At 48.4% G+C, this 70270-nt stretch overlaps 2 protein-coding genes across 2 annotated transcripts; both read left to right on the top strand.

Annotated features, from left to right (window-relative positions):
• The first annotated feature begins 9524 nt into the window (after positions 1–9524).
• Positions 9525–19459, top strand: LOC149354308 (uncharacterized). The gene is made up of 3 exons (XM_089575957.1): positions 9525–10110; positions 10945–11090; positions 18416–19459. The coding sequence occupies exons 1-3, from the start codon at positions 9525–9527 to the stop codon at positions 19379–19381; spliced, it is 1698 nt and encodes a 565-aa protein (XP_089432083.1). The 3' UTR covers positions 19382–19459.
• Positions 19460–31575: 12116 nt separating this feature from the next.
• On the top strand, positions 31576–62404 carry LOC149354307 (uncharacterized). The gene is made up of 9 exons (XM_089577482.1): positions 31576–32277; positions 37039–37119; positions 46915–47068; positions 48963–49087; positions 52603–52745; positions 56583–56834; positions 58295–58329; positions 61068–61195; positions 62300–62404. The coding sequence occupies exons 1-9, from the start codon at positions 31774–31776 to the stop codon at positions 62372–62374; spliced, it is 1497 nt and encodes a 498-aa protein (XP_089433608.1). The 5' UTR covers positions 31576–31773; the 3' UTR covers positions 62375–62404.
• The last annotated feature ends 7866 nt before the right edge of the window (positions 62405–70270 follow it).

Raw genomic sequence — 70270 nt, 5'->3', positions numbered from 1 at the left:
ACAAACAAACAAAAGAAATATTGCCGCGATTGAGTTTTCAACCCGCGGCGGTGCAACCCCTCCCTACATCCCCCTACCCCTTCCCCTGGTCCCCAAGTGCGATGCCACCAATTGGCCAACATACGTCGGGACCAGTATCCCCCCCGCCCCCCCCCCCCCCCCCCCCCAAGAATATCCCATAGCAATTCAAGTCAAGATCAGTCTCGCTGGCCTGTACACGAGAGCACTATGCTCTCGCCGCAGCCGATCACCGCCTCGTGCTAAACTGCAACACACTCTCACGCTGTGCTTTGCGCCACGTCGTCTTCAGCAACTTCCATCTGCGCCCAAGAAACAGGTACGCGGCGTTGGTGTCCACATGCAAAAACTTGCTTTCGAAAAATATTTTAAGCATGAAATGCTTTTAGCTCCCGTTGTCGGCAGTGTGGTGACGTCACGCCGAGACCGAGAGCCATCATCCGGGCACTGAAATCCACTCATCCGGGCACTGAATTCCAGTCATCCGGGCACTGAAATCCACTCATCCGGGCACTGAATTCCAGTCATCCGGGCACTGAATTCCAGTCATCCGGGCACTGAAATCCACTCATCCGGGCACTGAAATCCACTCATCCGGGCACTGAATTCCAGTCATCCGGGCTCTGAAACGAGAACATCCGGGCACCGTACGAGACTTAACGAGATTTAACGAGACTCTCTAAGCCCTCCTACGCGACCGGCATGCAAGCGCCGGTTGGTCTCCAAATGAGACAAAAAATAACTGCTGCCAGTGCCATCTCAATGTTTATCAAGATATCAGTGGAGCTGTGGGTTTGATAATGCACGGAATTATAATTTCCGATTTCTAATAACGCGTGCAAAAAGCACATAAATGCCACGTTACACTTCGTTGTCATACGTGATCCGGGGGAGAAGCGCTGCGTTCAAAGGCCAAGGCATCGCGCCCAACGGGTGGTGGCGTTCCTCCCTTCCTTTACGGTGCGGTTCGGGTGTCCACCGAGATGGCAGAGAATTACTGCGCCATTTCCTTTCCTCAAAAAACCTTGCGTTCAAATGGCAAGGCATTGCGCTTGCGCTGAACGGGTGGTGGCGTTCATCCCTTCCTGTACGGTGCGGTTCGGGTGTCCACCGAGATGACATTAGGCCCGTAAACATTTCATGCTTACTCTACTCTCGTTTACGGGAGAGGCAGAGATTTTTGTACTTGGCAGCGCTGAACCGCCCGCAATTTTTCGACGAAGACGGCGTGCTTACAAGGCACTAGCCACGGTCCGGCTTCTTTTCTTTCACCCCAGCAAAGAAGGGAGCGAGTAGGGGAGCCACACAATCAGCGCGCCTTGAAGACGCCGGGTGAGAAAAGAATAAAGAGAATCTCAGCCGGGGCCCCGAAAATCTGGGTTCACGCGAGGGGAGTACACACTAAGTGGACAATGGGGGAAGGTGAAGGCATCTCTCTCCCAAACCAGGAAGGAGGAATGTACGAGGAGAAGGAGGAGCTCAACCTCATGTGGCGCGTGGTGGCGGATTTGTGAACTAGGGGCGCATGAACCAGAATCCTGGCCATCAGTCTACCACGGTGTAAGAATGCAGTCTACTGAATTTTATCGGCCATATTTTCTTTGCGGCAACCGATAGCTCTTTACTCAAATTACCGTTTAGCCAGGTGTGGTGCCAAGAAGTGCGGTAGAACATTTTAAAATAGAATTGATTGATGTGGGAACACATCTGTATGAGATGGTAGTCTCATCTGGCAGCCATCTGGATTTCCGCCGCGCTCTGTAGCCGCGCTCAGCGACAAACATGGCGGCGCCCGTCGAAGCCGGACCTCTCGCTTCGGACTGAATTCTCGTTGTTGCTGCCTTCTTCAGTGCGTTCACTGGCCATAAGTGGGGCGCCGGTCTTTCGCTTCATCTCATCTCGCCTATAAGAAAACGTATAAGGGATAAATGTGCTTTATTTTAATAATTAGAGTGACGATTCTGCCGCTTCTAGGCTTAAGTGGAGAGTCGATTTGTTTACAGCAATGGTTCCCGTCCTGACAACCAGATGACGCCACTATAGGCTGAGTTTATTTTTGCGTGTCTGCTAGCATACGCTGAACTAAAAGTGGGAATGTGCCTGAGTTTAGTGTGCGTATAACTATAAATATTCATGTGATTTACAGAAAAAGCGAGCAGTTTGCCTTCTACAGTTTACTAGAACAAAACGTACGTTTCTCTGACATTGGGACATACAAACGGTACGTAGTATATTCACTTATGCTTCTACAAAAAAAAGACTACCACCTGCTTGAACAAAATGAACGTTTGGGGTCGCCACCAAGCATTTTTACGCGACTTTTAACGCCGAAATAAAATATAAATTCCTTACGCTCGCCCGCGAGTTTACGAAGGTGTCTTCCCAACTTGAGATTAACCACCTCAGTTTCCAGCGCTTCTGTTTTGTCCATTTTAATGGTACATAACGGTAAGAGAAAAATAACACAGAAATATTTTGTGCTGGACAGTGAATAGAGCAGTGTACTAAATTTACATTGCAAATTACAACCACGTAAGGAATTTATATTTTATTTCGGCGTTAAAAGTCGCGTAAAGATGCTTGGTGGTGACCCCAAACGTTCATTTTGTTCAAGCAGGTGATAGTCTTTTTTTTTTGTAGAAGCATAAGTGAATATACTACGTACCGTTTGTATGCCCCAATGTCAGAGAAACGTACGTTTTGTTCTAGTAAACTGTAGAAGGCAAACTGCTCGCTCTTTCTGTAAATCCCATGAATATTTATAGTTATACGCACGCTAAACTCAGGCACATTCCCACTTTTAGTTCAGCGTATGTCTTAAATGTATACCAGGAATGGATGCGCTGTTTAGATCGTTTGTAGCTCGAATACCCCCGTGTACACGAGCCAAGCTCAGCACTTTTCTCGCATCAAATAAAGAATAGACATATCCGGACAGCAAGCAAGGATTTGGTGTTATGCTTTACGAGCAGTTCTACACGACTAGACTCGCGCACGCTGCCGACGGCACTCTCTTTATGTTTTTTTTTTTTTTTTTGGGGGGGGGGGGGCAGTGGGTAATGCGGACCCCTGTAAAATGCACGCCGGCGCAGCCTTCGGCCGAATCACATAAATGTACCCTGGAGACTATGGAGGCGTATTGTCCTGTTCTGAATATTTTCGGCGCTGTTTAATGCCGGGAAGCATAAGAAAGATGCGCGCTGAAGCAGACGCCTAAGTGTCGCGAGGTAAGTCCACGTAAGAAGCTGCTGCGTAGCCACTGGTAAACCAGGACAGCACGTGCTTGCTGCTAGGGTCTCTCGATTTCTGTATACAAAGTACGGGATTGGGCAGGATGTGAGTTGTCTAGACGGCGATATTCTAGTTATGATTAATATAAACGCGGCAACTGCATGCGATGCTTTCGTTACAAACGCTCATTTCTTAACGGTCGTCTGCTGACCGCCCAGCCAACCCCCGCGGAGGCATCACTTTTTAAGCATGAAATGCTTTTAGCTCCCGTTGTCAGTGTGGTGACGTCACGCCGAGACCGAGAGCCAACATCCGGGCACTGAATCCCACACATCCTGGCACTGAATTCCACTCATCCGGGCACAGAAACGAGAACATCCGGGCACCGTACGAGATTCAACGAGATTGGTTGGTCGCGACTGAGAGAAGGATGAAAAGTAAAGTGCACGGGCCTGCCAACTGGCTCAAGCCGAGCCACCACCGCTGCCACGTCCATATAAAAGAGAGTTCAAAGTTAAGAAGACAGAGTAAAAGAGAGAGTAAAGACGCGCGTCGCAACAACCGCGTCCGCCGGGACGGACGCTGGCTGAAAAAACAGATACACGACCGCAGCCCGAAGGCTACGGCCGAATGCCACAGATACTCTTCAACGAGATTCAACGAGACCTCTAAGCCCTCCTACGGGACCGGCATACAAGCGCCGGTTGCTCTCCAAACGAGTCGCAAAAATTTTCCCGCCACGGAGAGCGAGACAACGAAAGAAACAAGCAAAACATCCCCAACGAGATCACGTCACTTTCCTTCTCTCTGCAAGGAGAGCGCAGGCCGAGCAAGGGCACCGGGTGGAGGGGGGAAAGAAGGGAGGGTTGGAGTTACTACCCGTGTTCATGCGTTTGTTCTTTTTTGGCTCGCTTACCAACGCTACTCATTGTAGGCGAGGAAGTCACGCCCCTCTCGCACTAACCGCCTCTTGACACTCGACGTACCCGACATCGCTAATCTAATTAAAGACCATAGCATACAATTTAAAATATCAAAGCCAGTCGAATTTTAATTGCTTCCAACTGCCGTTTTGATTCCGTGCTTTGCACTCTCCATTTGTTCTATGTTGTTATAAGCTGAACTCTTCACGACGCACTTATTACGCGTACTGGCTCAATTCCACTGGTTAACGTCGTGAGGAGCTCCAAGTTTTGTTGCTGGTAGATCGCGTTTTGCATGCACGCAGCTGGTATTGTTTCGAGAAGCACGTGTCGCCGGTGGCACCTTGCAGTAGCTTGATCGTCATGGAGGAAGTTTTCGGGGCGCATTCGAAAACTGCGCGAAGGTAACAAGTAGGCCGTCGCGGCCGACGCCGCACGCAGTCACTGCACTCCGTTTCATGCGTATAACAGCCGACGCTGCGACGGCTGCGGAAGTAACCCGCAACATTCAACCTTCTCGAAGAATCGGTGAGTGTTTGGATGAAAACAAAGTGTTGTATAAAACGAATTGCTGGCATTTGGAATCACGGTTGAAGCTGTGAGGCGCTCACTGTTCGGCCCATCTGGCTACAAATTTCACTGAGTGTAAGCTACTGTTTAGGCGCGGATGGAGTCGCAGCAATTCACCCTACCAGCCACGTTTCATATCGCCACGTACCATTCTTATACCCCTTTTACACGGGCACTGTAAAGGTACTTTGAACTAAAGCCCCATTACGCTACCAAGGGAGCACTACTTCAAGGGAGTTCGTCCGTGCTACACGGTCGCGGAACGAGCTTTGGAAAAAGCGTGTAGCGCTTTTAGCGTTTAGCGAAAAAGTGGATTAAAATTGGAAACTTTAGTGCGTATGAAACTACAACAGTGTCACATATTTTTCATAAAACAACTTGTTTTATACCAATACTATGCTGAAGCAACGCAATTTCAACTGCAGTGTAGACACGATCTGCCAAGCACAGAGCATAAAATCATAGTGCTGGCCACACTGAGCCCAACACGCTCAGCTTGGTTCTTCGGTTAATAAGAACGGTAAACTGGGCTAGTTGGTAGGAATTCATACTGAAAACTGCGCAAAAAACGAAGACACAGAACGAGAAGGCACGACACGGGCGCAGACTATCAACTGAATTTTTATTCACATGAAGAGGCCTATATACGTATCTTCTACCCACAGTGAGACAAGCACAAAAAACACAACAATCGCGAAAATCAACCCGAAACACAATCACACACTATCCCTTCGCGTGCACCGTGATGCAGCCGTCAATTACACTTCCAAAAAACCGCGCACAAACAAAATCACGACAACTTTAATGGTCACGCTGATATCACGCCAAAGACCCATATCGCCTGCTCGTCTTAAGAAAATTGGCCAAAAAGGTTATCTCCCTGTCAAGCAAGGCCACAGATGGTGATGCCACACAGGAATCCGAGTCTTTCTTGATTAGGTAAGCCTCCACCATCTCCCTGCATACCTGATCGCTATGTTTGAACAAGACGCTGGTCCTGTTCAAATGAGGGTAGCACTTTTCGCAACCCTTGCAATGCATGGCGAGATTGGAGGAAGCCGCTCCCTTCAACGACCTACGATGCTCCGCCATCCGCTCGTTTACACAACGACCCGTCTGGCCGATGTACTTTTTTCCGCACGAGAGCGGCACTTCGTAGACAACTCCAGTGTTACACTCTGTGAACCTAGTTTCCTTCCTGTGCGCTACCAAACAACCAGTTCCAGCACGACTGCCCTCAGACTCTAGCTTTTTACGCACAGCACTACAAATCCGCGCAAGCTTATTTTTGGCCGTGAAAATCACGTCCACTCCGTACCTCGCCCCAACTTTCTTGAGCCGGTGTGAAATTCCATGGACGTACGGAATTCCCACCACACGTCTCCGTCTCTCCTCCTGCTTGTTATTGGAACCACTACTTCCCTTCTTGGCCAGGATCCTTTCGGAGATCTGAGCCAACAACTGCTCCGGAAACCCGGCTTCCTTCAGCCTCTCCACCTGTGCCAGGAAGCTAGCCTCAACTTTGTGGTTACAGGACTTTGCTAGGGACGCTTTTAAGCAGGACGTGGCTATACCAGCCTTGACTATTTTGGAATGCCCCGAGCTAAAGTTCAACAGTGGTTTCTTCGTTCTAGGGTGATACTCCCAACACACACCATTATCCAGGTACTCGATACTGAGGTCTAGAAACTGGAGGGTATCCGAGCTGGGCATCTCGAAAGTGAATCTGAGGCCACCACCAGCATCCTTGAACATTTTTACGACGTCCGGAACCGCCCTGGGAGAGTTTGACTTCAAAATGATCAAGAAATCATCGACATAGCGGAAAACTCTTAGCGCTTGATCACCAAGATCCTCCGCCAGTTCCTGATCCATCCTGCTCAGATAAATATCGCTCAATACAGGTGCAACCCGGGAGCCGATGCAAACACCTGACTTCTGGACGTACACCTTACCCGCCCCACCCAACAAAGGTCGATTGCAAGTAAAAAGAAAGCAGTTCTAGGAAACTCTCTGTTGAAACACCGCATTCCGCCATAAACACCAGCTCGTCATTGTCTTTAACAATGCAGTCTTTCACTCTCTTCATGAGCTGAGGATGGGGCAGCGAATAAAACAAGTCTTCTACATCGATGCTGAAGGCGCAGTACTTTTTTCTGTCCAGCGCTGACAGGAACTCAACCACATTTTCAGAGTTGTTCACCAAGAAGGGGTCCAAAAGATTGAGTGATCTCAAGTGCCTCTGTAGAAACCCCGACACAACGTGCTGCCATGTATCCCGTTCAGAAATGATTGCCCTGAAAGGGACGTCCGGCTTGTGAGTCTTTGCCGTAAAGAATAAGTCCAGAACCGTACCTTTACCATTCTTCACGGCTGTAGCCAGTCCTTCAAGGTTGCTTCCTTGCAGCAGCGCCACGGCTTGCTTTCTGATGGCAGCGGGCTTTACAGCTACTTCCTTGAAGTTCTTTTTCACCGCCTCGCCCGCTTTTTGGGCAAAAATCTTTTCTGGGGCGAGGACAAAGAACCCTTCCTTGTCTGAGAGGAGAGGCCTCAAGCCCTCAGCGACCAAATAGTTCACCAAACCTTCCACTCGCCTTGGTGTCTTTGCCCTTCCACGGTCCATCACAATTGCAGAGCACTCCTCCACGCATCTAGGTTTGTCTGGCTCGGGAACAGCCCTGGGGACAGAACGCGAGAGCGACAACCGCTCTAGTGGCGTCATGGCAGGCTCAAAGCAGAACTTCGGTCCCAGCTCCAGGGTGCGCCGGTGTTGCTCTTCGATTTCTCGTTGGCCTAGGACAGTAACCTTCCTTGTGGTCGCTAAAGTCTTCTTCCTGATAGGCAGCGTGGGGCGAATGGAATTCCATAGGAACTCGGTAAGGCGGTCCGCTGTTCTGTACCAATCCTCACAAACCCGGTGCCGCAGTCGTTCATCCGTCATCACGCCACAGTGAACACGAAGGCATAGCTTGTAAAACCTTGCCTGTCTCCACCACTCCGAACTAAGGATACGGCAGAACCGTTTGGAGTGACCGGGGGACGGCCGAAGCCATCCGCATAACGCCTGGATGTCAGGAGGACAAACTTGCTGTTTTGCATACCATGACGTCGTTCTTGCTCGGCACACGCACACAGATATTAAAGCCGTCAACAAGCCGTCAACTTGGTGATCAAGCGCTAAGAGTTTTCCGCTATGTCGATGATTTCTTGATCATTTTGAAGTCAAACTCTCCCAGGGCGGTTCCGGACGTCGTAAAAATGTTCAAGGATGCTGGTGGTGGCCTCAGATTCACTTTCGAGATGCCCAGCTCGGATACCCTCCAGTTTCTAGACCTCAGTATCGAGTACCTGGATAATGGTGTGTGTTGGGAGTATCACCCTAGAACGAAGAAACCACTGTTGAACTTTAGCTCGGGGCATTCCAAAATAGTCAAGGCTGGTATAGCCACGTCCTGCTTAAAAGCGTCCCTAGCAAAGTCCTGTAACCACAAAGTTGAGGCTAGCTTCCTGGCACAGGTGGAGAGGCTGAAGGAAGCCGGGTTTCCGGAGCAGTTTGTTGGCTCAGATCTCCGAAAGGATCCTGGCCAAGAAGGGAAGTAGTGGTTCCAATAACAAGCAGGAGGAGAGACGGAGACGTGTGGTGGGGGAATTCCGTACGTCCATGGAATTTCACACCGGCTCAAGAAAGTTGGGGCGAGGTACGGAGTGGACGTGATTTTCACGGCCAAAAATAAGCTTGCGCGGATTTGTAGTGCTGTGCGTAAAAAGCTAGAGTCTGAGGGCAGTCGTGCTGGAACTGGTTGTTTGGTAGCGCACAGGAAGGAAACTAGGTTCACAGAGTGTAACACTGGAGTTGTCTACGAAGTGCCGCTCTCGTGCGGAAAAAAGTACATCGGCCAGACGGGTCGTTGTGTAAACGAGCGGATGGCGGAGCATCGTAGGTCGTTGAAGGGAGCGGCTTCCTCCAATCTCGCCATGCATTGCAAGGGTTGCGAAAAGTGCTACCCTCATTTGAACAGGACCAGCGTCTTGTTCAAACATAGCGATCAGGTATGCAGGGAGATGGTGGAGGCTTACCTAATCAAGAAAGACTCGGATTCCTGTGTGGCATCACCATCTGTGGCCTTGCTTGACAGGGAGATAACCTTTTTGGCCAATTTTCTTAAGACGAGCAGGCGATATGGGTCTTTGGCGTGATATCAGCGTGACCATTAAGTTGTCGTGATTTTGTTTGTGCGCGGTTTTTTGGAAGTGTAATTGACGGCTGCATCACGGTGCACGCGAAGGGATAGTGTGTGATTGTGTTTCGGGTTGATTTTCGCGATTGTTGTGTTTTTTGTGCTTGTCTCACTGTGGGTAGAAGATACGTATATAGGCCTCTTCATGTGAATAAAAAATTCAGTTGATAGTCTGCGCCCGTGTCGTGCCTTCTCGTTCTGTGTCTTCGTTTTTTGCGCAGTTTTCAGTATGAATTCCTACCAACTAGCCCAGTTTACCGTCTTATTAACTACATTTCTTGTTCAATGGGCTCTTTTCCGTGTGTAGCATTGTAATCTTCGTAACCCAGCGGTGTTGACGGCTTTAATATCTGTGTGCGTGTGCCGAGCAAGAACGACGTCATGGTATGCAAAACAGCAAGTTTGTCCTCCTGACATCCAGGCGTTATGCGGATGGCTTCGGCCGTCCCCCGGTCACTCCAAACGGTTCTGCCGTATCCTTAGTTCGGAGTGGTGGAGACAGGCAAGGTTTTACAAGCTATGCCTTCGTGTTCACTGTGGCGTGATGACGGATGAACGACTGCGGCACCGGGTTTGTGAGGATTGGTACAGAACAGCGGACCGCCTTACCGAGTTCCTATGGAATTCCATTCGCCCCATGCTGCCTATCAGGAAGAAGACTTTAGCGACCACAAGGAAGGTTACTGTCCTAGGCCAACGAGAAATCGAAGAGCAACACCGGCGCACCCTGGAGCTGGGACCGAAGTTCTGCTTTGAGCCTGCCATGACGCCACTAGAGCGGTTGTCGCTCTCGCGTTCTGTCCCCAGGGCTGTTCCCGAGCCAGACAAACCTAGATGCGTGGAGGAGTGCTCTGCAATTGTGATGGACCGTGGAAGGGCAAAGACACCAAGGCGAGTGGAAGGTTTGGTGAACTATTTGGTCGCTGAGGACTTGAGGCCTCTCCTCTCAGACAAGGAAGGGTTCTTTGTCCTCGCCCCAGAAAAGATTTTTGCCCAAAAAGCGGGCGAGGCGGTGAAAAAGAACTTCAAGGAAGTAGCTGTAAAGCCCGCTGCCATCAGAAAGCAAGCCGTGGCGCTGCTGCAAGGAAGCAATCTTGAAGGACTGGCTACAGCCGTGAAGAATGGTAAAGGTACGGTTCTGGACATATTCTTTACGGCAAAGACTCACAAGCCGGACGTCCCTTTCAGGGCAATCATTTCTGAACGGGATACATGGCAGCACGTTGTGTCGGGGTTTCTACAGAGACACTTGAGATCACTCAATCTTTTGGACCCCTTCTTGGTGAACAACTCTGAAAATGTGGTTGAGTTCCTGTCAGCGCTGGACAGAAAAAAGTACTGCGCCTTCAGCATCGATGTAGAAGACTTGTTTTATTCGCTGCCCCATCCTCAGCTGATGAAGAGAGTGAAAGACTGCATTGTTAAAGACAATGACGAGCTGGTGTTTATGGCGGAATGCGGTGTTTCAACAGAGAGTTTCCTAGAACTGCTTTCTTTTTACTTGCAATCGACCTTTGTTGGGTGGGGCGGTAAGGTGTACGTCCAGAAGTCAGGTGTTTGCATCGGCTCCCGGGTTGCACCTGTATTGAGCGATATTTATCTGAGCAGGATGGATCAGGAACTGGCGGAGGATCTTGGTGATCAAGCGCTAAGAGTTTTCCGCTATGTCGATGATTTCTTGATCATTTTGAAGTCAAACTCTCCCAGGGCGGTTCCGGACGTCGTAAAAATGTTCAAGGATGCTGGTGGTGGCCTCAGATTCACTTTCGAGATGCCCAGCTCGGATACCCTCCAGTTTCTAGACCTCAGTATCGAGTACCTGGATAATGGTGTGTGTTGGGAGTATCACCCTAGAACGAAGAAACCACTGTTGAACTTTAGCTCGGGGCATTCCAAAATAGTCAAGGCTGGTATAGCCATGTCCTGCTTAAAAGCGTCCCTAGCAAAGTCCTGTAACCACAAAGTTGAGGCTAGCTTCCTGGCACAGGTGGAGAGGCTGAAGGAAGCCGGGTTTCCGGAGCAGTTGTTGGCTCAGATCTCCGAAAGGATCCTGGCCAAGAAGGGAAGTAGTGGTTCCAATAACAAGCAGGAGGAGAGACGGAGACGTGTGGTGGGAATTCCGTACGTCCATGGAATTTCACACCGGCTCAAGAAAGTTGGGGCGAGGTACGGAGTGGACGTGATTTTCACGGCCAAAAATAAGCTTGCGCGGATTTGTAGTGCTGTGCGTAAAAAGCTAGAGTCTGAGGGCAGTCGTGCTGGAACTGGTTGTTTGGTAGCGCACAGGAAGGAAACTAGGTTCACAGAGTGTAACACTGGAGTTGTCTACGAAGTGCCGCTCTCGTGCGGAAAAAAGTACATCGGCCAGACGGGTCGTTGTGTAAACGAGCGGATGGCGGAGCATCGTAGGTCGTTGAAGGGAGCGGCTTCCTCCAATCTCGCCATGCATTGCAAGGGTTGCGAAAAGTGCTACCCTCATTTGAACAGGACCAGCGTCTTGTTCAAACATAGCGATCAGGTATGCAGGGAGATGGTGGAGGCTTACCTAATCAAGAAAGACTCGGATTCCTGTGTGGCATCACCATCTGTGGCCTTGCTTGACAGGGAGATAACCTTTTTGGCCAATTTTCTTAAGACGAGCAGGCGATATGGGTCTTTGGCGTGATATCAGCGTGACCATTAAAGTTGTCGTGATTTTGTTTGTGCGCGGTTTTTTGGAAGTGTAATTGACGGCTGCATCACGGTGCACGCGAAGGGATAGTGTGTGATTGTGTTTCGGGTTGATTTTCGCGATTGTTGTGTTTTTTGTGCTTGTCTCACTGTGGGTAGAAGATACGTATATAGGCCTCTTCATGTGAATAAAAAATTCAGTTGATAGTCTGCGCCCGTGTCGTGCCTTCTCGTTCTGTGTCTTCGTTTTTTGCGCAGTTTTCAGTATGAGTTCTTCGGTTCTTCCATTTGGTTCTTTTGCTGTTTTTTTTTTTTGCCTTGCGATCGTTGAGATTCTGATCACGTTTTTCCGTGTGCCTTGTGTTCGGCTATCTCCATCAAGATGAGTGACGATCCCTGGATCGTCACTCAGGATCCACGGCAGGTTCACCGCCACTCATTTTCTCAGAAAAAAAAACAAGCACGAAACTGTACAGACAAAAAAGAAGCAGTGCAGACTCGGAGTGCGGGTAGCGTAGGCGAGTTGTGGCAACCAGTGAGTCTAGTGGCAACAGCACCGCAGATATATCACTAGCTGCTGTCCGTCACTGTCCCTACCGCTGCAAACAACAAAACATGGCCGACATGGCAATGTAGTTACCCTGGCGCTTGTAAATCTGGGATGAGAGTACGGCATGGTGAGACCGCCGCCTCAAAAGAAATAATCTTTTATTTTAAAAGACCAATAATTTTACGAAGCAAATTTAAGAAAAGAATATCGAACGTTTCTTATCCCCATTTACTTTTGCTGTTAACTTGCTGGGAGAGAGAGTACTCCCTTGCAGCCTCAAAGGACAAACTCGGGCTGCCTTGATTCGAAGCTCCTTTGAACTAGGTGTCAGTAAAGATTTTATAGATCTTCTTTTGTTCGTTTCTTCAAAGGAAGGCTACCAAATCCTTCCTATAGTGAATTTGGCGTGCAGGAAGACCAGAAGGCATTCTTGTAGATGATGACAGATAGAAGAGCATATATTTACAACACACATGTAACGAGAGTAAAACTGGGAACAGCAGAAATGAAGCCCCAGGTCAGGCTGGACTCCATTCGTTCGGTTCGGTTTTTATAACCGTGACAAACAAAGAAATAGGGGCGGTCATTTCCAGTGGCCCGCCCCAATCAAACAGAGACCTACCCCATGGGTTGGGATCAGCCTCAAACCCTGGGTCTCGCTAACAAAACAAAATCGAAAACAAACACAACACCACACTCTCTTCCGTAAGAGCATGCACATCCTATCCCGTTGGGGCTCTCCTTCCGACCTGTTCCAAGCACACCGCCACCCTCTCTCCACTCGCACTGCAAGTCAAGTTCTTGGCACAGATGCGTACCCCTGTCATCAGTGCGTGTCATATGCAAACAATAGATGAGAGAGAAGCCGGTACGGCACAAACAGTGCGACGCTCGGGCAAGAGTGATCGATGAGCAGGCGGATAAGAGTGAGGAACGGATGTCGTTCTACGCATCGGCAAAAAAAACGCTGTAATCGTCTTTTCCTGGGAGCTCGTTGTCGGCTCGGCGAACCAGCTAAGGAAGGGTTCCTATTCTCCCCCCCCCCCCCCCCCCCATAACCTCCGTCCTTCAAAGAAGCTTCGGTTAGGTCCCGCGGCAGCGCAGGCAGCTTTGCGACCTTGGGTGTCTTTCCGACAATAGCCTACGGCGGGAGGGAGCCCCGTGAAGATAGCAGTGCGTCGAAAGACCAACTCCCTACTGCACTGAGCTTGGAGGGGCCACTGCCGCCATCTTGCAAGTAGTTCATATTCTGCCACCAGGCTACGACACTGATCCATCACTGAGAAAGTGTCTACCCGTCTTGCCCCCACCGACCCGAGACTGGTTTTGGTTGAGATGTTGAGATACGTGTCTGGTCCTTTCTTGACCCGTGTGCCTGAAGGCTTTTCTTTTGCTGCTGCGCCTGCCTTCAGAGGATTACAAACGAGCCATGGCAAACCCGGCTGCTAGTCCCCGTCGTGCGTGGGGAGAGGTGTCGGCTGGGGTGGTTCCGCATGCTTCTTTCTCTGCCTGTCCCTTGCCAAAGCCAAAGAGAGTGGGGCTTCCTTTATTCGGTATATGGTTCCGGAAGGGTGAAGGGAAACTGTTTGAGAGCCGGGACAAAGCGGGTACCGTCTTTGTACAAACAGCGTCAGAGGTGGGGTGAGGCCTGATTCTCACAGCGCGAAAAAAAGAAACGCTGCTCGGTGGTGCCGGTAGGACATGCCGAAGTAGCGGTGAAAGTCGTCTGTCGTCTGCTTGCGCTTTGGTTCACTGGGCTCTTATCGGAGAAAAAAAAAACGATGCGATCTCGCAAGCGGTGGAAAAAGTTTGAGGTTAGTTTATTAACTCTACGCAACTCCCCTGTTTTCGCAGCGAAACACCACGCGTACAGCAGCAAACAAATATATATGAGTATAGCAAGCTACTTTTAAAGCCGCTGCAGAAATGAGTGCTGCAGTCACAGTATTCAGGCCAATATGCACGAAATTGAGCATATGTAAGGTGGTAATGAACTTTGTTATCAATGGCTTGAGAGATTGGTCTTTATACAACCATTCAAGAATTAAGCTAGCAAAACAATTTAAACGGCTAATAAAAACAATGGGGCCTCAAGAGCTAGCAACGGGTGAACGGAATTTTGTTTTTCCGGCTCTTTTCGTTATCTCCGCAGTTACCTCTCTCGCCCCTTTCTCCTTTCTTCACCTGGATGGCTACCCTTGCATCAGCCATCCCCTTCACTTCGCTTTAAACCCGGCAGCAGTCTTTTCGTCCCCCACTTCGTTACCCTCCCGAAAAAACAAAAACAAATCATTTATCGTATATCCCACGCCTAGTGCAAACACAATGCTCATTCGGAGACCCGTTTTGGCTCGAACACCTCGTATATTTCCATATGAAATAAAACTGTCATCCGCTCTCTGTTCCTCGACAGCGGGCGCTTTTCGGGGCGCAAGACTCGCAAGACGCGTGCATCTCCCGACGGAGAGTACAAAAGTGAGCAGGCTTTTTTTATTTTCTCCCTGCCCGCGCACCCGCGCATCGCCGCCGCCGCCGACGATGCTCGCCAGCGCCATCTCTTGGTCGCAGCAAGCAAGCCGCGGGTGACGTGAGGCGAGCTCGTGCTATGACTGGTACGTTTTTCGTGGGGCGGGGCTCCGTCGCCGCCGTGTATGGCCATAAATCTATAGAAAGTCTAGACTGCATCGACAAAACTCTATGAAAATTTTTGTAAGGACGGCGCTGGATGCCCGAGAAAACCTTGTTTCCGTTTTAGGTTGTCACGTCCAAGTTTGAAAACTGAATTAAGGCTACATCAGGACTCTATCCTCAGCCTGGCTAATGTGTAACGCGGGCTGAGCATTGCATGTGACGTAGGCCCTGATAATAACTCTTAGGGGCACGGCACTTACATGCGCCTGTGAAAATTGTGTTTGTGTGACGTGGGGGTATATGAGTGTCATGTGACTGTGTTTCGCTTCATGTTTATCATTCTCACCTGTGCTAGCCGAGCAGCCTCTCCGCTTAAAATCAAAGAGGGCTCACCCCCCCCCCCCCCCCCCTCCCAAACACACACACTTCCTCTTGCTTAATTTGCGAGTTATAAGAAGCAACGGGTCGACTGCACTGTTGTTAACTCCTTAGCCAAGTTAAACGGCTCCAGTGGGCACTTTGGGCTAACAAAGAGGGCGCAATTAAGCGTTAGGTATCCTTCCATTCTTACGTCTCTATCACGTCATAATGCAGTAGTTCCACAGCTGGCTTTGAGGTTTGTGTTAGCGCAGTGGTAACCCGCACCGCCATCACCGCCGCCGCCCAAGATACATGGGCAACGGCGTCCGTCGTGGTCTAGGTAAGCCGAATGGTGCTCCTGGTAGTGCACATACAAGGGAAAAGGATGGGAAGGCTGAGTAGCCACAGAAAGCTGTATCGTCGATGTTACTATCTGGAGGGCCTCCTTTTAGGGAATGTGCCGTTTCGGTCTTGAGTTTCACCCGACTACAGACTTTACTGTTTTCAATGTCGTGACATATATTAGTGGGAGCAAAGAAAAAGAAAAAAAATAATGCTGCCCAGCCCGCATCGCAAAAGACACAACGTCGATACAGTGGAAACTTTGAAGAGTTAGTGATAATTGTCGACATAATTTCACAGCGCAAATTACTAAGTAAGCTAAAAGAGAAAGTGGACGCCAAAAATAAGGAAGGTGTCATACAAAGCAAATTATCTATGTTTATGTCCCATGTATATATTTCTAGCGTTTTTTTTTTCAATGAACCTTATAGTTGAAATCGGTGCCTTGTGTCCTTCCTTCTGCCCTCGTCTTTTGCGCGTGCAATCACTTCGTCACTGTTGATGCATAGTAATATTAGTAGTAGTCGGAACACTCCTGGTCTAGAGTGTAACCTGCAAACTATAGCGCTGTAAAAAAAAATTATCAAATGGTATTGCATCTATGATAAGAAAACTATAACAAAGACAGCTATACAATTTAGTCAACAGTCGGCGGATGCCTGTCCAACCTTATAAACTATGGTTGGTAAAGAAAAAAGCAAAGAGAAGTGGGCAATTGTCAATTTCCGTTTACCCTTGAGATGAATCAACATTGCGCAAGAGACGTGAAATTGCTATTGAGAGGGTTAGCACCGCAGGGTGTCGGAATGTGTTTACCTCAGAAGCAAATATTCGTCGTACATGCGGCGGCACCTTGCAACCAATTCCGATCAACTTAGACGGAATTTTGCCAAGGTTCACAAAAATACAGTATACAGATGCATACCATTCACGAGGCGGACTCGAGACTTTTTTATAGACATTGTACGAAGAAGAACGGGGGGGGGGGGGGGGGGGTGCAGGAACGCTGCCAAAAAAAAAAAAAACGGTCGGCTACAAAGCGATAGTTCTGTAGGGCGACCCCCTCCCCTCTCTCGTTTGGACCCTCAACTGCGTGCTATTCATTATAGACGTACAGTCTTTGTCAAAAGTAACCAGGCTGCATGGTTTGCTTCTAGCTCGTACAGTGGAGCCCTTACAGCTTCCCTGAAGCTGAAATGGTATTTAAAGGTAAGGACTGGGGGTCTTCTTACCTTCCAACATGTTTTGATCTTTAAGAAAGCCACAAGGGCTCCATTATACAAGCTAGAAGCAAACCACGCAGCCTGGTTACTTTTGACAAAGACGGTACGTCTTTCTTGCATCCTGTTTGCATCATTAGGTTGCTTATTCCCTCCAGAATTTTCCATCGCGTGCTGAAATGTATATCTTTCTTGCCTTGCGTCGATTTGCCTCGATTTGGTTGGATCAAAGATTGAAAAAGTGCGCCCGCGTATGTGTGTGTGTATGCGTGCGTGTCGACGCGCGCGTACCTGGAAACTGAAGGAACAGCTGCTATTTTCACACCGTCTATAGGGGATATTCAAAAAGGCGCGCCATCTGGGAGGAAAAACGCGAACTACTGCGCGCCATTTTGTCAGGGGCGTCGTTTGCGGCTCCACTGACTCTATGCTTCTTCAGTGGTGCGGTCGCAGCTCACCCTCCCGCGAACGATGCCGTCCCACTGCTGTGTCCCCTTGTGTACGCAGCGAGGGTACAAGGATCTGTCGGGGAACAAGGTAGGAATTCTTTTTTACCGGTGATTTCACGCTCTACTTAAAAAAAAAAAAAAAACAAACCTGCCGCCCGTCCGTGCAACGCTGTTTGCCAGTTGTTTGGCGTCGTGTCAACCTCGATTTCTGTTATTGCCGTCGTGCGTCACCGTGTCATGTATACGCTGTGCCTTCCTAGTTTACGTGTACTTGTTTTTGTTCGACACAAGCTGCTTCTTATGCGCGACATTGCATGCCCGCGCGGACACGCTTGAATGGCACCACCAGCGCTTGCGTAGCGCTTCGCCCCGTTTCTGAAAATAGGTATTCCTATGAGTTAAACTTGAGAGAGGATGAGCGAAGTCAGCAGCATTTTATTTGTAAGTGAACTGCATTCGTGTATATCGTGTTTATAATGATGCTGTTCTCCCGCGAGACAAACGTTATGCAAGCGAAAACTGTGGCGATTTCTGCCGAAGCTCGTGCTCGTTCAGTTGTATTTTAGCTTGCTTCGTCCGTGCTAAGTTCGCGCTTACAGTTTCAGGGTATTGTTCTCGCCGTCAGAGCAGCGCAATATTAGAACAGAGTCGCTAATGTGCCTGTTCATCGTTGCTAAACCCTCTTGTACTTACTGTTCAGGTTTCCTACCACGGATTTCCGCGAGATCCTGTTCTCCGCAGAAGATGGATTATTGCGATAAAACGGGATGAAGGCCCTTTATTTCAAGTCACAATGCATACACAGGTATGCTCAAAGCACTTCAAAAGAGATGACTTTGTACCAGGAGTGGCAAGTGGCAAAAGAATCCTTAGAGATGAAGTGGTTCCCACCGTGTTCGTGTTCGCGCGCGCAAAAAAAGAAAGAAAGGCTCCGAAAGCACGCACACCTTTGCCTTCAAGAAAGACAAAGCCGCAAGAACAACAGAGCTCAACACCATAGGAAGAAATGGAAAGTGAAGTCTGCGCTGCAGACGAGCAGCTGCCAACCCAAACAGAGCAAAGTTCCCTTGCTGAAGGGCAGGCATTGATGGTGACACAGGCCAAGGAAATCCAGCGACTGAAGCTACAGTGTAGTTTTGTAAGGAACGAACTGGCACAAGCAAAAGCGGCAGTTTATAAGTTAGAAGGCGACAACAATGTTTTGCGGCGTCAGCTTGAAGCAGAAAAGTCAAAGACTGCTGCCTTCTGCTTGGACCGTATTAAAGAATCGGATGAGGATTTTATGTTTTACACTGGGCTCCCCGATTACGAGCACTTTGTCGGACTGCTGAAGTATATCCACCCAGACGACAACACCAACTTGCATTGCAGAAAACCAAAGAACCTGTATAGTCAGGGAAGAAAAAAAAAGCTGGCCAAGGACGACGAGCTCTTTCTGGTTCTGGCCAGACTAAGACTTGGCCTATTTGAGCAGGATTTGGCTCACAGGTTCAACATCTCGCAAGCAACCGTATCCAGGATATGCACAACATGGATCAGTCTGCTCTACACTAAGCAGAAGAACTTGCCTCTGTGGGCATCACGAGAGGCTGTGGATGCAACTATGCCTGCTGTGTTCGTGGAAAAGTATCCAGCAACTAGAGTGATTCTGGATGCAACTGAAGTCAAGTGTGCAGTGCCCAGCTCACTAGCACTTCAGTCAAGCACATATTCTTCCTACAAGTCTGCAAACACGTTCAAAGGACTTGTTGGCATAATGCCAAATGGCCTCCTGTCCTTTGTTTCAGAACTGTTCACAGGTTCAATATCTGACAGAGAATTAGTCATTCAGAGTGGCTTTCTAAACCTTCCGTTTGACACAGGAGATGCCGTTATGGCTGATAAAGGCTTCAAGGTTGGAGATCTTCTAGAGAAGAAAGGTGTGGGCCTGAACATTCCTCCATTTTTGCATAACAGGAAGTTTTCGGCAGCAGAAGTGAAAGAAACACAAGAAATTGCATCTCTCAGGATTCATGTTGAGAGAAGGATACAGCGAATTAAGTCCTTCCACATTTTTGACCGTCCTGTTCCTCTCACCCTGGCACCATTAATTAATCAGATGTGGACTGTGGTTGCCATACTGACTAATTTCCAGTCAGACCTCATCTCCAAGCATGATTCTATTAGTGCAGCATTCTAAGCCGAGTATGAGGGCATCCTCTTTCCATGGAGGCGAAAAGCAAGGCATCCTTGTGCTGTGCGATGTCAGTGCACGTTAAAGAACCCCAGGTGGTCGAAAATTCCACAGCCCTCCACTACGGTGTCTCTCATAGTCTGAGACTGCTTTGACGTTAAACCCCAAAAACCAAACCAACCATTATCACCCTCACTTTCTCCACTGCAGCACAACGACTTCTCCCGTACACCTGTCCTGTGCCACTTATGCCCCCAGCTGCTTTCCTAGACATGCCACAAAATATGAGATTACAGCTCAGAAAATAATGTCTTTATGATTCTTGAATGGAAGATAAAAAAAAGAAAAACAGCTACACACCCATAAATACACTCGAGATCTAGTCTTCACGGCAGAACTACTGCAGCATATCATTAAAGAAAAAATAATCTAGGCGAGATTTCATTGCTCCCCACTGGGCATAATCAAAGCGCACCCTCTCGATGATTATCAGTCCTGAGAGAAAACAACAAAGTCCCCCCACTCGCAGGAGCTCAAGGCCATCTGTCCGGTTATCTGGCAGTAGTACTCATGATCCTGTGATAACCTAGGCTCACCATTGTCAAGAAACTGAACATAAAAGTCGGAAGCCTTCATTGATTCCACATCGGAATCCTTCAGCGAGTATGGACATTTAACTTCAAGGACTCCAAATGTTCCCTCCTCGGGGTCAAACACCAACCTGTCAGGTGATGCCCCCAACCACGGACACGAAGGAGCAACAACAATGCCGCAGTGTTCTACTGTTACATTATGCCCCAACTTTCTCAGCACTTCCACATAGCGCTCAACAGCAACAGCCTCATTTTTTCTGCCGTGCTGAATGGCTCGCACTCTGGAAAGGCCTTTGGGATCGAGCAGGTTGCGCAGGCCTTTCTGTGTCCACTCCTTTCTCATGACCACCTTGCCAAAGGCTGAAGCAGTCAGCCTGTGTCTGCGAGCGTCAATCCAAGACTGGCTCTGTGCTTGTTGCCGCGTGTTCTTCTCTAGCTCACGGGCGTCTTCAGCCGATATGGATATTTCCTGCAAATAAGTAAGCAGATTTAAAGCTATACTATAAGGCATAAAACAAAAGCACTGTTTGGATTCAATCACGGCATGTCATCTCTCTATAAGCAGCCAGATACCTCCAGGCTACAATTCGGACAAGGAGAGTTGTGCTCATTGATTAGTATTTGCAAAGAAAAACAAAGAATCCCATAAGCAAATGGGTCATTTCTTTGAAGTCCATTATTAGAGATGGTAGCTGTACAGAAAATGGCATAGTATACAAACCAAGACAAAGATTATACAAGTACACAATTGGGTACGGCTGTAGGAGTAGTACCCCTTTGCTTAGCAAGTACCTAGTTCCCGTCAGCTACCATAATTAATGTATGGGAAGCTGTAGCATTAAAAGTAAGGAAATAAGTGCTAAGAAAATAGTACTGTTTAAGCTATGGGATGATGCAGACAAAGACCTTGTCAGGCACTAGTGGTAATTTGTGCAGCATCTTGGATGGCTCATAAGGTATTAATGTTCTAAAAACGATTCACTGAGGTACGGCATAGTGGAAAGTTCCAGATGTTTCGACCAACAGGGGTTCCTTAATGTGCATTGACAGCACACAGTATGCAGGTGCCTTGCTTTTCGCGTCCATGAAAAAGTGGGTGCCACAACGGGGATGTTGTGTAGCGTGCGCTCGCATGAAACAACGGATGCTGCACAACAGCTCTGCATCTTGTAGCGTGCAGAGCTCCTTAACTTTTTGTCTAAGTAATTCAAGATGTAGCAAATAAATGATGGACTGGTATCACAACGCATTTTGTGCTCAGCCTCGTAACTATCGACACCTTCGACATGCAATCCTACACTGTCTATGTACCACTGCATACAAACTTTTCACAGCTGGAAACTGTGTTTTAGGCATTTATGTCTTGCATCCTTCAGCAGTGCCATCTTGATATGATCTATAGTGTCAAATTTTGGCACACAGTCCTGGTTTTTTTCACATATCTGACAAGGGTGCATGAAAACTACTGGAAAAAGCTTTGTGACAATGTCTTCTTCAGTGACCTAAGTCACGATGCAGTCAAAATGCTCTAAACAACACCCTTTCAATTTGCAAACTAGCAGAACTTTTTAGTCATGGTACTGAGATACATCAAATATAGCCTTTTCTGCACTCGAGCATCGTCCTTCAAAGACATGCTCTTCAGAATCAACAAAAAGCTCGATGCTGAGAAAAGTGCATATCTGCTCTGTTCCAGGCAGCAGGTTGCCCAGCAGAGTTGCATAACCAGACGGCAGGCGAGACTGGTGGTATGTCGCAGGTGAGCCGGGTGGTGCCAAGCCAGACTTTGTCGGCACTAACGGTCCTGTACTGCTCAGAAGAATGGAAGCAAATGAGGTTTTTCCCAGCAGTCCTAGAGTTTCTCCAAGCTCTTTCACTGAGTCAACAACTTGGCGACTGTCATCACTCTGGCATTTAGGAGCCGAAATTTTCAGTCGCTTGGGCACACTGCATCCACCATCATGCACCCGTCGCCAGTCAATAGTCTGCACACTGGCTGGTTTGAGTCCTGTTTGCCGAGGGCGTCTCCACTGCTGGGGTAGCTCGGTGCAGGATAGTGCAGGAGGCGCCTCTTTGTAGCCACCTTTTTGAAGGAAGGTGATGAGCTGCAGAAGAGCTAGCACATGGCTGCAGACTCCATTTCCAGCCGGACACTCACAAGTGCTGGCAGTTACTTCATCTGTATGTCTCTTTAGTGTGACTGTCACAGGGTAGGGTGCTCCAGTCTTCTTCTGGCTCCTGTAGCAGATGCCACGGGCAAGGACAACATCGGGGCTGCAGTAGAAAGTGGACGACGCAAGCAATTTACAGATCATGCATGCAGTACAGTTCTCTTGGAATATTATCACAAGTGCTCAGCTGTACATCAACCAACCACAAAACAGAGCAAGGGTTCTCTCAAACATTACATGCCATCTTTGCAACTCCGTAGCAGAACTTGTAGAATGGCGAAAACGAAAAAAAAAAGACCTTCACAAGTGAACTTAACGAACGCGCAGAGTATATGATGCCGTCAGCAACACAATACAGGTAGTGGGGCATCGATACTAAAAGCACAGTGTTTGCCTGTCCAGTTACCGGCCAGCATTGCACCAGTCCGCAGCAGGCGAGTAAGCAGAAAAACGAAGGACGCGGCATCATTCGGAAAATGTGAGAGCGTGTACGCCGAATCCGCGTACCAAAGTTATCCAAGATAACGAGTTGGGGTCCCCTGAAAAGCCGAGTATCATCCCCGAAGTTTCAGTCTTCATTACGGAACAGTTCAAATTTATCTGAAGCTAACCAGGTCTTCAAGTTTCACACAGCCTTGCTGTATGGACGTTTTTGCTTTACAGAAACTACGAGCGAACGACGGGACGGCTGGGAAAGCATGTCCTGAAACCTTTCTCAAAGAACCAGTTGCACCACCGAGGATAAAGCGCTGCTCGTGAGAGCAAAGCCTTGCGTGCCTTGTTAAGTTCTAAAGTTGACTTCCATCCCGCTGTCAGCGGGGAGCTTCACAGCAGCACAATTCTGAAACTGAAGGCGAGCAGCAAGTACTACGCGTCTGCTTTTCATAGCAAACAACCTATAAGTGGAGGTAATGATTTTCAAGTGCTTACCTCACCTCTGGCGTGCACGTTGACACAGAAGAAGGCTCGGCGTACGCCTCAACGGCGAAGCTGTATGCCTTCCGCTGTTGCTTGCCGGACGCATCACTGTGCGTGCAAAATGCCACCGGGGATGCATCGGTGAGCTTCGGAAGCACACTGAGGTCTGGTGACCATTTCAGAACTGACGCTGAAGGCGTATGTGACATGGTGGAAAGCTAAAAGATCTTCCAAGGCGGGACCTGCTCAACCTCCCACACACAGCACCGAACCGCAAAAATCTGATCGCGCCCCTGACAACATGGCGATCGCTACCAGTGTTGCCAGACCACTTAGCATTTTGAATAGGCAACTATAGCCTCGTTTACATGAACCCGACTTCGGCGGGTCGAGCCAGGAGATCGAGTTGAGCAAGGTCAGCCCAACTTGATTGCATGTTTACATGAACTCGATTTTAGCGAGTCGCGACCGGTTCAACAGCAGCGGCACCAAGCGTCGAGCGGCGCAGCGGGAAAGGGCAGCGGCAGCCTGGAAGATTGCGGCATGCACGGCTGCCTCGGAGGCGCTACGGCGCAAGCGAATAACAGGTTCGCATTTATCACCTCCCCTTCCACTAATCCGACTCAGACCGGTTTACGTGCTATCTGCTGTTGGGGTCGAGTGAGTCAACCCACCCCCTACAGCGGAGTTGACTGGACTCGCTCCCTCGACTCCCGGACCCGACTCTTAGGTGTTTACATGAAGTCAGTAACCCGTTTTCAGCTCAAATCCTCAACTCAACCCGTCATGTAAACACCGCTTATAACGTGCTTGTAATCATTTTCCGAGAATTCCTTTTCCTGAGGCGCTAGTCTACTCCGCCTGCAGGAGGGGCGCGCAGCAAGGGGAGGGGGCGGTCCTTTGTGCCAGTTCCCGAAAAGGGGGCTTCTCAGCACTATAGTCGCTTACAACTAAAGAACGAAGCGGCACACGCAACTCAGAGGGAGCTCTCCAGCCAATCACGTCGATCTGTGTGGCTGTGCATGCAGCCAAGCCTGCGAAAGAGAGCGAAGGAGTCGGCGCTTTGTCCCCGTGTCGCCGAGGGTGGACGTCCTTTGTTGGGGATAAGGCTAAAAGAATAATAACGCAAAAAGCAAGGAAAAGATTTTGCTGCCCCGGCATCCGCCATCGTCTCTAGGAGCACCTGAGCTGGAGCAGGGGAAAAGACAGGGAGAAAGGCGCAGGTACTAGTAGGCGTGGTGCCCCCGTTTATTGTCTCAGCTGCACTGGCCACTAAAGGGGGAGAGGACTGGGGGGCTCAACTTTCGCATATGTCCGCGCGAGAGCGTCTTTTGCGCAAAAGCGCTGAATGTTACAGGTGGGGTCATATTCGGCAACAGACGGTCGTGGCGGCTTCAGTCTTCACCGGTGCTGTCGCGGCGCACCTGTGGAGACCGAACAGAAAACTGTTCGGTCGACGCGCTTGGCTGGGCGGTCTCCTTTGATGGGCATGTGCCGCTTCGTTCTTGAGTTGTACCCGACTTATATACTACATGGATTCATTTCAACGGTGGAACATGGCGCCCTCTGAACCACGGCATTCGTTTGAAAGAAGTGCGAGTCTAGTTGAGAAAAGCTGCACCTTCTCGATCTTTAGTGCTGAAATAGTGCAGATGCGGCCGCCATGGAAGCAGATATTGGTTTGCGGGTTGTGATAAACGGCGGAGACTCAAGTAACTTCCACTCGTCGACAAGCGAGAACGCTGCTCGAGTTCTCCAAAGAAACGAATCGAGGCTGGTCATGGCAACATGTTATTGTGATGTGCTGTTTGCACATTTTTTCATGAGATACGAGATGTTGGCTGCCGCTGATGTAGGCTGTAAACAGCTGGCTGCAATTCATTGGCATCGCAAAGGCTAGCGACGACCAGGCCTGCACTCGACCATCCGTTTTGGAAGCAGACAGTGCCAAACTGCGCTCAAAGTGCCGGAACTAGCGGTACACACCCGCCGCACCGCCGCTGCCGCAGAACTTTGCCGAACTGGTGCATTGAGTACAGGCGAATCGAGCGCTCTCCAACTTCCCCTCCACAGCGCTAGCCGGAACAACGAACAACCGGCAGCACGAAGCGAAAGCCTGTCTCTTCCCTTTCCTGTCGCTTTAGCAATGCCAAAACTGTCCTCGAAAAATAATATGACGCCCAGAATGCGTTTCGTAGCCTCAGGTGAAAAAAATTGGCAGTGGCTTAGCTCTGCTATGCCTGGATATAGACCTTTTTCAGTTTTAGCCTCGCTCCCAGCGCGCCAAACACCGCCATGTTGCTTTCCTCCTCTCTGGCAGGTTCGGAAAGGCGGTGTGCGTGCGTCGCGTGCGTCGCGTGCGTTCTCTGCGGTTCCCCGTGTTTATTTGCTTAGCTATTGTAGCGCGATTTGGGTGCATGTGCGATGAACCCTGCAACGAGGTCTTCTGGAAACCACTGCGCAGTCGTCGGCTGTTCAAACAATTACAAGAAGCGAAGACGGCTTGAAGCAGAGCAGTGTGAAAAACACGGAGAGCCACGGCGGCAGTGCGGTTGCGGGCTGTTTCAGCTACACAGGTTTCCACAAGAAGAAGAACCGCGGTGACTTTGGCTCGCAAGTTTAAATAGGAAGGATTTCTGTCCTTCGCCATCGGCCCGTGTATGTTCCGAGCACTTCGTTGGTGGAAAACGAAGTGATGAAAACTCCACTCCAATGCTTAACCTTGGATACCAACGAAAGGTGCGTAGCTGTATCGATCAACTGAGCGTTCGTTCTATAGTGTAATAAGCCTGATACCAAACTTTTATTCAGGTTAAAGTGGGCCGCCGCCGCAACGTGGAGACAGACTACGTACCGACGAAGAAAAGAAAGGTGTGCGTTTCAACGCGTTGACGTTGCCCGGGTACAATCGTGTTTGTGCATAGTCACAGAAGTGTTTGTCTGCCTTGCAAAGTTATGTTTGGACTCGCACCGGCTCATCATACCGAAGCTTACAATGTCTGCGTCAAGTTCTAGGTTGAATTCCACCCACTATCGTTTTATTAGTCCCACCTCGCAATGCTCGACTATCTGCATTCTCGCTTACATTTTCTTTTTGGACAAAACCTTGCCAGGCTGACTTACTTGCCGATCGCCTGCATGGTTTGGTTTGTTTATGGGGTTTCATGTCCCAAAGCGACTCAGGATATGAGGGAATGCTAAACCACAACTTGATGGCCTGCTGTCACTGTGCAGAACAAAGCCATGCCCTTTTAGCCCACTGATGCACGTCTTAGCCCCTTTGCAGCCACATAGTGCTATTTCTATGTTGGGTTTAATAATGGCGTGAAAAACATGACAAAAATAAATCATTATTGTTGCATTTTCACTGTTTTTTGAAATGCATAACTGCTTTAATTACAACTGATTTTATCTGTTCCAATTAGCTGGAAACATAACTTCTCATGTCCATTAGCATTTGTGTTTGACAGCAGTGTTGTGCTAAATTGTGAATGTTAAACACATGCACAATTAACACACACTCCCACATGCACGCACACACCTTATATATTGAATATGTAAGCATGTCTTTTGCAGTAACAGTATAGGGAGCCAAGGAGAAGCCCGTTTACATATTACAGTGACTGTGCAAATTGCTTGGGAAAGGCTGCAAGCGCAATTATTTTTTTTCTCTGTCAGCAATGCAAAAACACTGAAGTGTGCTATTTTGAACAACTGACTAAAATTTTTAAGTATGCAATCGTAACTATTTTAAAAAATGGGATTATGCCGATAGTAATTACGGATGGTTGTTAGCAGCCTGTACTGCAGTGTGGCCCGATCGAGAATTCGCAGTAAGAATCGCGTCGTCGCAGCGAAATCGTCACGGCAGCGCAACTTTCAGAGCAGGCAGCATTCTGTTATTTTGAGGCCGGAAATCACGGTCCGTTGTTAGAACGTATCGTCGAACGGGGACGCGATGTGACGCGTTTTTCAGTCTCTTGGGTAGAAATGATCCAAACACGTATCGTTTCCGACGGCATCGCTTCAGATGAGCAGACTCGCCTTCGATCTTGCAAAGTTTTGTCGCGAATTGTTTCGCGGCCGTCAGGGTCGTCTGAACCAAGAGTCGTGCCGTCCCAGCCTGAATCACAGCCGACCACGAGTCTACCTTCGACGAAAATCCCGCAGCAAAAGAAACGTTGACGTAAAGGATATTGTCTTGAATACGCCGCAATTAATATGGGTAATTTATACCCCAAGATACCTGCGTGTTTCGCTACAAACACATGTCTGTACCGCCGCCCGCGATTAGACGGGCGGCACTGACGGGAGCACCAATCGGAACGTTCGAACCATCCGCCTCGTCCGCCAGCAGCAAAGTGATCGTACAACACCATTCCGCCCCACGCCCGAGCGGAGGCTGAAAGCGAGCGGTTCGCTCGCTGGCGGATCCGCCCGAAAAACGATCGTACAACGGCCTTTAGCTTACCACAGCTTGTTGAGCGCGACCGTCATTTCTCCGCGCACCCTCCTCGCGCATGCGCAGTAGCGCGCGGCGCAACTGTCGTAAACACGAGGTCACGCGTCAGAGAGGAGCGCACGCCGGCGGCGGAGCTCGCACCGGCTGTGGCGAGGAGGCGACGCACCTGTGGACCTGCGCCTCTCGTGACGTCACGCGGTTCTCGCGCATGCGCATAACAGGCGGCGCACACTCGCGCAAAACTCGGCTCTGACCCGCGTAGTGTGGCTTTACTAGCATTACGTCACAAAACAATCCAGCAAAGCAAAATGGCGGAAATCTGCTTGGAAGTTCGACACACACTACATAAGCAAAATCGAGGGAAACGTGCAAACATCGTAGCGATATCGTTCCCTCTCGTGAACACCTCCTGATTGAAATGTTTAGCAGCGCCACACTCGTTATTTTTTTGAACTGTGATTATTTAGTACACGTGCATGTGTGTAGATGGCGCTGCTTACTACATTTAACTACATTTATCGCATGTTGCTGCGTTATTGCTATTATTGTTTGTATTCTGTGGACTTTGTTGTTGGCAATTGTTACAAGTTGATTAAAAGAATGAGAGACCGACAATTTTAAGAGTATATTCGCCAGAAAAAAAGAAGCCGCGGAACGTTTCAAGAGCTTGTGCCCTTCATAAGGAGAACAGAAAAGGTAGCTAAAATAAACTAGGCATTGCGCATTCCCCAAAAGCCGTAGAGTAAAGGCGATGCTTAGCCGCGTAGAGCGAAGTATTAAGTTTCTTCACGCAAAATCTCAGAACTGCCACGTGCTGGTTACCTGAACAGTATTGTATTCCGCTTTTAAATATTTCGAAAAAACGCTAATTTTGATCAGGAATAACTTTTCAACTAAACAAGGCAGGTGGATGAGATTTTCAGAATGGAAGAGCGATTAGACGATCTCAAAGTGTACAAAAAGTCGCCGCAGTGCAATGCATATCTCAAATGTTATTGCACATTACATTGTTCTATTTTCTATGCTTTTCAAACATGCGTGGCTAATAAACTAATCTATACACGTACTTCTAAATGCTTAAATATGCTCACTAGCATCAGATCTCAAAGTATCTCGAAAGATATTTCTCTAGGTGCAAGAGGTTTTTCACAATTTTGCATTTCCTGAGACAAGTTGAGCTCAACTGCCAGTTTTTATCCTTGCGTTTTCTTTTACAGTTTAAACAAATTTGCAGCTACCGTTAAACCAAATGCATTTTTTCAAAGCAGAGAACACTAGCTTTTCGGAGATATCTGAACCATATTTATGAAGCGAACGAGCGACGTACAGTCGACGTACAAATATCACCAAAAATGGTTCCGCTCACCGTCAGAGTGCATCTAGTAGGTATGCTCGAGTCCAGGCCCGAACCTCCGGAGTCGTGTAGCCCGCCTGTGCGGCGCCGACGCGCTCCGGATTGGGGGGGGGGAGGCTGATTTGGCTGGTTCTCAGTCATCGCCGGGCCATTGCCGGTGACGACGCGCGATGAGCCATCGATGTGCGACCTGCGTCGTCAAGATATGCTCCGCGTATACCCCATCCTGCCTCGTGTTGCGCTGCGCGCGATTTAACCCTTTGGTTGGCCGCGCGGCATGCGATCGCCATTAGCTGTGCTGTCACGCGCGTATTCTTTGCTTTGAGCGCGCGGCTCCGCGGGGCCGCTTTCGGGTGCTGCATCGGGGCTATGGGTTGCACCGAGGTCTGGGGATTGGTGCAGTGTTATGTAATGCAGCTTACTGTGTAATAAACACTTGTGCTCTCAAGTAACTGCGCCTTCCTTCCTTCGGAGCGAGAGAGCAGGCGCGCACCAAACGCTGGCAGTGCCCTCAGCTTGCTCCGGCCCGAACCCGCGATATGTGGGCGAAGTGCCACCTATGCTCCGTTTCATACATCAGGTGCAACGCTGCCAAAGCTAGCGCTCCTGTTTGCGCAACCTGCATCCGTGACACAAAATAGTGCGTTACTTCTGGTGAGCGAAAAATAACAAATGCTTTGCCGGCAGGCTTCATGGATAATAATTTTGTCATCAGCGCGACAAAAAACGCTGCTATTGCGAGCGAATCAATCGAGATATGTGATTTTGTATTTTGCGTTTGTCGTATTTTTCCATTTCACGTTTTCGCTGTCACCGCAACTCTGGTCGCGTTTACTCTTTCCGTCCGGCTCGCTTTCACTTTCGAGAAAATGGCGTCCTGCTCAGCGGCCCCGGCCACCTCTCCTGCACGCATTTTCTCGAAGATTCGTACATCCAAGCTGTGAAGGCACGCCAGGCAAATAATTGCAAATGTGTACGCCCGTACCAGGATCCGTTATCCAGAGACGTTTGTTCGGGAAGTACTGAGTGCTGGGAGCGAGGACACCGGAGTATCTCCCCGTACCGTTGCCAAAATCAAGGCGGAGCGTCTGTGTGGGCCTTTGGCGTCTCCGAAAAAAAGACCTCGCGACGTGAAGATTTCAAGCTCACGAACTGTAAAGAATGACAGCTTCACAGTCTATGCCATCCGTTTGAAAGTGCACAGTATGTACGCGAAGAGGGAAGTCCCAACCCTGGACAGTGTGCTAAAGGCTGTCAATGAGGACGACGACCTGCCAAATTTCAAGAAAACGACGTTGTGGAGGTCGATGAAGGACACCGGATTCACATTTGAAAAAAGAAAACGGAACCTTGCGCTGCTCGAGCGAGGTGACGTCATTGCCTGCCGTCGCAGTCGTCCACTTCTAGTTTGAACACGGCTCCGGGACGCTAGCGCTCCGCGCAGCGCCTCTCTCGGGCGCCTAGGTAATTAGCGCGCAGGCGCAGTGGAATTCATAAGCGTGGCTTTCGTCGCGTCGTGAAGAGCACTTTCGCACTGAGCGCGCAAAGCGCCCGCATGATTACTGTTTCCGACACAGCAGCATAGAAGTACAGCACCTGCGCATGGTCGAGAGTTGCATCCGCGATGGCTAAGGCTTTTCCTTATCGTTTCTTCTTGCAATCAACACGTAACAATAAGCTTATACGGAGAAAGACATCGTCCAAGTGGGAGTTCAAGCGGTTTACTCCGAGGCCACCGCCTTTACTTAGCTGCAATATTTTATCACTTGAAGCTATTCGTGCCCAGCAGCCCGAATAAGCCGGCGACTCACGGGTGCTTTAATCCGCTCAAGTGCCGCAACGCAGTACAATGCCAGTGCTAAATTGTTTACTGGAAATACAGGTGCCGGTTAGGCGAAATTTTCTTATTTTGGTTCTTTACCTTAACACTGAAGGGGCTAAGTTGCTAGGCAGTTTCACGAATATGTTAAAATAACGCCTGAAGATTTCGCACACCGATGCACTCGTCTGGAAATGATTTTCAATGGTCTCTACGCCGGCCTTGGTTGCTGCTCATATGCAAACACTCTTCTGGGCATATGACCAAAACAAGGCCATGATGTTTTTCGTTCCTTCATCCTTTTTCACGATTCTTACCGTGAAGTGCTCATGTTCATACTGGTTTTGTATTAATCTCCCTCTACATGGTAGCGCGCCATACATTTAGCACTGACATTGCAGAATCGCAATTTGAGCGGAAGAAAGCACCCGTGAGTCGCCGGCGTAATCTCGCTGCTGGGCACGAATAGCTTTAAATGATAAAATATTGCAGCTAAGTAATGGCGGTGGCCTCGGAGTAAACCGCTTGAACTTCCACTTGGACGATGTCTTTCTCCGTATCAGCTTATTGTTACGTGTTGATTGCAAGAAGAAACGATAAGGAAAAGCCTTAGCCATCCCGGATGCAACTCTCGACCACGCGCAGGTGCTGTGCTTCTAAGCTGCTGTGTCGGAAACAGTAATCATGGGGTCGCTTTGCGCGCTCACTGCGAAAGTGCTCTTCACCGCAAGGCTAGGTGTATCCGGCGGGTCTGGCGCGGTGTAGCAGACGACGCGGCGAAAGCCGCGCCTGCGCGCTAGTTACCTAGGCGCCCGAGAGAGGCGCTGCTCGGAGCGCCGGCTGCCCGGAGCCGTGTTCAAACTAGAAGTGGACGACCGTGTACTTATCACTTTTCCGCACTTTGCGTCCGTCGCGCTACCGGCGGCGTCCTTATCAGTATCACTGCAGCACTGATCGCCTCGTCGGTCGCACTCAGAACTGCTGACGAACACTCCTTGTCACTGGCGGCACACAAGTTAAAACTACGTGGCTTCTATCCCGGTGTCACAATCGCAATTCGAGCTCCGGTGAAAGAGAAAGGATGACGCCGACTGCTCCCGACGCTTTGCTTTTTCTTTCGTGGCCAGCCTCTGTTGTGACTGGTTGTGACTCACGTGAACGGCGACGCGCGGGAAGCACAGTGCTGTTGACAGTCGCGCAGCGCCTTGTGTCGTCGTGCGTGTCGAAGACCGTGGCTTCAGCTGTACGCATGTGCGAAGAGGGGGGCGGCGGTGTGATTTGCGCGAGCTGTGTGAGCCGTGGCACGCCATGTAGTGGACGCAGGGCTCGGTGGGCGTGCGCAGTGCCGATCTCAAAAGCAGCCACCGCTTCTGTTGTGTCCATAGGACACAGTCTCGGGCGTGAGGGCAGCTGGACGTGCGGTGCCCCCATGAAGGGTTCCTGCAATGTGGTCGAGTGCTTCAGGAGCGCGTCCGCTTTGGCGCAGGGCCTGGCTGGTGTGGTGCAGTGTATGTCAGCTGTGTTGCTCAGAATGTACCAAGTGGATGGCTTCGAGTTCGGCATCAGCATCCTGCTGGGCATAACGGTGAGTATACTGCCTAATCTTCGTTCCGCCAAAAAAAAAAAAGGTCTAGAACTTCGTCATGAATTCTCGACGATTGCCGCACTCTTTACTCGGTTCTGGACCGACTCCCCTGGTCATATACGCAGCTGCATCCATCAGCGGATGCTTAGGAAATAAGCGCTTGGGCACAGCGACGGTAAAAGAAAAGGTGGTAAATGCATGTCCCATGGAACGAGCAGTTCGCCACAATTTCAATAGAACTTGATGCTGGGCTAGTTGCTCACTCATTCTTTGACAACTGGACTTAGCGCTATTAGGAAGACCTTTCGAGAGTCTCCTTCGGTGGTCTCCCTAACAGCGCTACATCCAACATTTAAAGGATCGGTGCAACTTCTACGTGGAAACTTGAGAAGCTGTGCAAGCTCACTGGCAGACGGTAGCCTCGCCTCTTTTACGGGTAGCCGAAATACGGGCGAGTATATTAAGGCGCCCGATGAGCGGTCGGTTTCTCGATATACGTTCGGCTGCCACAGAGCCTTGCTTCCCTCACCCCTTTCACTTGCTCCACACCCCCGATGCCATGAGCGTAGTACATGCGCCCCAAAGGTTAAACGGACCGCGTTAGCGCTGAACAAATTGCCTCCCAGAGTGCTCTAACAGTGGAAGCGCATGCAGACAACGCCAATTCTGCGGACCCATCCTGCAGTTTTGATGCTCGCCTTATCGCCGACACGGGCGAAGCCGCGCCGTTTCAGTGTTCAACAGGAACTGTTTTAATGCTTCATACAAGGTTTTATCAGTGGCACGCATTGTGCTGAATGTGTCGGCCCTTGGCGACCCGCACTTTTTGCTTCAAGGAATGCGAGCACTTTGAGTGCGTGCTCGCGTGCCCGCCGTGATTCCCGCTTCGGTTGGCTGTGAGTCAACCACCAAATCACGGCGTAATGCCACTATCGTCACCTTGTTTAACAGCGGTAAAAAGCTGAACACATGCGATGAAGAAATATATATGGTTTCGATGTTTGCAAACAAACATGGGTGCCGATGGTGATACTAGCCCCCAAAGCACTTCCAGTATCAGTGGCGCGGCGTTTGAAAAGGTTTGAGCTGGTGCGCACGACGCGTGTCGCGCTGGTTTTGACAAGGCAGCGAGGCAAGCAACGCATTCCGTGCACTGTTTGATAAGGCGCTGGTGCACGTGACGCTCCAGCTTTCGTTCAAACAGAAAATGTCCTGGGGCTAAATCGCAATGTTGCCAGAACAAAAACCATTCGGCAAAACAATGCATAGCGCGTACTGACATGCATACATATCATCATCAGACTACGCCCAATGCAGGACAAAGGCCTCTCCCATGTCCCTGCAGTTAACTCTGAGCAGCTCGCTGCGTTGTCCTCAATTTAAGTCGAACCCTTTTCGCTAACCTCCACGTTTCTGCCCCATAAGTGAGTACCGGTCAGATACAGCTGTTATATACTTTTTTCTCGAGATTTTGGTAAAATGCCATTCATGACCGGACAAAACCTTCCAAATGTGCTCCACCCTTATTATTGTAGCTATTTCACTCTCGCGATCCGGGTCTGTGTCAGCGGGAATTGTCGAGATTCCAAAGAGCAACAGTTTTGGCATGGACGTACCAGAGATAAATCCTTGCTTTAAGCATTAAAAGCGCCCCTGACGTACTCTAATGGAAGCTGGGCGGCTACACCCATGCCGGCGATAAGGGAAGAATCAAAACTAGAAGGGCCCGTCAGACTCCAGAGCTGTCTGCATTTCGCTGCTAGAGTGCGCGGGGAAGCACTTTGTCCACCGCTCACGAGCTCTGTTTTACTCTTGGGCGTCTGTACGCTGAGCCACCTGTACCACACGATCATGCATGCCATGGATGCCGGTGGACAGGAATTTTCGCCCAGGTAAACGCGGTCTTTATTGATGCCTTTAACAGGACAAAATACAAAAGATGAAGCCCATAAATGCTGACCTTTTGTTGCGGGTTGAAGGACGCAAGTGAAGCGGCAAGAGACTCGATTCGTTACGCGCGCGCTAAAAGCTGGAATTCGCTGAGCAGCTTTGACACTCGGCTTTTGCAGCTCAAGGTCATGGAATCTAGTCTCGGCGACGCCGGCCGCATTCCGAATCAAGCGGAATGCAAAACCACCCGTCTTTTGTGCGATATCGGTTTACCCTGCACTCCATACACGAACATGCTTATATGGGAGTAAAAAGAGAGTAAGCTGTTCTCTGGATCGCTCCATTTTAGGGGCAAGGTATGCTTCCCAAGTTCCGGAGTAGACTTCGATCACTAAGAGTAAGAAAGGCTTACTCCTGGAAACGGAGGCATATTTCCACCGCAAAGCATAGTAACTTGATGCAGTTAGCAATGGGGAGAGGCTTTTACACGCGCCACTGGAGGTCCTGAGGTTAGCAAATACGAGGTTGGAACTTTGGTTAAAATCTCCGTCATTGCTGAAACATAGCATGTTTTGAACGGGGAGTTTGTTTGCTTTGCCAACCTTATGTATTCCATATGTTTACAGATGGCAATCTACCCCAGGGCTTGGACAGCATACCCTGCACGTTAAATGGAGTGCATTACATGAGAGCTTACTTCATTTTTACTCCTTTCGTGTTTAGAGTTTATACGTTGTCTAAACTGATGCGGAGCCCTCCACTACGACGTCCCTCAGACTACGCGCCGCTTCGTGGCGTTAAACCCGCCACATTTTGCCAACTGGGACGCGCATAGTAGCTGCTGTCTCCTCTAAGCGCATTCAAGCTGCAGTGCAGTGTCACCTAGAATCGTTTGTCGCAAGAGTTTTCCTTCGGAGGCTGTCACGAAACTATCTGAAACGTGCAAATATAAGTTCTCGCTTACTCATTGGAGGCGAACACTTAGCTGTTAAACTGGCCTGCACACTTATCACTGCAGCGTTTTATTAACCCGAAAGCATTTTTGTTTCATGAGTGGCGTGTACAGGACCTGTCAGGAGAGCGTGTCCGCACGATGGCTAGTTAGTAATCAGCTAATTGGTCATTACAAGTTAGTGATCAGCTAATTGGTCATTACTAGTTAGTGATCAGATCCATCAACGGTAGCAGCCAAAGTTGCGTGGAAAAGTGTTCGCCTCGCGCTCTTTAGATCGTAAAAGTGCCCCCAGAATTTTTTTCCGATTTAAATGTTGCCCGAGGTCATGAAGCGATTTCTGTACGCAGCGCGCTTTCAGGTAGTTGACTGCTGTCCTTTTAGCTAGCGCGAACATTTAACACGTGTGGAATCTTTTGCAGCAAAAGCTACAGTACAGTTTAGCTCAAGTCAAACACAAGTTGGAGGTACCACGGCAGCCGTGTAACGCAACAGCTCACGCGCGAACGCTGTCTAGCCGGTGGTGGCAGAAGTGAGTCTGTTGTGCGCCTTCCCCTTCCCCAAACCGAAGTGTTTAGACCGTGAATAAGGTTACAGCCTAGTTCTCAGTCGAGACTTATTCGCAGTGTATATCCTCTGCTGGATTTGAGTAACAAAAGAGGGCTCATGACTGGCTCACTTTTCCGGTGTACCACGCCGCGAGGGAAAAATTTGCCAGATACACTTAAGACTGTGGGAATGCGAAATCATTACGAACGCTGTCGTGCTTCTTGGGCGTTTGCGTATTTGCAAGGACGACCATGTTTCACTTCGGGTGATGCCGATGTCGAAGCTGTAGACGCTGCTGGTTCGCTGTTCATTCCGTGCACGTGCATGCACAACCAGCCACAATGAAATCCAGTGACTATGCATGACACCACCCACCCACACACATACGCGCTCGTATGGCACCACTCGGAACTCCGTAGGACAAACAGTTGCATCGGAGTTTTGATACGAAAGTCTGGGAAGGTATACAGTTGAAGGTGCATATGTTGTTTCCAATCCCTGTCACTACCTAGTCTCGAACTTTACTAGCACATGTAAGCTATATGCAGTGAGAAATCGTATGACACCACCTGGAATGCTGCACTAATGTCGTCGGGAAAACTGGCACCACATTGAGGTCGGCCAGTGGGGAGTATATGTAGACGAACGACACGTATACATTTGTCCGAAACGGCGGTGCTCGGCTTGCATGTTTGCGTCGTAGGGCCGCTTGATGTCACCCTATTTTTCTTACCATCGCTGAGATTTTCTGTACCATATTCCGGTAAACACACTAGCACTCGCCGCCGGCTTTTCTTGTTATGAGACTAATAATGCCTTCACATTGAAACACTAATGCTAGCTGAAAACAAAATTTTAGTCGCCGTGTTTTTCTCATGATGCGGTTGAGATGCCCATTGCTCATGATGCGGTGTAGATGCGGTTGAGATGAAAAAGTGTCAGTTATGCGCCTTCCCCTTTCCCTTTCTGGTCTGAGCGACGAATAAGGCTAGACTGCCTAATTTACTTTGCGCAGACAGGCCGAGGACTGCGCCAGGAAGGAATGAAAGGGGCAGTCACCGAAGCGGAACAACGCTATAAATTAGGGGAGCGTCTCTCGTCGTGTACAGTCTTTCTAGACTGCCCTGCACTCCATCCGCACGCAGCGCTTGGTCAGTCCTGGCCGCGGTAGCCGGGTTTTAAGTCAGAATGTTATCAAACTGACCTGATCCAGTTAGTACTGCAGGCCGTGCTTTCGCTCTAGGTTATAAGCATACAACTTTTCGGTCTTTTTGCGCAGCACACCGTAACGAATACAGCTGTCTTTTTCGTTATGCCTCTGTGACGTGCGCATTGAGGCGTTTCTACAAGTTCATGGTGTCTTCTTTCAGAATATCCCCCTGGCATGCATAGCGGCAACGGTGCTGAAGCGCCGTTCGGAATGCAGCGATCCGCACCAGTACGTCAGACTGGTAAGTAATTAGGCTCGCCTTTAACTTTCTGTAGATGCTGGTGAAAGATTTGTCGTGCACGCATGAAAGTAGCGTACATATGGCGGGTGCAAAAATGATGCGATGACCTTTAAAGCTCCAAACTCTCTCCCAGTCTGGCAGGGCAATGGCGTGACTAAACAAAAAGCGCTGCTTCAACGTTCAGAAGATGAGAACTAACCAACTATTCAGAAATTCAGACAAGGGAATGGAAAGAGGTGCTCATTATGACATGACATACATGACAGGAGCCAACACTCACCAAAACCAAGGAATGTAGGGGTTGTCTATTTTTTTTAAATTTGTAGTTTTTTATCTATGAGAGATTACTAAACGAAAAGAAAAAAAACACATACCGCTAGTGGGATCCGATCCCACGAACTCCGAATTTCGCGTGTGGCGCTTGCGGGTTCGGATCGCAACGGCGTCATGTGGTTGTTTTTTTCTTATGCTTTTATTAATCTCCCATTCATGAAAAAGGGTAGCTTTAAAAAAATACTCTTCTCCTTGGTTTCGGTGACTTGGTTTCCGTCATGTAACTATTAAGATAGACAAGGGTAGAAAAATTAGGGGCCCGCCACGACATACGCACGAGGGAAGTAAAGAGTCAACGAAACCACACGGTATGTTTTGTTCTCAGATTTCGCCTATGTTTTCTTTGCGAAGGTTTTGGCATGTGGCCCACTTGCCCATCGGGCTGTGGGCAACCTGCCAGCAGTCTTTATGGCCAACTATGCGAAACACTTTATGGCAAAACACTCTATGGTCGCGAGTGAGTTTCGAACCCGTGGCGGCGCAAACAGATCGGCTTCGCTGGCCACTACATTAAACCACTACGCCATCGCCGCAGTCGAACATTCCGCGTCTTTAGTTTCCTGTGTGGCTCAGCCGGGTCCGGGAGAAAGGGGATACTGGTGGCTGAGCCGATGCCGAGCGTTAGTCAGTACCTTTAAGGCCCCTCGGCGGAGGCAACACACCACCTTGGCCCCAGCTTCCTGTAGACGGCACCTCCGGCCTGACCCGACCGGGGGAAATCGGCAGTCGCCTTTTCCTGTCCTCCCTGTATCTTTCACTTTCCTATTTTCTTTCTCACAAGTCTCCTGTCTCTTATTCGCTTCTTCGATTTTTCTTTTTTTCCTGGTGGCTAGGGTTAACCTTGTGCGACTAAATGCCCTGAGTTGCGTCATATTTTGTTATTTTTAAGGTGTACAGCTGGCGTGGGCAGAACTTGCTTGCAAGTTCCTGTTCCGTCCCCTTGGTGGATTCCGTGGTGGGTGGCTGGCACCATAACCAAAAAACTAAATTTTTTATGGCTCCCCTCCTTTCCAAACAAGATCGCTCTCTCAAAAGAGGGCGGAACGAAGCAGGTCACATTTTTCGAAAAAGAAAACATTCTCGAAATTCTATGTCATACATGGCGAAGGAGAATACAAACAATCAAGACTTGTATCCCCGTTCCTGGTAGCAAAGTGCTTGACAGATAACTTAGGCCTTGGGTGCAAGGTATCAAAAATTACCAGACGTGACTTACTCCTCGAACTGCCCGACAGCATCCAGTACTCAAAACTTGAAAACATTGTATCCATAGGAGAGAATCCTGTCTCTGTCACTTCACATCGATCTCTAAACGCTGTCCGAGGCATCATATCTGAAATGGACTTCGTCCACCTCTCTGAAAAAGAAATGCTTGAGGGCCTTACCAGCCAAGATGCCATAAATGTTCAGCGAATAAAGATCAGGAAAGATAACAAAGAAATACACGAAACACCTCATTCTCACTTTCAATACCAGCATACTGCCTGAAAGCATTGAAGTCGGCTGCCTTAAAACCATATATACGCAACCCACGCAGATGTTTCAATTGCCATTGGTTCGGCCACGGCTCAGTTGTCGCGGCCGCAAAACTTGCGCAAAATGCTCTTCGAAGGGCCACCAATCCTATGATTGTATTGCTGCCCCGCGGTGCGCAAACTGTGAAGGGGACCATGCTGCATATTCCAAGGCTTGTGCTTCCTGCAAGAAAGAAGAATAAATGATTACTAAAATCTACTGAGAACACTTCTGTCAAAGACGCAAGAAGCCGATTGGCTCAAACAGATTCTCCTTCGCTGCAAAAACAAACCTCGCTGATGTGGTGCGTGGGCGCAGCGCACCACACCAGGCTTCGGCAGCTGTCCAGGCCACACGCAGTGAGCCTGTGGTAGGGTCATCCGCGCCCCCGGGTGGAATAGCTAAAACTATTCCGCCAACTTCAAAGCAGGCTGCGCAGTCCGCCGGGTCGGCGGGCCTCAAGACCTCTTCCCACAGGTCGAGGTCTAACTCGAAACTCAATGTGCCCTCTGCACGGTCGTCCAGCGCCTCTGCAGAGACGCTGGACGACTGTGCAGAGTGCACACAGAGGCGATAGATGCGACCCAAGGCAGCCCCATGTCGTCCGCGTCGGACGCACGGCGGCGCTCCTTGGATCGGTAAAAAAAAAGTCAGGCCCCGAGTGACGGGGCCGTTAACAACTTTGTTTTTCACTGCATACAAACTCAAAATTAAGATGGCTTTCATATTACAATGGAACTGCAGAGGACTTCTAAACAGTTACAGTGACATAAGACATCCTAGGAGCACGTGCTCCTGTCGCCTTATGTCTACAAGAGACAAATTTAGCTCCTCAAAAAATAACTTTCTTAAGCATTGAAATTCAGCAGAAAACAATTTTCCTACACCATCAGCTTGGCGCATGATAGTCTTAGGTTCTTATGCGCCATTCAACACAATAACACAAAACATTTTATACACAGACAGCACTGTCTTGCCGTCGTCTTTGAGATGGAGAAAGCATATGACACAATGTAGAGGTTTGACCTTGCAGAACTAGGCATCCGCGGCAGGATGTGAAACTCCCTAAATGACTTCCTGTCGAACCGCTCATTTCAAGTACGCTTGGGATCAACCCTTTCCCGGTACTTAGTTCAAGAGAACGGGGTTCCTCAGGGGTGCATTTTAATCACAGCACTCTTTGTTGTAAAGGCCCCGCCGCTCAGTGGTTACGGCGCTCGGCTGCTGACCCGAAAGACGCGGGTTCGATCCCGGCCGCGGCGGCTGAATTTCTTGAAGGCGCAATTCTAGAGGCCCGTGTGCTGTGCGATGTCAGTGCACGTTAAAGAACCCCAGGTGGTCGAAATTTCCGGAGCCCTTCACTACGGCGTCTCTCATATCCTCAGTTGCTTTGGGACGTTAAACCCCAATAAACCAAACCAATCTTTGTTGTAAAGATGCATTCCATTAAGAAAATAATTCCGAAGTGCATTATGTATTCAATCTACGTCGACGATCTTCAAATAGCCTGCACGTCTTCCAACGTAGCAGCATGCAAGAAACAAATACAGTTGACGATAAACAAACTAGAGACATGGGATGACAAAAACGGATTCCAGTTCTCCGCACAGAAAACCGTGGGTGTTCTGTTCTCATTAAAACGAAGCCTTTAATACGACCCCACCTTACATCTGAACAACAGCGAACTACCTATAAAAATTGAAATAAAATTTCTAGGCATTACTTTGGACAAAAAACTAACATTCCTTCCTCACATTAATGCTCTCAAAAAGAAAGCCTCCCGATCCTTGAACATGTATACTTAAAGTACTCTCCCGAAAGCACTGGGAGTCCGATAGGACATGCCTTTTACGAATTTATCGCTGTGTAGTACGCTCTACCTTAGATTATGGATGTATAGTTTATGGGTCAGCGAGACCATCGTACCTCAAATGATTGGATCTGGTGCATAATTTAGGCTTGCGTCTTTCTACTCGTGCGTACAGAACGCCGTTCATAAGCATTTATGTACAGACCAACGAACGATCACTTGTGGTAGAGCATCCGCCTCGCATTCGATAAGCGCTGGGTTCGATCCCCGGCGCCGCCGGGTACATAGCGGTTTCCTAATGGATACAAGATTTCCCCCGGCCAGGTGCTCGGATTTTCTGCGGTGAAATGCTTGGGGTAAGGGTCCTGGACCAAACACATTGCCTGGTATTGCGCAAAAACGAGATCCATTGCCTCCATGGCACAATATTCCTGCAGTCTGCGATTTCACTCTGACAAGGTTCCGTAAAAAACGAACTCCACAACAATATATAATACAAGAATTTCTTGCACTTGAGGAAAAGTACAGTCCTTTCACAGCTTTTTATGCAGATGGTTCAAAAACAGATGTTAACGTTGGAAGCGCACTGGTACGAGGGAATTGGAGTGAAATGGAGTGCAAAAAGTGGCTTCCACAGTGTGCGACCACCTTCACTGCCGAATGTCATGCCATTTCTGTAGCCATACAAAAAATAGTAAGCGTGAACCTCGCGAGCAGTATTATGCACAGACTCGCTAAGTGTACTTACAACCCTCCAGTCTAGACACGTACACTCTCCGCTGCTTGGTGACATTAAACACAAGATAACAAAAGACATAGCCGAAGAAGAAAACAAAACTTTTCTGGTTACTGAGTCATGTCGAAATAAAAGGCAACGAAAGAGCCGATTTGTGCGCTGTTGAAGCTCGTGGCAAAGAAATAAAGAAGTCGATATGCCCTCTAAGGATTGCATATGAACCTAGTATATCTTAAATTAAGGAAAAAATGAGTCATCTTGGAAGAGCGATGGAATTAACTACACCTAGTAAAGCCAGTTTTAGATGAATGGAAGTCATGTGTGCACCAGGAGCGGTTTAAGGAAGTAATTCTCTGCCAATCACGTATAGGCCACACACACATTATGCACAACTTTATATTGACAAAAGGAGACAAATCTGTTTGAGGAAAATTTGGAGACGAACTAAAAGTTGATCACATTTTATACTCATGCACGAAAGTTGGAAAACTAGGGAAAAAGTATTTTACTCAGTTTTATAATGAACAAATTCATTTACACCGAATGTTACTCTTAGGTGAAGATGCCATTGTTGACACGTTTTGTGTGTTTAGCTTTTTATGCGAAGCAGGTTTTTTCAAGAAACTAAATTTTTACGCACTGCGTTGCTTCATTTCACGATACACCTCTGCCAACTTCCCATTTCTGAGAAGGCGAAGGTTTTTATCTGATTGGTTGGGAGGTTCAACATCCTTGCCCAGCCAAGAATTGCTGCTGAGGCTTCTCGGTCTTCTTTAAAGCTTCTACTATTAGCCAGTTTTAAAATTGTTTCCTCACATTGCTGAGTAATACAAACCAATGTTTTAGTCCCTCTACACCACCGACGATTTTAATATTTATATAAAATTCAGCAAAAAACAATTTCCCTGTACATTGAGTTTGGCGTATGATGGCCTTAGTTGCCTGTGTGCTATAAAACCCAACACAACACAACGCAGCTTCGCTGGCCACTGCATGAGAGTAGTACGCCATCGCCGCCGCCGAACAGCCCGTGCGCATGCTTTCGCATTTACAGCACTTAAGAAATCCTAAGTGCCCTCCGTAATTTTTTAATATGGAGTGTTGATCAATTGGAAATAATTAGTGTAATCGTTTACCTGAAGGACAACTGCTTAGAAAGTAGAAAAGGCAACCAGATGCCACCAGTGGAATCCAAACCCACGACACACCACGGGCTCCAGAGCGCATGTGGGCTCGACCCACCCACGCCTAGCCGAGCGTTGCATTCGGCTGTGTTCATTGAAAAGGAGGTCCTGTTGGCTGAACCGACGCCGAGTGCCTTAACCACGATGCTAGTGCTAGTTTGGCAGATGTAGCGGCCCGCAAAGGTCCACACCATCGGCAGTACAAGAAGATTTTCTTAACAAATCGGATGTGTCCGAAGTGGCTCCACGAGGTTACACAATATAAATATTTAGGGGTAACGCTATGAAGAAAATAATCGCCTATGGAACTCGTCGTCACACCATTACCGATTTCGCCACTCGGTCGATCCGCATCTCAAATCTAGCCTACCACAGTCTTCCACGCCATCTGGAAACTGTTCATCATATAGTCTCCGTCTGAGCGCCGCAAGTTACAAAGAGCTTGCGGTATCGCTTAGGACAAGTGAACAGTCCACACTGCGGCAACGGTGGCTCAATAGAAACAGAACCGCATATTTCGATTTCCACTTACACCCCACCACTCGCTTCCTGCTTCAATTCAAGCAGCATACGGCTCCTTGAGATTTCTTGGCCTGGTTGACGTCCTTGATCCTGACTTCACATTTCTTCCTTACATCTCGTCTGCCTTTTCCCCAGTGCTGAGGTGCCAACGGGAACACTCTTTTGGTTCGCCTACCACATTTAATGGTATAACGTTAAGGCTCCCGTTGAGCGGAAAACCTGGCGTCGGCGGCGTATCGAGAAAAGCCGGTGGTCGACCTGCCACCAAGACCATGTGACATGTGACGTCGTCGCAACTTGCCCACCATGGCAGGTATGGCAACCTGCCCACCGGATTGTGAGGGAAATGCCCACCATGGAAAGTGACAGTTAAACTATTTATTGGTGGAGATAGGGCAAGTGACCTTGCAACGTCATCACAACTTGGCCTCCTTGGCAGGTGGCACTTTCCCTGGGTTTTTCTTTTTTATTCGCAAATTACTTGCAGCGCCACTAGGGCATTACAGCGAGGGGCACAAAACATCAAACAAATCAGAGTTTTGCGGCAAACTACATCTTCTGGTAATACGTTCCAATCGTTTATGGTACGCGGAAAAAAAAGATTGTTTAAACAGATCCGTGAGGCAATGGTATGGACGAATATTCAATTTATGGTCATTTCGAGAAGAAACATAATGCGGTTGCTGTATGTAATTTAAAGCACTGATTCCCGCTTGATTGTGAAAAATATTAAAGAACAATTTAAGTCTCAGATTCCTGCGGCGTCCATTTAAAGGGTACCACCAGAGTTCACGTTTCATATTGGTAGCGCTGAGAAATTGATCAAACTTCCCCGTAAACCGAACAGCAATAGATTGTATACCCTCAATTGCGTAAACATGCACACGATGGAACGGGTCTCACACAGGGCAGGCATACTCTAATATCGGCCGCACATATGCCTGATACGCAGCCTGCTTCACTTCCATAGAGACGTTCTTCAAATTTAGTTGCAAAAAGCTCAGAGCTCTTATCGCCCTACTGGCTCTATGTACGTATATGCGCAGACCACGTTCCATCTTCAGAAAACGTTACACCCCAATAATTAACTCGCTTCATTTTTTATTATTTGATTATCCAGGTTACATCTATTAGAAAGTTTGTTGCGTTTCTTTGTGAAGCTAACTTGAACACGCTTTTTGCTGTTCAGGAACAGAGAATTTCCCCGACACCACTGTTCTATACGGAAGATATCGTCCTGAAACTGTGTGGAACCCGTCTCATTTTTAACAGAATACAAAACACAATCATCGGCATACAGTCGTATTTTAGAGATTTCATTTGAGATATCAGTAACAAACACAAGAAAAAGCAACGGACCCAGAACAGACGCCTAGGGGACGCCAAATGTAACACACAACTCGAGCTAATGCCATTTAATACTACCTTCTGTTTCTTTGAAGTCAAATAATCTGCAATCTATGCGGTAATAGTGTCATCGATGTAAAGACCTAGTTTCTGTAATAGGACCAAGTGCGAGACCGTATTGAAAGCCTTCTGAAATCTAAAAACACAGTCCACCTGACCCTTTCCATCAATAACTAAAGCTATATCATGGTAAAATTCTATTAATTGTATAGTGCATGAAAATCCTCTTCTAAATCTATGCTGGCGAGTGTTTAGAAACTCAATGGAAGAGGGGTGCTGCATTATAATGCCGAATAGAATGCGTGTTCAGGTATTTTACAACATATTAGTGTGAGGGAAACAGGCAGGTAGTTAGACACGTCAGATCTTATCCCGCTTTTGAACACTGGTTCTACATTGCCCACTTTCCATTCATCTGGAAGCTTGCGTGCGCAAAAGATTTGCTATAAATTGCACAAAAATGCTGACTATAGAGCAGTGCTTTAGAACTCTTGGCGATATACCATCTGGACCTTTAGCCTTGGACTCGTCTGTTAGTGAGAAGCGAAAATATTCCTTCAGGTGGAAGAACAAAAGGAGGCATCGGTGGCATTAGTGTAACGAGCGCGAAAAAATCTTTGGGTTGGGACTCACTTCAAAAACGTAGGAAAGTACTGCGTTTAAAATTATTTCATAATATATTTCATTCTAGAACTGGAATAGACAGAACCAAATATATAGCCAACCCTGATTACGTGTCTTTACGTAGAGATCATTCACTTAAAGTTAAAGAATACAGGTGCCGGACTGACCTTTTTAAAATGTCTTTTTTCCCCAAAACGGTTTCGGAATGGAACAAGCTGCCTGAGGAAGTAGTGTCCATATTATCAAATGATTCATTTTCTTCCATGCTGTGACATTTTTTTGTGTATAATTCCGTGTTCTTTCTATCTCATTGTTATCTTTTTTTTTTGTAACCACCTGCACGCGGTGGCATTTGTGTACTTTTTCTTCTACCCCCCCACTGTAATGCCAGCCAATGGCGCTGTGGGTATGATGATAAATAAATAAATAAAGTAATCATTTCTACGTGATTGGGTCTGAACTGTTTTCAGAGAGCAGAAAATGAATTTGAAGAAGTGGTTAAATATCGTAGCTTCTTCACTGTCTGCTGTTACGATCAAACTATCATGATCTATGTGTGGAGGGCTGAGTTTATCATTACTGCAGCGCTTCATAAATTTATAGTTGCAGAGAAAGTCAGACGCCAACTGTTCGAAGTATTTCTTCCGAGCTTCTCTCATTTTCGATTTTAAGAGTTTTGTTAGGTTCTTTAGCTTATGAGAAACGTACTGTGCTTTAGTTCAGCAGTATTGTGAATAAGTCCTCTGTCGTTTGTGAATGACCCACGTAAGATGTCCATTCTTCCAAGGCTTCAGCCTTTTTTTGAAGTTTACTACTTTTGATGCTCGGAACGTACGCACCAGTGAGGCTGTTAATTCTGCCTTTAAACAAACTCCAAATGTCATTAACGCTTGCTTCTTCTGCCGTGCATTCAAATGACAAAAAATGATCTTCTAGTTTCTTTGATGTCGCCATATAGCCTGCTAGTCTATCGAAAAAATAAACCTTCCCAGACTCGCGTATTTCTGTTCGCTGCTTCTCGTGGCCCATGGCAATGAAATTAATTCAAATAAGTTCAATGTAACCGCCACCAGCGCTGCACATGGGTTTACCGGGAGTTCGGGAAGATCAACCTGTGTCTCACAAGCTCCACCGGTGTTGCTCTGAAACAGCCACCTGCCGTGGCAATGGCGCGTCGCTTAACCGCTGCAGCACTGCGCCAGGAGTGGTATGAGGACCCCCGAGATCCATGAATGTAACGTCGTGATGACCAACCAGTTCCACATATATGTGCATGTAGGCAGAACCTAGGGTACAGTAAATAAGTACAGTGCTATCGTATTGTACTCTTCAGCGTAGGTTAAGTGTTATGCAATGGCGAAATAAAGAACAGTGTCTGCGAAGTGATACGCAAAGAGGAGGGGTCCATTAACTCTGTCGCGTCATACCCCTAAGGCGGAGCTTAAGTGTCCACTCAAGTTTTTCTCTGCATCTCACTTGCATCGGGAAGCTTTAGCGCGCCCATGTTGTCAAACTACATCCCATCTAGGAGCTGCTTTTATCTATTGACACATCCGATTTAATGAAAAAAAAAACAAACACAAGCAAATCGAGAAAACTTCACCGGCCTTTTCTTCTGATTGTTTTGCTGCTCATAGCGTTTGACTTCTTTTCTCCGGCGACAGAATCGGCTCAGCGTGGCCCTCTTCTGGCACTCGGCGCTGTTCAACGCCGTCTGCGCCCTGGTGCTTGTCCTGATGCCTTCGGTGCCCTCTGGCCAGGTAGTGCAGGCGACGCCCACGCGCTTCCATCGCTACTGGCTCTTCTTCCTCGACTACGGTGAGCCTGGCGGGAGAGGTTCCTGTTAACCACTTTCCACTCGCACGTAACATACCATGACCATCTCAAATCTGTATCTGAGGGCTGAGGGCTTGACTGACGCTGATATGTGCCCAAAGCGTCAGTGCCCTTGCAAAAGCAAGGGCTTTTCGTTTAGGCTGTCTGGAAGTTTTTCATATCTAATGTGAAATGTGACATCGCCTAGTGGGCGTGCCACATTTCGCTTGAAGTATAATTCTAAACCCATTAACGTGCAGCGCTGTGTGTGTGTGTGCCTTATTTTCTGTCCATGTCTCTGTGCGCTGTTAAGAGCTGTAAGAGGCCGAAACTAACTGGGCCAGCAAAAAACTGTTACCGACAATTTCCCCACTTTGCCATTCGCATGTTCTTTTCGATCATTTTAAGAATTCTGGCCCCACACGCCAGGCCCTGTAAGAAGTTATTTTATAAGCATCATCTTAACGTCATCACCTTGTCCATACTAAACACATTACCCATAGCACTCCTTGGGAAAGCTGACTTTGCGACATTATAATCAAATCATCATCAGGACTTGGTAGGCGCAGCACAGACGCGTTATCGCTAACGGCATCGACAATGCGAAGCGTCCGAGCACACACGCCGCTCCTGCGCATCCTTTATTCCAAAGACTCCGTTTACTCGCATGCTGCCAGCGCCGATTTTCTCGTTTTGCCCGAGACTGTCGCGCGGCGCTGGTACGGAGCCAGGAATCCGCAGCTGCAGCGTCTGATATCTGGGGTCGAATAAAGCGCATCCGCACGTGAGTTGTTCCTGACCGACCGGCGACTTGATCCGGACGCCCATAGCACGAGTAAGACCGCTCCGTGACTTCCTGGATGACGGCAACAGTGCTGGCGAGAAGTTGTAGCCTCAGATGTGAATAAATTAATGAATTCGGTGGCGCATACTGTTGTTGGGGAAATATTCTTTCGCTCATTGTGGGAGGAAATCACGAAGACACACTGGAAGATGTGGAAAAAATTACCGACGATTACGTTACTTCCTAATGCGAAATTTGAGCGCAGCAAATAAGCCGTTTCACCTTTTCGATAGATTGAGGCAAAGAAATCGAGCAACACATGTATGCGCTATCACAGAATTTTTTTTTTTAGCAGACGGAGGACTTCCATCGGTCGTCTCGCTCATGGCTCAGAAAGAAATGGCAGATAATTTCGCAGTGGCGAACGGCAGCGGCAATTTCGGCTCGGGCGGTGCACATATACAGATCCGCCGCCACCGATCTGGCTCTCTGATTGCCACCGCACAGGGGTTGCATTGGAGGAGGAGCGAAGAAAGGAATTAAGTTCGAGCCGGCGCTTTGACAACCGGAGACTCGCAGGAAGAGGGGGGAGGGGGGCGGCGTGTACACCCAGCGGCAAACGATGGGGGCAGAAGCGCGCGCAGCAAGCGGACAACACGATAAAGGGAGGAGGGAAGAGATAGCAGCGACTGACTGATGCCGCTGACGCCGATAGTGAGTCAACCCCAGCTGCGGATGAAAGGGGGGCGGAGCTGGTTACGAGGCCGACGACAACGCCGACGACGACGCGAAACCCAGGAACGGACGCCAAAGAGCTGCGCTCTAAAACGAAACTATCCGCTGTTAGCGAGCGAAGACGCTGCATCCATGGAGTGGTAGTGCAGGGCGGAAGACTGGCCCCCCACACTTCCACAAAGATGAGGAAGGCACTCACTCTGAATAAACCAGTTGGTAGCGAGCGCTTGCCCCGTTGCCTTTCTGCGGTTCCATTTCTTCTGTCTGTTTGCACTACCCCAATTATATGTATGAATTCCGCCCCCGGGGGATAACTATTTTCTCGGCAATATTCTGCTTAAGGCCCTCGCTGACTGCTGCGTCCCTGCTTGCGCGCAGTGTCCCTGGCATCCGTGGTGGTTCCGGCGGCCCTGGTTGTCCTGTCCTTCTGCTGCCTGCTCACTCTGACCGGAAGCCCCATGAGGAGTGTGGTGCCTTCTCGCGAGTCCCTCGCCTACCCCAAGGTGGGCTCTTTCATGCCTCTTTTTCTATTAGTAATTCTGTATATTAGTCTGGCAGCTCATAGACGCCTTTATCATTAGCAATATTGCGTACTCGCTCCCGTACCTAAGACTAAGAAGAGACGAGGTGGAAAGAGTCGACACCATCATCAGAATGGCTTATAAAGCAGCCATGGGCCTGGCTCTCTCGACTCCCAAAGAGGAGCTACTCAAACTCCGGGTCCACAATGAGGAACTCAAGGAAGCATAACAAACTGCCCAGATAAGGCGCCTGTCTAGAACTCCCGCCGGCAGAATACTCGACAGGCTGGGTATTGAAGGTGAACCCTTACAAGATCTCCCCCAAGTTATCCCAAGCAACATCCGAAGGAGGATCACCGCCAAATCTCTCCTCCGAAATATGAACTCTCATGCGCACCAAGGCCGAAGAGAAGCAAGTGCGAAGAGCCTGCACAAGACCCTGAGCCGGCTGCAGGGTGTCCTCTACGTCGTCGACGCCGCAGAAGACGCGGAGAACCAACACAAGTACTCTGTATGCGGAGTAACACACCCCGGTAATCTACCTGCAAGACTGGCTATGACGGAGACGGCTTCCACCTCTAGACCGCTAGTCCAGGAGGAGGTGGCCATCGCCTTTACAGAAGCTACTACCATAGAAGCGACTCGAAGTTGGCAACCAATAACTTCGCTAGAGGTAGTGTCTCCGGTCCCGCCGCGCAAATACTCACAGAAATAAGAGACTATCGTTTCTTGAGAGACATTGAACTCATATGGACTCCAGCTCACGCGGGGAACCCGGGAAATGAGGCTGGCCACCAACACGCTCGAGAATTAGCCGGCCTCAAAATTCTTTCTCAGCCTAAACATCTTTGTTGCCCTATTGTCCCGAAATTCCCATCCCGAATACTCAACAACAAGCCTCACACGAATAAGCCGTTGCTCTTGCGGTTTGTAGAAAATGCCAAGTTCTGAACATACTGAATGAAATGAAGTGTGTTTTCCAAGACACGAACCGCTACCACCGTGGTACTCTCTCCCTACAATGTGTGACGTCACACTAACACGCTTTCGGAGAACCTGTACACCACATGAGCATATAATACAAGAATATCTCGCACTGCAACAAAAATACAGAAATTATACTGCATTTTATACTGATGGGTCAAAAACTCATGCTGATGTTGGAAGCGCAGTAATACAAGGAAAAAATGAAAATGTAGTACGACTGCCCCTTTGTGCTGCAGTTTTCATCGCTGACTGTTGTGCCATTTGTGTCGCGGTACTGAAAATAACAAATGACAACATCAAAAACAGCATCATTTATACAGATTCACTGAGCGTCCTTACTGCATTAAGCTAAAAAAATGCCACGGAGCCACTGATAGGAAGCATCATACACAATATTTCATTTTCATTCAGAATTTATTTAAGACAACGAAGAGGTTGTCCAGGGTGACGTGGCAAAAGGCATAGATTGCCTGACGAGGCCACGCCACCCGGATGACAGGCGGCACCACTGGCTACAAAAATCAAGAGCATTACATAATAGAACACACATTCAATATTTTTTACACAATATATGACATCCTTACAAAACACTGGCTTTCGGCGGAAAAACAAACAGCATACTTTAGAAACACAATTCGACCATAGCAATATTTACAAAACATACACTAGTGGTAGGTATACGTTCAGTTTTCATCTTTAAGGTTCATTTATGAGCATTGCTTTAATTAACATTTTGTATTTACGTATAGAGGGAGTGCTGCGTGCAGTACCCAGAATAATAGGGCATTGATTAATTAAGTCAGGAATTTGCCATCCTAACCTCTGAAAACCGTAATTTGTGCGTACACGAGGTGTTTCCATACACTGTTTCCGAAGTTCATATGTGATAAGTTTAGTGTGATAGGTGGTTTCGAAGGTTATTTTGTCTAGTTTGTACTGGCGTAATATTTCCAGACATAGTTTGTATGTGTGCAGTTTACTTATTTCTAGTATTCCATAAGACCTAAACAAAGGCCGGCAGCTGTGCAATAACTGTAATTTCCCAATAGCTCGTAATGCCCGCTTTTGAATTGCAAGGAGGGAATCTCGATTCGTCTGTGTCGTCGTTAACCATACAAGGGAACAGTAGCTTAAAAGGGAATGTATTAATGAATAGTATATTTGCCGCCTTATGGACGCCGGGAGATAATATCTCAATTTGTTTAAAATGCCAACCGCCCTACAAAGATCACTGCGAAGCTGATCAACATGCGAGTTCCAAGAGATTTTCTTGAAGCAGAACACCTAGAAAACGAATTTGCGAGCACTATTTTAGCTGAGCGTAGTGAAGGTTGTCATAAAAACATGCTATAAAATTCTGCTGGGTTCACAGTCACGTTGGCATTAGGGAAAAAGAGAGCAGACATGTGTGCTGCACAAGCCAGAACCACGGAAATAAAGCATGCGAACTTGCCACCTAGAGATTACATGAAGTTATTATGTAGCGAACTAAGAGCCAAGTGGCAGGCTTCCTGGCAAAATCAAGGAAGCAACAAGCTGCATTCTGTAAAGTCCATTTTAGAAGAATGGAAATCATTCCGCCGTAAAGAGCGTTTTATCGAAGTAATTTTATGTCGGTTACGCATAGGTCACACACGCATCACTCATAGCTTCTTATTAACAAAAAAAAAGGCAAACCTGTGCAGAAATGTGTTGTGATGAGCTCACAGTTAATCACATTTTAATCTCTTGTTTGCATCTCGAAGAACTGAGAAAAAAGTTTTTACTGTAATTTACAATGAACACATTACATTTCATCCCGTATTGCTTTTAGGCGACCTTGCACTCGTCGATTTTTCTCGTTATTAAGTTTCTGAAGAAAGCCAATGTTTTAAATCTAACATCACGACATCTATACACTTAATATAACAGACCATCTAACCTTGCGTTTGGCGCATGATAACCACAGTTGCTTATGCGCCATAAAACCTCATATAACTAACTTTACAACTTTATCCTGACAAAAAACTGCAGAGCTGTGGTCACCATAAACCACATTTTGTCCGTGCCTTAAAGCCGAGATACGAAGGAAAAAGTATTTCTCATAATTTTAAGAACGTGTCCCGTTTCACCCTCGGTTACTCATTGGAGAAAAATGTCTCGTTTACATTCCCTGTGTTTTTACATTTCTAAAGGAAGAAAAGCTTCTCAACAAATTCTGATATTAAATAATTTCTTTCTCTCGATGAAGTCACATTAACCTCGTGTTTGGAGCATGATGACCTTAGTTGCCTATGTGCCATAAATTCCAACACACGTTAAACCCCCCCCCCCCCCCCCTCGACTGCCCATAGAAGCTGCCAGCATTCATCTATTAGTTGTTCTTCTAAGATAACCTGGACAACATGAATAACATATTATCCTGCACCTATACAGTGTGCGCTTACGAAGATGCGGGTGATTTTTACTGTTATCTCCCCCCCCCCCCTCCCCTCTCCTCGCTTGCTCATTTTTCGACGCTGCGTCTGCAGGAGACCAAATCGGAAGACATCACCCTGCGTCCGTACAGATGGGTCTACCACGATTCCGGCCGGACCACGCCTCGAGAGACTGGCGTCGGCAGGAAGCCACTCTCTCTGATTTTCGACGACGGTGTTCGCTATCCGCCGCCCAGGTAAGCGCGCTGCCGGACAAAGCAAGGCTATTTTATGGTCGTAAATTTACGCTACAAGATCTCTCCCGGTTTGGTGATCGTCTTCTCTGGAGTGAAATGCTTGAGGAAAGCTTCTTGAACCAAATAGTTTTACGATTGTGCAAAGCAACAGTTTGGTCCAAGATAGTTTCCCAAGCATTTCACCCGAGAAAAGCCGAGCCGGGGGAATCTTGTACCCATTCGAAAACCGGCGGATACCCAGCGGCCCTGGGGATCGAATCCAGCACCTCTCGAATATTAGGCATATTCTCTAGACAACTCTGCCAAAACGATTTTACCTCTGAACGCTAGGTCGTTGCTCCTCCACATGCGACACTTCTAAAAAAGTGGTAGGGTTTTAACGCCGTTAAACAGAGTAGAAGTGCGAAACCATGTATTTAGCCTGTTTGGCTCATCGTTTTGCTTTACTGGACTGTCGGCACGTCTGGCGACCGTATTACTCAGGTTAAGCTGTGATCGAGAATATAAGACCTTATAAGACCAAAACTCGAATATGCCGCCATCATTTGGGACCCGCATGCAAAAAAAGACATAAGAGAATTAGAAAAAATACAGAGGCACGCAGTACGTTTTATATATAATAAGTACAACAGAACTGATTCTCCATATTCGTTAATGGCAGCAAATGATATTAAACCTCTCCACGTCAGACGCAAGATAGCCCGCCTATCCTTTCTTCACCAACTAATCCATGGAAAACTAGGCATCTCTCCAGCCCCTATGTGCAGTTTTCTGAAACTCGCAGAACTCGTCGCCATCATAATCACTTTTTAGCACCATACTTCGCTCATACTAACGCTTTTAAATTTTCTTTTTTTCCCGAGAACTATTGACGAATGAAACGCCCTGCCTCTACATGTGATATCGGCTGTTGATTTTGACAACGCACTTTGTGAGCTGTTTTAGATTGTATATGCGCTACACTGTTGCGTGAATGTGTTTTTCTGGCCTCCCTGCCTGGACCCAAATGAGGGTCTGTACTATTGTGAAAATAAAATAAATAAAATAAATAAATAAGCCGATATTATCTGTTTTCGCCGCAGACGGAGGTTGATTTAGAGGACGATATGCAGTGCACAGCGCGAGAGCGCTGCACTTAATGCGAGGCGTGATCGGCTGCGGCGACAGCATAGTGCTCTCGTACAGTGGCCAGAAAAGCTGGTCTGTTCGCGCTGCCGTTGGTTAGGAGCCAAGTCGCGGTAATACTTTTATTTCTGCACCCTCAAAATCAGGGGCGCCACGAGATTCTTGGTTGGATTTTACGCTGTGAAGTAGTGCTTTTGCGCTAAAAACGTTTTCTGGTAGCACTGCCTTGTAATATGAAAACACGTAGAACGTGAATAATCTCCCTCATTTTGCGACCGCTCTACCATTTTGAGTAAAGTATGTCACATATAAAGGTGAATGCCCCTAGCCTTCAATCCAGGGAGGCTCGTGAGCTGCGACCCGTGAAGCGAACTCCTAACTTGAGGAACAAAAACTGCTTTAATGCAAGCAACCAAAAAGGTAGCAAAATCACAGCTTTCTTGCAGATCGTGACAAACACCGCTAACCTGCGACTGGATACACAAGAGGCGAATGGGTAAGCGCCAACAATTCAATGCAAATAATTGCACGCGCGAAAGCGTGAAATGGGTGAACATAAATGATAGGCTGTCCAAAGGGGCAGCAAAAGGACAAGGCAAACGCCGCCACGGCGAGGCACCAAAGCAAAGGTCTTCTCGTTGAGGAAATGACAGAAAGACACACTTCCTAGTACACTTGCACAAGATTTCGTTCCTTCGAAAAGGGACACACACTGGAGGAACGTTTGAAGTATCCCCTGTCCAACGCTCACACCCCGACCCAAAACAAGCAGCAGGAGATGCTTGCTCGCGGCTTATCTAGGCGCCGGTCGGGTCATGTGCATGCTCTACGCGCTACCATCAGAGGGCTTGCCCGACATGCGCAGTCCGAGTGCATCCGGCTGCGCCCGGCCGTACCGGAACACCGCCAATCGCGTGGATTCATCGTGCGCATCCTCACGCGCCGGGGAGTGGCCAAAGGCCCCAAAAAGGAATCGTTAAATTATACCTCCGAATAAATATACAATTTGGATTTCGTTTTCGCATAAGTGCGCGTTGTAAATTTCTGCATTCGGTTGTTTTCGAATACATGTTTATAACAGTTATGTGGTTGTAGGTTAATTGAACAGTATTTTGTGTACTTCAAAACAAACAAAAATGATCTCGTGTCCCCGTGGCATCTAATATGCAGTATTTGCGACTCCTGTTCATGTTCATGTAGAAATGGCATTTCAATTTCGAGCATTTCAAGTACTGTAAAGTGCACAATTTCATCGGCGCTGGAGTGTTGGCGCTTCGAAACTTCAAAATACCTTCACTTTTGCTACTACTTTGAACCGAAACCTAAATAAACTCTGCTTCTATCAACTGACCGGATTTTACTTTTATGCAAACGAGTTCGTTCACATCGATAAGGCGGTTGTCTTTTAAAAGCTTTCCTTTAGAGCGGTGCCAGTCCCGAGTTAACAGTTTTAGACTCGCGTATACCATCTACGGCCGCCACTTGCCACCACCGCCACCGCCAGCAGTCGCCTCGCAAGCGCAGATAAACATGAGGCGCGCCAGGTACACCCGCAGCTGGCCTGCATGTGGCCAGTCGGTGCCATATGCGCATGAGCATCAGCGGCCGGCGTTGGCGGTGAGCTGTATACGATATATTAAAATTCTGAAAGCTGCGCGGACAAGCCTGCGCGTCCTGCAGAGCATGCTTTGCCACATAGGTAACCTTTGAGGAGAAGCGTCATTCAAAATTCCACAAGTGCGCTTTTTCGCATAACAATGTTGCCCAAAACAAGATGGCTGACCATGCGTTTCCAGCTGAAACAAAGCAAGAAAGACTAGTTTTTTGTTTGATTCTTCCAAAATACGTGTCTTACATTCTATCCACACCTATAGCGCCTGTCCTGTACTTCACGTTGTTTCTTTATTGCGAAGTCTGCCATCTTGTTTTTGGCAGCATAGTTATGTGAAAAAGCGCACTTGCGGAATTTTGAATATCGCCTATTGAACGGGCGACATCGTCCGCTGTGTTCCCGCTCAAATAAATGTTGTACCCCGAAGAACACAATCTAGCTAAAAAGACTCCGCGGCGGCTCAGTGGTTCTAGTCCTCGGCTGCTGACGCGAAAGACGCGGGTCCGGTCCCGGCCGTGGTGGTCGATTTTCAATGAAAGCGAAATGCTAGACCCGTGTACAGTGCGATATCGGTGCATTTTAAAGAACCCCAGGTGGCCTAAATTATCCAGAGCCCTCCACTGCGGCGTCACTCATAGCCATAGTGTCTTTGAGACGTTATACATAAAACCGAACCGCAAAGCTCAAGCCCAGGTCATGCACCTGAGCTTGTGATGTGTGATGTGATGTGTGGGGAGGGTAAAGGGGGCCGACACTACGTCAGCCATCAACTTGCCTTTGTCGGCCTCCTAGGCATCTGTACTTGCCTGAATAAAATACGTTGAGTTTGATTAGTGCTGGATATTGAACTATGCGTACCCATAGATTGCCGCATCATTCAGCAGTCATAGCGAACACTGCGCGTTATAGCGATACTGCGTGGCGGAGTCCGCACGTTCGCGAGATTCAGTACTGACCGTGTCGCCGGCGCGGGATAATGAACGGGGAGGCACCGATGTGTTGCGGTAATCAGATATGGCGCCAGAGACAGGAGTTTCACGACGGATTTCACCTGAACGTATCTGTAGTCTCCCCCATTCCCCCTCTGCTCTCCCTTACAGGTACACGTTCAACCGTAGCTCGGGGTCGGGCAGCACAAGCCTAACCCGAGCGGGACCCTCTCAGAGCCGCGACGGCGTGCTACCAGGATGCTCGGGTACGGGCCGGCTAACGCGTGGCGCTTCCAGCGATGACTTTGACGATGACGACGGCCTGGATAGCTTCGCCAGCGTCACGTTTGACGACAGCGCCGAGTGTGCCGCCACTGGCCATCTCAGTCATCACACTGAGGCTAACCTCTTCAGAAAAGCCAGGTGGGACGGCGGAGCTTTGTGCTCAGTCTTCTTGACACGTTGTTCGGCTGTGACGCCTTTCATCGAAATGAAAAAAAAAAAAAAACTGTTCTTCGTATTCGAAGCGTGAGCACAAAGTGCGGACTATGTAGACAACTTAGTAGGCTTGAGACGGCTTATAGCAATAAGTACGGGACCTCTAAGGCCCGCAAGGGAAAATGCTCTCGGGAAATCGTCATTGTTATTTTCCAGTGGGTTTATTTTGGTAATTGAAATAGTGGACCAAGTGATCTTACTAATGGAGTTAGTTTAAAGCGTAGGCCAGTGCAACTCAGTGCGTGCCAGTACACAGAATTCGAACGCACACGAATGCGCCCATTCACGGCGTTGTCGCCAGACTGTCTGTCCGACTACTACGGAGCTCCATGTGAGTCGCTCGATATTGCGATGCGAATTGATCAAGCGCGTTGTGACAGTTACGCAAGCATGTGTCTGTGATAACACAAGCGCAGTTTCGCTTACACATGCGCGTCTGAATGACAGCATTCCTTTTAGGGTCAAGCGCGCGTCGGAAAAGCTGTTTTGACGCAACTTTTCATACCTGGAGGAGAGCAATCGGTTTGATGCACTCGTGTCCACATGAGCAACTGCGTACGTTTGGTGTTGTTTTCCACATTAGAGCACACAACATAGAGGAATGCGCTGCCATCATACGACTGACAAGTGTCAACATTATGCTTCAAGGCAATGCTTGAGACAACGCTATAGAGGGTGTGCTTATGCAGTCACCTTCAAGTTTTGCCATCACATGTGCTTCTATTTCCCTTGTGAGCCAGTCGCGGTTACTGCCCATCACAGTCCATTCTTTATACGCTGGACCGCAGGGGTTTGTCATCTTTGCAGTCGTTGTAGTGCTCCGTTTTTTGCTTTAGCTGGTATGATGGGCGACACGGGGGCAGGTTTAGACGCTGCGTATTAACGTCGTGACTAGACTTTTTTTTTGCGATAGCATTAGGAGCCCCATGGAGCCGAAATTCGACGTCGCTCATAGAATTCGCCCATTGGCTGGAGGTACGTGACGTCACCAGTTCGGAGCATTCCCATTGGCTGGAGGAAAGTGACGTCACCACACGAGAGCAATCCTATTGACTAGAAGGACGTGACTTCATCAGGCCGGATGTGACGTCACTTCAGATAAAAGCATCAACAGCTGTTAATGCTACCGCATTCCCAACTCTTAGTGGAATTAGGTGCCCTAATGGTTTTTTCCTTTCGCCTATCAACGAGTTGCTTTCATGCGCTAGGGGGTCAGCCAGATGAGTGGCCGCTCTACTGAAGTATACCGATACCACGTCTAAGGCTGTCGTTTGTAATGTCTCTTTCATGCGGCTTTATAAGGTGCAATATTAGGAGTTTTGGGCCTGCCAATAGTTGCAGCAAGAAAACATGCCTGCTTTCTTATATTTTGTTACCCATTTCAGTGGCATCGAAGCCCGGAGGGTGCCCAGCGCCAGAGGTAAGCAACGACCTGCTCTTTGAAGAACTATCCCAAAGCGATTCTTCGGAGCTAGGTGGCTGAAGGCAATAATACAACGCTGCTGCTTTTCTATTGCAACTAAGGGATTTGTAAGAAATTTGTGATTATCCCTGTGGCATCACGATTGTAGGACGTCCTCGCTCCCCATTTTAGGGCCGTGTGCCTGAGCGGCAGTTGCCTATTGATTTAAAGACGTCAAAACAACACAAAAGTGTGACTAAATTCCCCGCCTTCACTTTTATGTGTAGATATGAGGGGGAATGCGGCCATATTCACTCATTTTGCAGCCGCCGATGTTCATGCATCAAAACATGACGCTTAGCCCTTTGACATGCTATGTGCACAAATTGCGTTCAAAGCGAACTCGCGGCTTTTTCTGACAGTGGGCTGCACCTAGCAGTAATTTCTTTGTTTCTGGCGGATTTCGCATCTTTGATCTCTCAAACAAGCTGATTTATGTCGTGCAGCGAACGCAGTCAATATTTCGCGAAAAAGTGAGCTGTGTAGCACGTCGTCCGCCACTTCAGTGCAGACATATTTTGCCACCTATAGTAACATTTTTTTTTCCCAAATTCCAAACGTAATATGCATCTTCGAAGTCGAAATTATTTCCACGATCTTTCGAGTCATTATAAGTCGCGGCATTTCGACGTTGCTATTTTTGTCAATTATGATTCCTTGTACGAAATATTGCATATCCCTGCAAAAAATCAACCGCTAGTATACTGCTCAGGAAAACCAATAAATTCTCTTTCTTAAGGCCTGAATATACTGTTTAGCCGGAAAAATTTCTTATCGATTGAAACACAGTGGCGTGTCGAAAGGTTAGAGGGACCTAAACAGGCACATTAAAAAATTCCTATTCTATCTTCTTGTCGAAAGCAGAAGTAATTGTGAAATGCATAACAGAAAAGGCATAGCGCATAATGGCACGGCTCAGGCTGCGGTTACCGCACTCGAGCTTTGAAGCCTCCGTCATCAGGCACTTTTCTCAGCTTTTCATAGCGAGCGAGAGCGCGCTGGGCTAAATTTCGATAGTCTCTGCCTGGCTGTCATCCTGCGAGCTCGTCACAGAGGAGCGACGGCCTGTTGAGCTGCTCGACTTCGGCGAAGCTCTTTACCGTCGCCCGCCGGGCTTGTGAATGAGAACTGCAGTCTGTTGGGACGTGCGTTCTAGCACCTTGGAGAAAAGCCGGGACTTCGGGATCAGACATTAGACGTCGTTTATTGCATGAAGCTCCCCTCAGTCCACAAAACACTCTACCAAATAAGCATTCAAAACAATGCGCGCCCAACACAATCAGGTCCACGCCCTGGGGTGGAGTCCAAAAGCCCCCTCCAGGATTCTTCCTCGCCCCTACAGCGAGCTATCAGTCGCGCACAAAAGCGCACAAAAACTGTTGTACAGTCAGCGTCAAAAGTAAATGGAAGGCGACTTTGTAAAAAAAAATGTAATTTCTTTAAATCTGAGGCATAATGGTTCATGTTTTTTTGGTGCACAGTGCAATTCGCACAATCACAATTAGTCTGCATATATGTATTCAAGGATGCATGAATTGAGTGGGCAATGATTAAATTTTTTCGTTAATATTTCCTTCCATTTACTTTTGACGGTACGTGTACGAATAAAATTTCAATAAAAAATCGTAGTTTCTATATGTTCTCTCATTGGCATACGGAGGTCCGTACCGCCTCCCAGAACCAATCTCTGGGACCGCCACTGCTATACAGCCTGTGTACATTTTAACGCGTGCCATATTTTTAGCCAGAGCCGACCAAAAACCTCATGTTTGGCACTCTTTGGCCTCAGATGCCCTTGCGCCACAAACTCCTAGTATCATCATCTTGTCGTAAGTCCGGCCGTGTGTCCACGTTTTAACTGCACAGGTACAGTCTTAGAAGTATACAGCCCAAGGGGTCTGCTTCTGAGCCCTGCAGCGCGGCTCCTCTTCCCTACTCGGGGACCCTAACCCCACGAAGGCGGCAAGAACTTAAGTCCTCAACCCACTCAAGCTTAGTACTGTCAAATGTGCTAAGGAGCCCCGCTGCACGGCTTGGAAGCAGACCCATTGGGCGGTACTTTTGGCAAAGACTGTACCTTGACTTCGGCTGATCTGTGTGGCATGTTTGATATATGTTATGTGCATCCCGTGCTTCAAATCAAGACAAACCAGTCTCCCTATGTACAGTTCCGTTTTTGGTCTTTCCATGAGCACCTAGAGATGAGTCTTTGCAGGACATCTGATTCCAAGTACAGTACCACGTTCACGAACGTCAGCGATGCATTCATTACACACTTCCACAGTCCTCTTGTTGCTTCATACGTTATATTCGCGTAGTGCTTTATGCGTCACATTATAGCCGCTGTCCTCTTGATGTTCGTGGCAGGTCTTTATTATCTTGCATGACATTTCAATGATACCTGCACTTATCTAAGTGCGGTATTTCACGTCGCTGTATCGGTAATGGTCCCTTCCCAATAACGTTTTATCCCATCAAGCCCGATTTTTCAACTCTGAATTCGAATTAGTTTGCTGTTTCCTTCCCAACGATTTCCCAGTTGTACCCCGCTTTGACTATCTGCAAAAAGTACATCCGCGTACACTAAACCTGGATGACATTGGGCTTTACTAGTCCTTATCGACTACACTCTAAACCCAGCTCGGCTCACTTCTAGCATGCGCTCCAGTGTGACCTCATTCTTTTCGCGTACGCAGGGCCCGAAGGCGAGCGGCCCCCGCAGCTGCGCCGCGTGGCTGCGGTGAACCGCGGCGAGGACTCCCTGGCTAACCTCACCAACCTCGAGCTGATCGCCAGACAGTGGATGACGTCCGCCATGCTGCGGGTGTGGATGCTGTTTTTTTATTTTCCTCTGCGAGAGCTCCTTGCGATTGAGTACTCTCCACCCACTGGCTGGCGTGGCTCGTGCCGGGTTCGTATGTTACGCACGCACGCGAACGCTCAAAGGGACCATGAAACGATATTTATATGAACGATCGGTGTTCCATATCACTCGTCACTGCAGCGCAAAAATATCAGTTGGATTCATTATGACCATCAACATCGTTTCAGGGTCCCTTTAAACACACTGAAGGTAATCGCGTGCGAGTTAAAAGTATGCAACTGAAACTGTGGCCCACGGAAGCGGGTGAAGCTGTCGCGTAACGAACGTGAACGTGTTAAGAGACCGTCACCCACAACCGGCGCGCGTACTGCAATATTTCAGCGGAGCATGCGAGAGGTGTCTGCAAGGGGGAATTTAGCATCCAATACGTACAATGGAACGAACGTTGAGTGTGGATGGCGGTGCCCACAGCGATATATTTTGGGCCCGCGTGGGCGAACGTAGGCGCCGAGGCTCATGCATCGCGCTGCCTCCTATGCTCTTTTTCGCGGCACTGTCGTCCTGACTGCAATCGCACGCTAGGTGAGCATCAACGCGACGACACGAGGCGAGGTGGCTTCAGCTAGGTTCGCTACGCTTGGCAAGGAATGTCAGGCGCATGCACCAGGCAATACGTCTGGGACCGAAGCCCCCAGTCGATGTAGGCGAGTCAGAACTTCCAGAAATAGTTGTAATCGGGAACACTTATTCGAATTGGCCTTCAAATGATTCCAATTGCTTTTGCAAGTTCCAACTGACCATTTCTGATGGAGTTATGTCAGGCGTGTGCCAGAGGTCTGTATGTTTGCCCGGGCTTTCAGTGGAGTCGCGGCGTACTACTAGCGCTATAGAGTACCGCTAGGTGCTATAGGCAGCCGAAACCGAAACAAGCAGCGATTGCACTAGTTCCGTTATAAGTCGCGTTTTGTTCTCTTCAGCAAAACAGAATATTGCTCGGTCAGTATTTACACATGGCCGCTAAGTATCGAAACTTGGTCACAAGTCACGCCGGCTCCTTTCGAGTGGTCGATTCACGCTTTCCTCTTCTGCCGTTTGCCCCCGCAGAGAATTTGGAGGAGCTCCGAGAGGTCCGCGTCCCGAAGGCATGCTCGCCAGGATCACAGCGTGCCACGAGACTAGGAGGTGTGTTGCGAATAAACATTTTTTTGGCGAGTGGTCATTTTTTACTGCAACAATGATGGCTGGCAAGTTGCATTGCTTGCAGGAGTACAAGAAAAAGAACTGATGGTGCATTTGCGTAATGTGACACTAGTTTCAGCATCTGTATTTATGGCGATCGTGTTACGCAAAGTTATACCGTTTACAGAGAGCAGTTCGGTCTGTCCACGAGCATCTGTGCGCAGTGCGAACAGCTGCTGCACAGCTTGTGTACGAATGTCGAGTGAGTCTTAAACACGGCTGTGGTACGGATGTCATTCGTTTGATTGGTTTAATATGTAGCGGAAAAATAGACTCGCTTAGTACATATGGTGTTTAATATGGAGCACTTAGCGAGAACAGAATGTTAATGTGTTGCGCTGCGAAACAGATAAACATCTAAAAAAAATTTGCGGGGGGCTTAGCTTTGGTTAAGCCTGTTAGGTTGCGAAAGCAGGTGTTTCATACTGCATATGCAGCGCCTCTAGTGGGAAGCGGCCGCCGTTACCCGACGAGCCGAGTTGGTAGCCCGTCTCTCGCTCCTGGTATGACGTCACGCTGTAACGTCACTCATCATCATTTAATCATCTTTTCATCATTTTCACTTGGTCATCAAAGCTTCGATGACCAAGTGGCTCGCCTAATTAGTGCTTGTTATTCAAGTGCATTTATTTCCAGCATTTTAAAGCCTACTCTACAAAACAAGAGAGACAGAAGAGCCCAGCACGAACGCGAACAGCCAGGTTATTCCGTATTTACACGAGCTGTAGCACAATATTAAGGAAATGGCATAAGGAAAACACATCAACGTAATTTTCTCTACCCCGTACAAGCTTGGCAAGGCCTGTGTAATGCTGAGGGTTAGAAAGCACGCACCATGCTTTGAGAAGCACGTCACCAAGTGCGCAAAATGCAGGAGCAAACTTACATATAAGGCTCCCCCTCACCTCCAGTAGTGTTTACACTGGACAAACGGGAAGATGCTACGAAGATGGGTCCTAAGAATACAATTTGCACGTAAAAAATAAGTACGGCGGTTTCTTGGCATACCATTGTAACAGCTGTGGTTGCAAACCGCGCTTCAACAAAACTAAGTTTCTGGTATGGGGAGCCTGCGCTGCCCAGATGACACTGCAGTTATTCCACTATTCGACTAAAAACTACTGCCGTCAGTCGCTTGGGCCGCTACAAACGCGAGGGCACATTCTGAACGATTAGAAGCCCGCGTTTGGTTGATAGCACTATTTGCCGCGCTTCTGTAGACATAACCCAGATAGCTGAGAGGCACCACGTGTGGCTTCGACAGAGCGCAGAAGCTCACGCCAATAAGCTCAAGAAGGTGGCTTGGAATAGCACTACGAGTGCACCAAAAACTGCTTGCTCCTCTCGCTATGCTGTGTGTTACGGCGCTGCAATCGACACGGCAAGCTTCAGCGCAGGCTCCCCATACGCCAAAGACAAACCGGAGGGAGAGATTTTCATTTCTGAAGCGATAGAGATGTGTGTCAGGCTGGGTTTTGAACCAGAATTTTTTCGGGTTCGGTTCAGGTGCGGGTTCAGGTGCGGGTTCAGGTGCGGGTTCAGGTGCGGGTTCAGGTGCGGGTTCAGTTGCGGGTTCAGTTGCGGGTTCGGCTCCAGAGTGACATTCCGTTCCGGTTCGAACCGGTTCGGACCGTACTAAACCGGTTCAAACGGGTTCAGGACAAAAGAAATTGATGTATTCATTCTCCAGCCGTGCACGGAGGTGGAAAAGAGCGCTGAATCGTTCCTAGGTGGTTGTCATATAGTGCTTTTTTTCTTAAATTCCAGACTCCTGTGTTATGGCGCGAGTGCCAGTTGTGGTCCGTGATGAATGGAAAAAAATTTTAAAAAATTCAAGAATGGCAAAGACAAGGGAAAGGCCCCACAGGATACTGCGCTGACTTCAGCTGATTATATTAGTGCAGTGGAAATACTTTATTGCCGGCAAGAAAGGACTGGTGCTAAGAAGCCACTGGGTGCAGCATTGGTCCGAGGATGGCCGAGAGCACTGCTTACTTTTTTTTTCTGCACAGTCCGAGCCCGTCAGAGCAGCAAGAGTCCTTTGCCAAGGCGTTCGGCTGTCTTCACTGGAGTGTTTCGTACGTGCTCACCCTACAGAAGGAGCTCCTCAGTGCTTGGCCTTTTTTTTTCTTTTTCCTTTCTTTATTCGTCCTTTGTTCTTTTTCCAGCTCAACCTCAAACGGGATCGTAGCTACCGCTTACCAAGTGTGGGTTTCGTCAACACCAGAGAAGTTAATGGCGTACTCCAATCGGCGGCCTGGAGCAGGTCTTCTTACTCAGCGAAACCGAATAGTGTTTTTCAGTGGATGATTTGGACTCAGATCCTGAGTTCTGATTGGACCACGACAGATATCTTGTTCCGTAGCGGATTAGAAGTGCTGCTACGGGTCGCCGATTGAAGTACGTCATGGGATGACCCACCTTGGGCTGGGGCTGAAAACATTGAGGACAGGAGTCGGGGACCTTGCGAGTGCCAGTGTACGGGGCCCGTCATTACACTGAAAAAAAAACGCTTTTTTTCTCTGCGTGCACCGCCCGCGCTAGAGCAGCAAGGTGGCAAGGGTGGGCCAGTACCACTGATATGGCTATTACTAATGGCCAAATACAAAACTAATTGCTGTCAGGCACCTATATGTAATAGCTATATTAAAATTTAGTTATTCACTTTACTCGTTACCACGATTAACCTGTTTTCTAATGTCCGCCAACACCTCTATTATAATGCCGCGAAAAGCTTCCCTTTACACTCAAAAAACTACTTTTAAAAATTAACGCCGGGCCTCCCTGAAACACCTGGTATAGTCTTTTGCTTCGAAATGGGGCACGCGAACGGGACGACGACGACACCGAAAACGCGAAACGGGAAGAACTACAGCTAGGCTGAAATATTTTCATGGGGTGTTTACCCTTGTGGTAATGAATTCAGCGACAGCTTGGTTGGTGCGAAATGCTTATATGGGTCGGAGTGCTTACTAACTCTGGGCAGATGTGCATGAGATGCCTATAGTGTTTATCTCGTTACAGTCAAAAGTAAAGCGTTACTAGCTCGAACAGGCGATACCGCTTTCTCTAAGTTTCCCGCATTACACAGCACGGCGTAAACTTCGTCATTTTTGTAGCGAAAGCTACACTAGGCTAGCAGAAGCGTATTTCGCGGTGGCTGCCAAAGGCCTCTACTGCGCATGCGCCGTTACCAAGGCAACCAGTACCATGGCAACCATGGCGCCGCAGCCGCTGCGTCGCGCAGCTGGGATATAAGCCGGAAGCGATGCGCTCGCTCCTCCAACCAACCAACCTCGCTCCTCAGACGCGCACCATTGAAGAAGGAAAGCGGCCGTGGTCGTCACGGCAGCAGTACAGGTTACGTGAAACTGAGTCTTCCGATACAGAAGTCGTCGTATGGTACAAGACCGGCCAACAGCATGAAAACGAGGCGAGAAAGGCTAAGCGGGCGGCCGAGACGCCCGAAGAACGAGAGGAATGTCTCGCGAAGAGATGCCGCCAAGCTGCTGAGCGACAACGACGGCGTGTCGCTACCGAAATGTCATTGGACGAAACTGCTTTCGCTACGCATATTCTGGCCTAGCAGAGCTAATCCACTGCCAATTTTTTGTCCATGCACCGTGTGCGCACAGACTTCCAGATGTTATCGGGCTGTGTGTTTGCGGGCAGCGTCCCCAGCGAGTGCTTCCGTTGTTCAACCAAAAATGTGTTGGTTCAACTCGTCGCATGTAAGTGGGCTCTGACCTTCCGCCTGCGTGCAGCATCCGAGAGGCGTTCCGAAGCGTACGGAGATTTCTTACGACCGCCAGTCCCAACCGGTGTCAACGAATGTCGCACTGGGCGCGAGGCAAGTAGCGGCTGCGTAAGAAATTGTCAGGAGACCACGTGTGAGCACGCGGCCCGCGTGAAGCCGACAAAGACGCGAAACCGGTGTGCACGGCCGCGAACTACCCCACGCTAGTTTGATGCGGTTTCATCCGCCTTTCCTACCTCTCCTCACCGCATTCCCTCCCCGCTAACCATAGGTAGCGTCTCTCCATTCCTCACTCGTAGCACTGGCCGTGCTCCTTCACATTTGCTATGTTTAGTTGCCTACATCGACACGGCAGGAACGGGAAAACCAGACAGTGAAAGAGCCCGCAGACAAGTTTCGCGTACGCTATCAGCGAGGTTTATTACAAGAAACACAAATTTTTAACTCCGTCAGCATAAAACACGCTTGCGTACACGGATGAACCAGTACGCGCCGAACTGTTCGGCATGCACACCATCCCCTCTCCCACGACTCGATGCCGTTCTGGTTCAGAATACGACGGATGTTGGCATTGTACTCGGGGAGTGCCCACTACACCGACTCTGGGTCCTCGTCCCAGCTAGGCACGGCGAAGGCAGGGCACCGGTCGGGGTCAACGTGATGTTGGCAGAGCTCCCCGACCACGTATTCAAGGCAGAGTAAGATCGGGAACAACACCCGGAGCGCGGGGTGCGACTGGTGCGTCGCCTCGTGGCTGCCTTTCTCCGTGAGGTCGTCGTAGAGCAGGGGAAGTACAAGGGGGTCAGATTGCCCGACCACTTCGGAAGCGAGGGTCGATTACTCTTCGTGATGTGATGCGCCGGAGGGTGGGAACGGCCTGCGTGTCAGCGAACCACACGGCGCAGCTCCGGGACCAGAAGTACGAAAGCCTGACGTGGACAGCGGCGACGCTCGTTTATGTGTCACCGTGAACGTGCTGACGCGGCGCCGGCATCATGGAGTCGTTGACCGAGGAGGCTGTTCTGCCCGCCGTCTCGACGTCTTGGGGATCCATGCTACTTGTGGCGGCGCCCGAGGGATATCACGTCCTGGTACCGCGCTGCTGTGCTACAGAGTGGAGTCTGTATTACTCAGGAAGTAGAATCGAGGCGTCTGCACACGTCGACAGCTCTGTTCGAAGCCTTCCTTCACGAGGTCGCACGGCTCGAGGAACCGGAGGGAGAGAAGACGACGAAGTCACCGCCGTAATTGCGACGCTTTCGTCGTCTTTATTTTTCTTTATCCAAACAATAGCAGCATCCAAACAGTAACTGTAACCCGCCCTATTCTCACTGCTCGTAACGATGCAGTGGGGTCCGCTTAATGAAGCACTACAAAGATTTTCTTTCCTTGTGGCGGCGTTGGTGTAATTTACTTCGTGAGACAGATAAATTTGTCCCGGATGCACCTTTTTACAACAACCCATATCACAGCGTCAAGAAGTGGCTGGAAATGTCGCAGGGTTCAGGGACCAAGCTGGGATTGTTGATGCAACCACTTCATTGAGGAAAGTTTTCCCGTGTAAAGAAATATCTCTCTTTGCAGAATACTAGAAACTGCGCTATTGGCCCTCGAAACTGATGGTGGGAGACTGAAGCGGATCATTTAAATATGCGATATATTATATGTGATATGTCTAATACTTATACTGGTAGCAACTCCGCCAAATGACATTTTATATGCAATATTTTCTCAGTATAATTCTTCTTAGTAAATGTACCTCAGGGAAAGTGAGGAATTTTATATCAATAAATTATGTGATCAGACAAAAGTCAGCATACGGGCATGAACTTAACCCCAGAGCCTTATCCGAGGTCCAGGGAAATGCTTACTCGTCGAAGACCTTCTTGATGTATGCGTTCTTTACCCTCATCTGATTCAGGACTTACTCAGAGTTCGATTCTGTCGTGCAAGGCAGAATTAGAAAGCGTCCAGAGTGACCGCTGCACAACCTCCAACGCGATAGTGGAGCTTTGCGCTTGCTCCTGTTTAAATGTGCCCTAAAGACGATTCTAGCTCGTCTTTTTGCCACGGGAACTCGATCTGCACGCTCCGAGCATTCTTAGAAACTTCAAATTATCGTCATGTGCGACCGATTTCCTATTAAATGGAATTAAACGTCCCGGCTCCCATTATTTTTTTTAACTCACCTTCAAAAAGAGGAGGAGTCTTCCAAAGCGTGGAGTGCCTTTCAGCCAGCCGCGTGGCGGCTTGCCGCTCTGCCATCGGCTGGGTGATGCGTAGCGATCGGCGAAACCTAAGGGTCCACGCCTATTTTTATTTCCATGTGCCTAATTTTTGGCTATGTAGTCTGCGACTGAAACTATTTATTTACATAAACCTAAAAAAATAAAGAAATGGCGTGGTTCAACCACTGTTAAACCTGGTTACAGAGCGAAAGCTATGGCGCATCGGGCAACTAAAAGCGGCTCGGCGTCTGTAACGTTGATTGCGTTCCGCAACCTATCCTTGTATGCACACATTGTCAACATCATTTCATCGGCTAACAAAAAACTAGGTTTCCTCAAACACCACATTTTTCACAAATTCTTCAACAGTTCATTGCAAGAAGCCCCCTACATCGTACGCCGCATGCATATGTCTCGGCGCACTGGTCATTCGCCTCAAGTTGTCCGTCCACGCTCCCGTACTACTACATTCTCGGCCTCGTTTTTTGCCCGAGTAGCACCTGACTGGAACGGCGTTCCCCTGCAGCCATCGCCTGTCCATCAAGATTCTACCAAGAAATAACGCAGCTGATGTTAGATTAAACCTCGTGTTATATCCGTAGCCCACCCCTTATGGAATAGGGGTCCTTAAGGAAACAAACTGAAGAGAACTGGACACTGGATAGGCAGCGAATCCACCTTGCACCCTGGCAGGTGGCAGTTAATGGTTGATAGCGAGAGTTTGATCACCCAATGGACGCTGTGGCCTATTGCAGCAGTGCCGCGTGTCTGCTACAACGTTGTCAGCGCTAACGCATGCAGCCCACATGTCTCTCTCATCACCCCACGTACCTATAAGTGCGATTCAGGCGTCCATTGACCCAGGGAGGCAGTTATGCGCACTTCCTTTCCTTAAAATAATCGCAAAGTAAAACGTTTACAACGCCAACGCCAATGAACACAATGAACGCCGACGACCTATGGCTTCAGTGCGACGTTTCTAGCACAACGTTGTCAATGCCAACGCATGCAGCGCACATCTGTCACTACCGCCACGTAGCTTAAAGCACGATTAAGGTATGCAATGTTCCAAGAGGGCAGTTATGCGCCTTTCCTTTCCTTTCCTTTCCTTTCCTTTCCTTTCCTTTCCTTTCCTTTCCTTTCCTTTCCTTTCCCTTCATTTCATTTCATTTCATTTCCTTTCCTTTCCTTTCCAAGTTTCCGCTCTATTGGTTTTATAGCTTAAAGCGTTACTAAGGTGTCCACTGTCCCAGGGGGTCAGTTATGCGTCTTTCCTTTGCTTTCGAAACTCGAGGTCATTTGAAGGTGAAATTTGCACGGTCCGCGATTGAAGCCCGAGGTCCCGTAGTAAAGCTTTCGCTTCAAAAGAAAATGCGAAGCGGCCACGCAACTAGCTGTAATGAGCTCTACGCGTTGGCTGACTCCTCCTTTTTGGAGATGAGTTGAAAAAAAGAGACGGGAGCCGGTACGTCTAATTCGACTTATAGGGAAATCGGCCGCAGAGGACAATATTTCGAAGTTTCTAAGAATGCTCGGAGAGTGTAGATCTAGTTCCCATGGTAAAAAGACTATGTCAGAACCCTTTTCAGTGTACCTTTTAGCGCTTTGAGGACGTTCAGAACAGGTGTAAATGCACGGTTGTGGCGCACATCGATGTAAATACACAACTGCTGTGTATCCATCATCTTTATCGGATTTTCTGTAGTCCATCTATTCTGAAGACGGTAATATGAGGGAGGTTATTAGAGGTCAGCAATGAAAGTAAGCAAGGCATCGCTGTACCTGGATGACTCTAAAAACTGACGTGTTGTCTGCCTCGGTTGCAGTTACCTTGTTAAAGATTTTGTAGTC

The sequence above is a fragment of the Amblyomma mixtum genome, chromosome 3, assembly GCF_055824585.1.
Source record: "Amblyomma mixtum isolate Tamu chromosome 3, ASM5582458v1, whole genome shotgun sequence".
Lineage (NCBI taxonomy): Eukaryota > Metazoa > Arthropoda > Arachnida > Ixodida > Ixodidae > Amblyomma > Amblyomma mixtum.
This window is presented reverse-complemented; position numbering and strand designations above follow the sequence as displayed.

Coding starts and splice junctions, on each gene's coding strand:
- LOC149354308 (XM_089575957.1), top strand. CDS start 9,525: ATGACGGATGAACGACTGCGGCACCGGGTTTGTGAGGATTGGTACAGA. Junction 10,111..10,944: donor AGCCGTGAAGAATGGTAAAG/GTACGGTTCTGG, acceptor GTAACCACAAAG/TTGAGGCTAGCTTCCTGGCA. Junction 11,091..18,415: donor AGGAGAGACGGAGACGTGTG/GTGGGAATTCCG, acceptor TTGCGGCGTCAG/CTTGAAGCAGAAAAGTCAAA.
- LOC149354307 (XM_089577482.1), top strand. CDS start 31,774: ATGACGCCGACTGCTCCCGACGCTTTGCTTTTTCTTTCGTGGCCAGCC. Junction 49,088..52,602: donor AGTCCCTCGCCTACCCCAAG/GTGGGCTCTTTC, acceptor CTGCGTCTGCAG/GAGACCAAATCGGAAGACAT. Junction 58,330..61,067: donor GAGGGTGCCCAGCGCCAGAG/GTAAGCAACGAC, acceptor TCGCGTACGCAG/GGCCCGAAGGCGAGCGGCCC.